This window comes from Aythya ferina (genome assembly GCF_964211825.1).
Source record: "Aythya ferina genome assembly, chromosome: 1".
Classification (NCBI taxonomy): Eukaryota; Metazoa; Chordata; class Aves; order Anseriformes; family Anatidae; genus Aythya; species Aythya ferina.
This window is the reverse complement of record NC_140296.1, coordinates 157,510,322-157,582,410: the sequence shown is the minus strand read 5'-3', so window position 1 is coordinate 157,582,410 and position 72,089 is coordinate 157,510,322. Positions and strand designations below refer to the sequence as shown.

The 72,089-nt window shown below is 38.1% G+C and overlaps 1 long non-coding RNA gene across 1 annotated transcript; it reads right to left on the bottom strand.

Annotated features, from left to right (window-relative positions):
• Positions 1–32,266: 32,266 nt before the first annotated feature.
• LOC311429477 lies at positions 32,267–41,246 on the bottom strand. The gene is made up of 2 exons (XR_014688266.1): positions 41,196–41,246; positions 32,267–32,811 (listed from the first exon to the last, which is right to left on the bottom strand). It is a non-coding gene; the product is annotated as an uncharacterized lncRNA (long non-coding RNA).
• Positions 41,247–72,089: the final 30,843 nt, after the last annotated feature.

Below are 72,089 nucleotides of genomic sequence, written 5' to 3'. Positions count from 1 at the left end.
TAAAACAGAATCACAAGGTGACTTTTTTAAGAAACGTATTCACAGGCCATCTGCACATTTCTTGAACATGCAGCCTCTCCCTCCTCCTGTTCTGCATGCTTCATATGCATTTGTAGAAGAGAAGGTCTGACAAAAGCAGGAGCTGATTCTTTCTTTATGAGATGCTCTTTAGAGGATCTTCTGTTCTCTGGTCTTTTTTTTTTTTTTTTTTTTTTGTAACAGTATGATTGCATATACAACTTTCTGAAGTAGCTCAGTAAGTTTTGTCATAATTGTCACCATGTTCTAGGCTGAGTGAAAATATCCTTGAAATTAAAATAAATAAACAAATAAAAGATTATTCTGTTCCTGTTATTCTGTTCTTGCTTATTAGGAGGGCAACTTGGCAACAGCGATGATCTCAGTGAAGACACTTAGGATTTACCTTAGAACAAAAGAGAGCATAATGACTCTTTATGCTTATCTGAAGAAGGAAATGAGTGATATAATTTGAGTAAGCCAGAGACTTTCATGACTTTTAACTCAAGAATTTTGAGTCTACCTCATTTTTGTGAATCAGATTCATGATTAGCTACTCATACGTTTTGTGCTGTATTTAGGGCCTGCAGTTCACTGCAAAATTAATTTGTACTCTAGACAAAAGCCTTGTTCTGTGGGGCACAACAGAGCTGCAGAGTGGGATATACTGTAGAGCTTCCTGCAAATCTAAAATGAAGTTTGATGCAATACAGCAATATGTTATGAGGAGCAGCTTATCCAAATGACCTGCAGAAAATCAAGTCTCATTTTTTTATTTTTAACTTCCTCTAACCACTTTTATTATTTTTAATTAAATTTATAACACTTGAATACCAGAGCTGCTGTCACCAGCTTGTACGGTGCTTAGTCTAAGGAGATCTTGGTCTCTGATGAGACCCCTTGGCAGCATCACTGTTGGAAACAGGTGGTCTTATCATAAAGAAATTGTTTTGACAGATAGAGTAGCCAGTTCTCTGGCTCTACTCTTTCCCAAGTAATTCTTCGCTGTAGATGGGGGCAAGTGGATAGGAAATACGTTCACATACACTACATCCCATGAAGGGAAATAGTTAAGGTACATGGCTCTGGTGCTTCAGGTGAGCACTAGAACACCATGGCGTGCACACAGGACACCCAGCCCTGACATACTATGCATCCAGCCAACAAAGTAGGCCACACAGGTGCAAATAAGCATTGAAAATCATGCAGATAAGTAAATTAAAAAAAAAAAAAAAAGAAAAAAGAAAAAAAAAAAGAGCAGTTAATACTTAATTTGCTATTGAAGTATTGAAGTCCTATTTTTACACAGCCTATGGGAAGCATAGTTTTTAACATGTCAGATTGGTGATTCTATTGCTACTTTCTGAACATCAGACTTGTCTGTTCCCAAGTCAGCTGTGTATGTTATAGCCAGCAAGGAAGGATAAAGCTCTGTGACTGAAATACAGCAAGCAGCTTTACAAAAGATTTTTTCTCTATTATTAGGAAACATCACATTGCTTAAAAGATCACACTGAGAGTTGTAAGCTTCTCTCTCACCATCTCTTTGTGAATATACTGGTCTGCTCTTTTGCATTGGCTTCAAACAAGAAAAATATTTTGTTAAAGGATAACATTATTTTTCCAGGCATGTTTAATCTCATACTGGTATTGATTTCAGCTGCAACAGGTTCTCAGTGTCCCTGAGCTTCCTGTTGGTATTCATTGTTTGCTGATGTGAATGGCAAGCCCATACCCTGCACCGTGAAGTCTGATTCCTCCCAACAAAATCCATGAGCAGTGACACCAGCTAGCACACAAATGGATTAAAAAAGACCCAGAAAACAAGTATCTTAACATCCTATATGCAAGGCCATTAACCTGGCAGTTAAATGTTTTCTGGCTAGCAGGTGTGTTTTGCTGAAGACTTAATTGTCTATCACTATTATTGACTAGCTATCAAGTGCTGACAATCTGTTTCCTGCCATACAGTAGAAGACACAGCTTTCTCATCTTCAGGCAGCTCTCATGAAACTATAATGACAGAAGTTAAGTAATAAACAATGAAAAACTAGTTGATTAGGATTAACTCTTACAGAAATAGATTTCCTCTCCTGTTTTCCCAGTAGGTTTTTGTCTTTCAGTATATTTCCTTAAAAAAATGCAACAAGAAAAAAGGGGGGAAGGTTTATTCAGGTGTTTATAATATGCCATCCTGTTTAATTTGCTCCTAAGCAGTGACTGGGATTACTGTATTGTCTAAATATGCATAAGGAGGGATTTAAAGCCATAGGGATTTCAAGATCTCTTGTTACCTAATCCTCCTCTCAGACAGCTACATCATCCAATTAACACTGGTTCTGTCAAGATTTTCAGATTCCTCTGAGAACAAAATGTCGCTTCATGGCTGTGGGGACATACTTTGTACAAAGACAATCTGTATCCTCTAAACACAGGAGGTAAACTCCCCTGCTTCTCTCATCTGAAGCATCTGGAAAACAAACAAACAAACAAAATACTGCAATAAGGTATTTCTGAAGTAATTTTAAGTGCATTACAAACTTGATATTGCATTACATCTAAGTGTCAGATTAATCTTAATAGAAGTATGTTATTAAATAATTCAATATTTTCCTGTCTTTCAGATTTTTTTTTTGACCAAAGGAAGTCTATATGAAAGAGAATATGTAGCATATTCAGATAGAAAAACACTTTTCTACAGACTGAGCCACTTTTTTTACAAGGTAAGTTTGGTGCCTAGAGTGTCTAACTGCAGCAGTAAGCAAACACTGAATTAAAAAACCTAGACACTGGGAACCTTCATTCACCTGCTAGCTGATTCCCTGGGGCCCACATGTTTATAACAATTAACTTAATGCTTGAATGAAGTGATAAATACAGGTAAGATGAATATTGCCCGAAGTCTTTTGGAAAAATGGGACTCATGCTCTTCACATAATCTTGAAAATGACAATACAGTCTGCATATTCTGAGAAATGATGGGATACAGTGGCCTGAATGAAATCAAAATTGCTGTCAAATCTCTCCCAGAGCTACTGATTCATTCTTTAATTTCTCACCATGCTGAAGCCGAACACCTCACTACTATAGAGTATGACACGTAGGGTACTCCTTGCCTTGCTGAAGTAAGGCCTGATTACCTGAGTGTGTACCTGCCATGGACAAGAGCACAACAACATATAGGAATATGCTTCTGCAGAAAAAATGTGTATTCATGGTACATAGCACCAACTCCTTAAAAACAGTGGAGGTGGAAATAAAATAAATAAATAAATACTCAAAATTTGAATGAAGTAGGTCAGATAATTTTACTAATGATTCATCTTCAGAGATTTTTATATATACTTAACCATATGATTTTTCTCCCCAGAAGCTTAAAAATTTGATGTCTGTCTACACAAGGATTGCTTTGCATAAAAATAGATGGTAAAAATAATAATGATTATAGTAGATATTCTCATAGACCTCTTTGCTCTCTTTTATATAGGTGCATTTCTCATGAAGGAGACATGTCTTCTGTGCAAAGTGGAGGTTTACTGAAGTTTGGCAATTGTGTGTGTGTTTTTGTTTTGTTTTACTTTGTTTTGTTTTCCCCCAGTAACTGCCGGACTTATCATCAACAGATTTCTGTGTTCCAGTTAGTCAAGTTGGTGTGAATTTGCCTAAAAGATTTACAGTTAAAAAAAAAATCTAAAAGGTAGATTCACAAATAAACTGGTGAAGATAAGATTTCAAGGTCCCTAACAGAAGGCTTCCAAAATGCATGAGGAGGTTGCAGAATAGAAATGGTCAAACTCTTCTCTGTGCTGCACAGCAGGGAGTGACAACACTTCAAGCATTAGATCATTAAGGTTATGATCCAAACTATCCAGCAGCCAGCTTTAAAGTCCACGTGGGTGGACAGAATCCATTAGCTGGAGGTGTGTAATATTTTTATTTTTTGTTGTTGTTTCTCTGGATCCAAGGACTAAGTATAACTGTTCAGATGATGGTGACCCAGATATGTGTTCACCTCCTTCAAGTGTCCTATGCACCCACCCACAAAGTGTATTTCATTCATACCCTCTCTGAGTCAATGAAAATATACGCAACCCAGACAAAGTGGAATGTATTGTAGTGGAACCTACAGTGAGAAATATGTAAAATTGTCAGTTATCAAATGTAGGCCAACAATTACAGTTGTTCTTGGAGATGTTCTGAGGGAGATTAAATTGCCTCTGGCAGAAGAGAGAAATGAATTTATATTTACTACTTTCTGGCAGACTAGACTACTCAGCAGTTCAACCAGTAAAGAAGATCATTCTGTATTTTCTCTAAAACTTATTCTATTACTCTTACCACTCCAACCCTAGGTGTCTTGCTGTATTCTGGGCACTTTTCTGAAATAAAATTGCCTTTTATTTCCAGTTTTCATCATACAGGCCTAGTCTTCAGTGCGTCACTTTTCCTTTGTGTTGTCTTTCCTCTCTTGTACCTACAAAGGGAACTGCATGTTTACAAGAAAAATGTTTTTTGCATAGATGTATGAATAAGCCTGGGAACATGGTGTTGCTGTTCTATTGCCTAAGACAGATAAAAATGCGGGCTTGTTTTATCATGTCTTTCCTTCATCCCAAGACTCAACATTATTTCCCACTGCTTCTCACCTATCTCTGTAGGAGACTATAAAACCAATGGCAATCTGTGAATGAATCAACACTAACCTGGTCAGCAAATGATTCCCTGTTCAGTTATGTATTTCTGGCATACTCATGTCTACACCTTACCTACTGCTTAGGCAGTATGTATTGTCAAGTCAGGTCAAATGCCAGAATTGAAACTGTATCAATGCAATGCTACAACAGATTCACACATGCTTGGTATAATTAACTTGGCTAATGAACTAGTGCTACTGCTTCAGAACACACTGTTCTGTAAATATTACTGGTATGTTTAGGAGGAGTAACCTGCAGTAACTTAGTACATTTTTTTTTTTCAATAGAAAACATTAGCTGTATATATGTATGCCCATAAATTAGAAATTTATTTGAAAATCATTGCTTGTGTAGATGTGAACTGCAGCTATGCCCCAGAGATATTTTACTGCAAATTTGTATTGGTTTTGCAAGCTTTTCTCCAGCACTGATAATGAACTTTTCTCTGAATACCTGTATACCTGTATTCTTAGGTTACTCACTAAAGGGCTTTAACAGGCTTCAGGTTTTGCTTGTTTCCTTAGGGAAGTTACGTGAAGTTATTTGCATGATATTTGCTAATACAGCTGCTAGTTCCAGTTAGGACAGTGCAAACTTACAACCTCAAAAACTTGAGAGCTCTGAGTTCATAAAAAGTAGTTTCTTTGTTTCTGTTTCCCACGCATGAAATGGAGATACCTATCTCCTCAGCTCACAGACTATCTAAATATGCTAAGTAATGATTTTGAAGCATTCACATACTATGATCTATCTTCTGACATGAAGAAATGAATGGCTCATTGAGAGGGCTTTAAACTAGGTGAGAAGGGGGACAGGGCTGAAACAAGGCTTGTTAGAGCTGTGCCAGGGGTAACAATGGCAAGGCTGGGAGAGAAGGCAGTGGCCCACCTGAAATGCATCTGCACTAATGCATGCAGCATGGGTAAAAAACAGGAGGAGCTGGAAGCCATCGTGCGACAGGCAGGGTATGACTTGGTTGCCATCATGGAAACGTGGTGGGACCACTCTCCTGACCAGAGTGTTGCAATGTCTGGCTATAGGCTCTTCAGAAGGAACAGGCAGCATGGAAGGGGTGGTGATGTGGCTCTCTATATCAGAGAGAGTTTTGATGTCATGGAACTTGAGGCTGGGAATGATAAGGTTGAGTCCCTATGGGTTAGGATCAGTGGGAAGGCCAACAAGGGAAGCATCCTTGTGGGGGTCTGTTATAGACCGCCGAACCAGGATGAGGAGACTGATGAGGAGTTCTACAGGCAGCTGACAAAAGTTGCGATATCATTAGCGCTTTTTCTCGTGGGGGACTTCAACTTCCCAGATATACCCTGGAGGCACAACACTGCCCAGAGAAAGCAGTCTAGGAGGTTTCTGGAGAGCGTGGAAGATAGTTTCCTGACGCAGCTGGTTAGTGATCCCACCAGGGGAGGTGCCCCGCTAGACCTTCTCTTCACAAATAGAGAAGGACTGGTGGGAGATGTGGTGGTTGGAAACTGTCTTGGGCAGAGTGACCATGAAATGGTATAGTTCTCCGTTCTTGGGGAAGCCAGGAAGGGGACCAGTAAAACCACTGTATTGGACTTCCGGAGGGCCAACTTTGAACTGTTCAGGACACTGGTTGGTAGAGTCCCTTGGGAGGTGGTTCAGAAGGGCAGAGGAGTCCAGGAAGGCTGGGTGCTCTTCAGGAAGGAAATCTTAATGGCGCAGGAGCGGTCTGTCCCCATGTGCACAAAGACGAGCCGGCGGGGAAGAAGACTGGCCTGGCTGAACAGAGAATTGTGGCTTGAGCTTAGGAGAAAAAAGAGGGTTTACAATCTTTGGAAAAGAGGGCAGGCCACTCGGGAGGACTATAAAGATGTTGCAAGGCAGTGCAGGGACAAAATTAGAAAGGCCAAAGCTCATCTGGAGCTCAATCTGGCTACTGCCATTAAAGACAACAAAAAACGTTTTTACAAATACATCAATGCAAAACGGAGGACTAAGGAGAATCTACAGCCTTTACTGGATGCAGGGGAGAACTTAGTTACAAAAGATGAGGAAAAGGCGGAGGTGCTTAATGCCTTCTTTGCCTCAGTCTTTAGCGGCAAAATCAGTTGCTCTCTGGATACCCAGTACCCTGAAGTGGTAGAAGGGGATGGGGAGCAGGATGTGGCCCTCACTATCCATGAGGAAATGGTTGGTGACCTGCTACGGCACTTGGATGTACGCAAGTTGATGGGGCCAGATGGGATCCACCCGAGGATACTGAGAGAACTGGTGGAGGAGATGTCCAAGCCACTTACCATCATTTATCAACAGTCCTGGCTATTGGGGGAGGTCCCAGTCGACTGGTGGCTAGCAAACGTGACGCCTATCTACAAGAAGGGCCGGAGGGCAGACCCAGGAAACTATAGGCCTGTCAGTTTAATCTCAGTGCCAGGGAAACTCATGGAGCAGATTATCTTGAGAGTCATCATGCAGCACTTACAGGCCAACCAGATGATCAGGCCCAGACAGCATGGGTTTATGAAAGGCAGGTCCTGCTTGACAAACTTGATCTCCTCCTATGACAAAGTACCTCACTTGGTGGATGAGGGAAAGGCTGTGGATGTGGTCTACCTTGACTTCAGTAAGGCTTTTGACACCATTTCCCACAGCATTCTCTTCAAGAAACTGTCTGCTTGTGGCTTGGACTGGCGTACACTTTGTTGGGTTAAAAACTGGCTGGATAGCCGGGCCCAAACAGTTGTGGTGAATGGAGTCAAATCCAGTTGGATGCCGGTCACTAGTGGCATTCCCCAGGGCTTGGTACTGGGGCTGGTCCTCTTTAATATCTTCATCGATGATCTGGATGAGGGGATTGAGAGCACCCTTAATAAACTCACAGATGACACCAAGTTAGGTGCGTGTGTCGATCTGCTTGAGGGTAGGAAGGCTCTGCAAGAGGATCTGGATAGGCTGCACCGATGGGCTGAGGTCAACTGTATTAAGTTCAACAAGGCCAAGTGCCGGGTCCTGCACCTGGGGTGCAATAACCCCAAGCAGAGCTACAGGCTGGGAGATGGGTGGTTGGAGAGCTGCCAGGCAGAGAAAGACCTGGAAGTAATGGTGGATAGTTGGCTGAATATGAGGCAGCAGTGTGCTCAGGTGGCCAAGAAGGCCAACGGCATCCTGGCTTGCATAAGAAGCAAGTGTGGCCAGCAGGTCTAGGGAAATGATAATTCCCCCTGTACTCGGCTCTGGTGAGGCCGCACCTTGAGTACTGTGTTCAGTTTTGGGCCCCTCACTACAAGAAGGACATAGAGGTGCTCAAGAGAGTCCAGAGAAGGGCGATGAAGCTGGTGAAGGGTCTGGAGAACAAGTCCTGTGAGGAGCGGCTGAGGGAGTTGGGTTTGTTCAGCCGGGAGAAAAGGAGGCTCAGGGGTGACCTTATCGCTCTTTATAAGTACATTAAAGGAGGCTGTAGCGAGGTGGAGGTTGGTCTATTCTCCCACATGCCTGGTGACAGGATGAGGGGGAATGGGCTAAAGTTGCACCAGGGATATTAGAAAGAACTTTAATGAGAGGGTTGTGAGGCATTGGAATGGGCTGGCCAGGGAAGTAGTGGAGTCACCATCCCTGGAGGTCTTTAAAAGACGTTTAGATGTTGACCTCAGTGATATGGTTTAGTGGAAGACTTGTTGTTATTAGGTCAGAGGTTGGACTCGATGATCTTGAGGTCTCTTCCAACCTAGACAATTCTGTGATTCTGTTAAATTAGTACACATATACTGAGAATGAAGTTTTGAATAACATTCAAGAAATGAGACGTAAGGATTTTAATGTTGGTCCTATTTATAAACTATTATTATACTTTGAAGTGACTGTCCCTGTACAGTGCCATATTCAACTGCATTTTCCCCTCTGATGTCAAACAATGAAGATCGGAGTCTAAGAAGTTGCTCCTGAAGTGGGAGTGTCACTATTCACACTGAGCAATTCAGTAACTTTGCCTTTAGCAAGACAACAGAGACAAGCAACCAAAGATCTTTCATTTGCTACTGAATCCTGAAAATGCAGAGCACTAAATGCTGCACAGGGCCAGAGAGCAGAATAATTCCCAACAGCAGAACAGGAAGAAATGAGCTGTTAATATCAGTTGGTATAAGCAGTTACCTTAAGAGGTATACAACATTGGTGTGATGTTGGATTCTCAAAATGATCCCAGCTGATTCCAGGGAGAGGGATCTGTCAGAAAGTCTTCTGTGATGGTGCTTGTTCATACTTTGCCTGTGAATCAAATTCATATGGTTTAAAAATGCTTTTACGAAGTGTCCCCTGCTTTAATTATCACAAATTATTACAAATTATTGAAATGATAAGTGTAAATCTCAGTTCCTTGACTGGTGGAAGTGGAGTGGTGGAATTAGGCAGCTGGGATGCTGTGGAAGAGTCATCATTTCTGCACTGAGTTTTGAGCCAAAGGCAGTAGTAAATTGGGATGTCATACCCTCAGGATGTCTGGGATTGATATTTGTACTTGAAAGGATTTCTGGAAGATGAGGTTTAAAATAATATCATCTAAAGAATATAAAGCATGGATAACCAAGTTAATTAAGATGTCAGAAATAACTTAGCTTGGTGCTTTGCCCAAACTAAAAATAAATTGTTCATCCCAGTACAATAGTGAATGTTATAGTTGAGTATATGTAGATCCCTCTACATTTTCTTCTAAAGCAACTTTAAAAATTCTATTTACGTTATGCAAAACAAACTGTTCTAGAAGATAGAGATGATCATAAAATTAGGAAACATCACTTTCTTCATTACCCAAGTACCTTAATTCATTTCTATTTTGCTTTTTCATGATGTTAGCATGTTTAATATCTGGGCCATATGTATCAAGTACATAGCATAGACAGAGTTCAAAGAATGAACTGCTCATGCAACCATTCAGTGTTTGAACCCAAGTGTTAGAGCACTGGCTAAGATTTTCTCTCTTGGTTAGACAGAAAGGATAAAGAATTCAGCCAATGTCATTCCGAGATACTTTGTGCTAAGCATTTCCAAATATTAATGCAAAGAACACATCTGCTTAACAGAACTTAATGCCAAGGAAAGATATGCTGAAGAATGACACTCCAAGAACTAGTCAGCATGGACAGTTTTAATACAATGCTCTACCCAGGCTAACTTTGCTAAGGAGAAAAGTAGACAGTTTAACTGTGGATAAGTGATCCTACTTATGATTTCTTTTGTATTATCTCCACTGAAAAAAAAAATGTTTACAGGAATTACATCACAGGGCAACAAATCTGTATTTCTGATTCTATAGCATTCTTTCTGGAAGTACTCAAAGACAGATTGCACATGCATTCAAAATACCTTAGAGCTATATTTCTGCTTTCACTGGTGCTTATAATAGGGCTCTCAGGCCCTGGCAGCCAGTGCAATATCCAGCTGTTATAACTTGATAGGCAGCTGCCAGGGCACATTGGTTCTGAGCAAGCAGAGCAAGTCTAGCCTATCAAATATACTGTGCTTGCACGTAGGGTATGGAACACAGAAAGGTACTTATTGGTCTGGGAAATCTGGTGCTTCCAGTAGCATAACTAGTCATTTCTGGTGTTATATTTATACAAATAATAAGGATTTGGGGAATATCATTTGGACATTTACCGAAGAAAATATCTGTGATATTTCTTGTGCAGTTCACATTAAATAAATTCTAGAGAATATACATTTCTTCCTCTTAAGTCTTTGCTCTCCTATGGTTTTCTTTGGGATAGAGATGGTGCAAGAGGAATGGATTATTTTTTTCAGGACTCAGAAGCAGTGGAAATGACAGAGATCATTGTTTCCTTTTCCACAGATTATATCATTCTATTCATAGCTCTTTTACAAGGAATTATCTGTCTATCTTATGACTCCAATAGATATGCCAGAGGGTTAAAATTGAATAATTAATTGAGTAGGGTCTTCATCTTTATGATGGAGGTTTTTTTTTTTTTTTTGTTTTGTTTTGTTTTGTTTTGTTTTTCCTTAACAAGGGGGAGACTTAACTTCTTCATAAGCACCTTCTGAGCTGCTAGAATGTTTCACCCCACAGTAAAAGGACAGATCAATGCCAGTTTCTTCTGAGTGTAGTATGCCAGGCTCAAAACTACAGTAGTTTAGGAGCTAAGAGAAGCAATCATTTTCAGAGACAGGAGTAAAGAGATATGCATTCTTAAGCTGGCCATTTTTTATTTATCGAACTTTGTGAATCAGAGCACTTAAATGATGAAGTATGGAAATGTAAAATACTATTATTTCTCTTCCTTTCCTTGTGAGTCTACTTTTTGCTTATTTTCATGTCCTACAATTTTCTTTTGCTGTTACCTTCAAAATGACTTTTTTTTTTTTTTTTTCTTCTTCTTCTTTTTGACTCATTATTTTCCTTCCTAATGATAACTTTGCAGGGTAACCTGAGGGACATACTACAATCAGGAGAAACAGGTCATTAGCCAATGTTGGATCTTGATTGTTTTCAGCTTTTCTTTGACTTTTCTCAGGAATGCTATTGCTGTGCTGGAGGATGTTAATGGATACCATAAATTTTGTCTTTGATCTGCAGAAAATTCCAGACCTCATTAATCCCCTGGTTATGGTGGGATATTCAGTCTAAACAAGTAGAAGAAACTAAGCTCCTGTATGAAGTAAAATTGATGAAAACAGTAGAAGCCACCACCCAGGCAGTTATCCTACAAAGAAAAGCTGAAGCATGAAGTAATTTGTGGAGAACAAAGAGCTTACCTGTGAAATTAGTATATATTCATTGGCTGAGACATCAACTGATAGGAGTGATGTGTTTAAAAGTAATCAGAAAGCTGGAAAAAAAATAGGCATTGTGTGTGGCCCAGGGAGAAAGCCAAGAGAAAAAAGCTTCTTGAACAGAGTACCTACTGGAAAACAAACAAACAAACAAAAAAAAAGGAATTGGATTTGTGAGCAAGGAAATAACCTTCTGCTGTTTGTTCCTACTGCATTTAGGGAAACAGGATTTTATGTACATCTTTTCAAATATACAGGATTTCATTAAAGAAACTTCTGGCCAAAATCAACAGTTTCTCCTACTAAAAGAAACAACATGTCAAGATAGTAACTGATGGCTAAACGTCTGGGCAGGAGAATAGTTGACTGAAAATAGGAAGTATTTTATAAAGTTTACTTGTTTGCTGAGAATACAGGTTTTTTTCAAGCTTGAGAAGTTCATTTCATGTATGTGACTGGCTCAGTGAGTCTCCAAGCACTGAGGCATTGGGTAGTTCAGATTGTCTCTCCTTCACTATAATTGGCTGCAGCATAAATCTAGTGGCTGAGTGATCCTAATGAATGTGTAGGTAAATAACCAAATTCAATTAAGTTTGGTTCTCACAATCTTTGCAGTGATATTTCCCACTTTTTATCACTTTTATTGTCGTATGTGGTTAATCAGACAACCATAAACCTGGGTTGAGTTGAGCCTGAGGCTTGATTTGTAACACCTTGAGGTGTTTCTTCATGGAGGTTGCTGAGCTGGTTTGGTCACAGTCCTCCCTTCTGAATGCATATAATTGCTCTAAAGACATTTTTTTTTTTTCTGTCAACAGAAAGTAGGTCATTAATTTTTATTTTTATTTTTTAATTAAGCTGTAGTTTAATGATTTAGTCAGAGCTTAAAAAAAACTTATTTCTACTCTGATACTTCTGCCAACACAAGTCTTTTTCTTAAATTGTATGACAATATTCTGACCAGTGGGATTTTACAAGTTTAGAATTCTACCAAAGTTTTCATAGAACTTATTTGTAAAAACAACAAAAATTTTGGACTCAACTTTAATAAAATACTGATATACTTCTATATCACAAATGGCTTCTTCGGAACTGATTTCTTTTTCTCTCCCTCTTTTTTTTTTTTTTTTTTTTTTTTTTCATTTACCAACTTGGCCTCAGATTAATTAGAAAGAATATCTGAAGTCTTTATTAGCTAATATCATCAGTGTTTCCTTTCTCTTCGGCTACTTACATGTATTTAACCTCCTAAGACTGAAAACAAAACAAAACAAAACAAACAAACAAACAAACAAACAAAAAAAACAGTCAAATAATTCACTAGTGCCCCATGAAGCCTAAATTTGTAATGGTCTGTGACCGATTTCTCTTGGAAAGAAAAAATACTAATATAGGCTAGATATCTTGCAATACACCTTGATCGAGCAACACAGTCAGACTTGAGTCTTCTTGAATTTAAAATAAATATATTAAAGCATATTTATATTTATCAATTAATTTTGAGACACCCTTTTTGAAAATTTTACTGCTATGAGATCTGAAGGGCAATTATGTCTTTTACTTATAGTATCTGAATTACAGATTCAGAAAATGTTAGTTACTAATTGTTACAGCTATTTGATTACGATTTTGAAGTAGTGTATCTGATGTCTTTTGAATCTTACTCAGAAGAAAACTGATTAATAAATCAGTTGATGATCACAAGGGTTGTCTTTAATTTTCCCACTTTTTATAGAGTTGGCAGGGAATAAAAAGTATGAAAGGAAAAGGTGTCTATACTGCATCTCTCCTCTCCCTTCTACCCCACCATGGGCCAGTAAGCACGTACAATGTATATTCTACAAGGGGAGTTTCCTCTGCTATAATCTTTTTGATACCTATTGTGTAGAGAAAAAAGCTACCTGTTTGGCACATAATCTTTCAGAAGTGCAAACATTGCTTTGAAAATGTTTAACAGATTGCACTTTATTTTAATAATTTCATTGCTACTGGATAAGGTCACTTGTAATACAGAAGACATATATATACATATATATATATGTATATGTATATATATATATATACATATATAATATATATATACATATATATATATATACAGTATACCATTGCCTTAAACAAAAATAGCCAAGCTATCTAAGCTGACCTGCTGTTTGAAAATCTCCTAAGTAACTCCAATGCCTCCCTTCATCATTCTTTCATTCCCAAAGTAATAAAAGTGGAGTTAGAACAGCAAACACCTGGCATGCTGGTCACGCAGCATGACTTTACATTGTAATCATCTCGTCAAGGAGCTGAAAATAGCATTGTGCTGCAGTGTTCAAGCGGTACTGCTTCAGGAAGGAAGACAATAACCAGCATTTGGCAGCAGCCTACACACTAACTGTGAGTGATACAGAAGTATTCCACAAATTGCATGCCTTGTCTAATCTTGAAAACATTCACCCTGCATCCCCTGGCATTGTATCACTGAGGCCCCCACACTTCTTGTATTTGAGTAAAAGGTGGTGGGCATTTACTGTGCTGCACACAACCATAAAGAAGTCATCTGTATAGCAACACTTGCTCCAGCTTTCAAGAAATTAGTGCATAAAATTAAATTAATGTTAGTGTGTTCAGTGTGCCATATAAATTGCAGGAAAAAAAATTACACAAAAAGTCTTTGTCTGAATGAATTAAGGTGAATCATGAGCAGATAAGAAAGAAAGAAATCAAGGGGCTTCAGAAAAAGAAAGAAAATCTGCCCAGACTACGTGAAGAAGACATGAGAACCAATGATATGGGTCAGTGGAAACTAGAGGAAAGTATGATGTTGTGTCTGGCAGGTCTAGAAGAGAGAGAGCTGACAGGGAGGTAGTAATTGCTTGTAGTCACCAGCTGAAGAGGCACAGAAGATGCTAAGGGATCTCTACAGTGCTCTCAATATATTTGTCCCTGGCCTCACCAAGGTCTACAGAGCACTAAGAGCAGAAGCCATGGCTCACTCTACTGTCCACTGACCTAACCCCACAGTATGATCAATCATGCAGAAGCATGTCATGATAATGCGTGTCAGTCAGTACCAACATGACCAGCACTCTGCATAGTCTTTACTGGGGCTCAAGTACTTCCTCTGCCTGGGCTGTGGAGAGTTCAGATCTTAACTAAAAATGTGTTTGGCCACAATAGGCTGAAGTTTTCTGAAAGGCAGCTGCCAGAAGAGCTGATAGTATCGATATCCCTCTCTCTGTCATCACTCCCACTGCTCACTTTGGTGACAGTGTTGAGGATACATCCCCTAGGCTGAGCTGCCTCCTCTGGCTGGGTGTCTTCAGGTCTCTTCCACATGGGCATAGACCTGTCTGTGCAATTTAGGGGACATGCTCAATTCTGTACCCTGGATTATATTTCATAATGAATAATTATTAGACTATGCAGTAATCCAGGAACATAAGATTTAAAGCAGACATTTCGACAAGACATCTTGTCCAAAGAGAATTTCTTGAAGGAGATCAAGAGGGTGGAGAATGTCTCAACTAATATGACAGAAAGGCAATGCCATACGCGTCATGCTGTGAAAATAGTGATTGACTGATTTAAACCATAGTGCTTAGGGCTTTCAGTAATGAACTCAAAAGCAAATAACTATTTTATACTGAGGGATCATGGGATCACAGAGCTTAAAAAGAGGTTAAAAAATAGGCATAGTTTTTCAAAAGTGGATGTCATAGGGATAGGGGAATAAAAGAAATACAAATGAAATATATATATATATATATTTCTTCAGACATTTGGAGGTTATGCATGAACAGTCCTCCATACTCTGCAAAGGATGGTGGAATCATAGCAAATAGTCAGTGAATTTTAGCTGAGATACTGTGGATTCTAACACTGGATGTAGAAACATGGAAGCAGGAAAGAGAAGACAGGACTTTTCCTTTGTTCTACTGGCTGGACAGGGCAAGGCAGAAAGAAAGGCCCCAGAAATATTTCAAGGACAGAAGAAAATGGAAAGGACTGGAAAAAATGAAAAGGACTGAAGAAAATGTAAAGACAGTAAAGATTCAGTTTAACTTATTAAAATAAGATGACAGAATATTTAAATACAGAGTATAAGTACCATAAGTAGGAAGAAAATAGTGGTTATTGAAGGACTTTTTATTCTAGCAGAGAACAATATATTGAGAAACCAGGAATGAAAGCTAAAACCGTGCATTATTAAATTAGAAATAATATGAATCTTTTCTAACATTGAAGGTCATCACATTCTGGAAAATGTTTCAAAGGGAAACAACTAGTTATATATTTTTAGTATCTTTAGATTAACATTTGAATTGGGTTTGACACTATAACCACTGAGTGTTTTTTTCCCAGTCATCACAGTTTTGCATTCATTGCACATGACGCCTTAATATCATGGTTCTACCCACTTTGTTGTGGGTTTATTCTTAATGCAGTTTTCTTGTCTGAGTTCACCTTCATGAGCAGTCTACCAGGTGCTAATCAGAAGGGTAGGGCCTGATGTGCACTTTTAATTCAAATCTCAAAATTTATTCTGATCTCTTGTATTTTCTTTCACATAGACTGACAAACTTTATTTTCACATTTTGGTTGTGACAGAGAGCTAGCAAAAAGTGGGCATTTTTGTAAAATCAAGTACTACATATTGGGTTTGCTCATGCATTTTTTTTGTCCCCAAGGGTCTTCTCAGGTGAAAAATGAAAACCTGATTGCTCTTTTGCTGTGGGATACACTGTTGTGTTTCATATATTATCATTTTTTTTGATCCTTGGCAAAGAGGCAATATTACATAGAGGAAGACATGGAAAATATATAAAATTAAGACATTTGAAAAGAAATGAGGAGACAACTGCCTATGATGAAGGTGACTGCACTTTCTCATGTTTCAGTTCTATGAGATGCTCAGCCTCATTTTTTTTCCTTGAATGGGAGTTAAGAAGTTGTCAAATAATTATGGTTTAGTACATCGTATATGTTGGAACAAGAGAAAAAGAGAGAGAGAGAAACTTCCCATAACTTATGTGTATGTGACTGCCTTCAATTTATTGCAGATTCTAACCTCTGTAATTTTCTCTCTAACCAGTTCATTACTTCCGTTGATTATTTTTACTAAAATAATAGAAATTAAACAAAATCATTTCTGGAATAGTACATTCTGGAATATAAAGATATAAACACACTGGAGAGTAGCTCTTTGGAGTAGTTAAACAGTCATGACTGAAAGTAGTCACTTAAGATTGATGGGAGCTGTCTGTGTAACTGGAACATGAGCTGAACATACAATTACAGCTTCTTGCATTGACTCTTTCTGGGGCCTGGAACTCAAAATGCATCAGTTTCTTTATGTCTTGTACAGCAAAAATGAGTATTGTGCCTTGTGTCCCTTCCAGATTTTCATTTATATATCCTAGATTGCACAGTCTGTGGCTTCAGAATGTCAGACAAACAGGACTTGACACTTCTCTCCATAGGATATTGCTTTACAATTCAGTTAAGAGCAGAAGAAACATCTACCTAATTGATTTGTAGCTCATTGCAAATTCATCTTAGACTGGTGTTACAAAACCAAACCAAAATCAACGGTATGACTCGTGCCATATTTAGCAATTCTATGAGAGAGGAAGACTGAAAAGCCAGGAAGAGTGATTTCCCATGTCTTTCCTGAGAGCTGGTCTCTTCTGTCTAGTGGTAGAGCCAACTGGCAGTGAAAAAGTTCATGTTGCCACTCTGCACACACAACTTTAATATGTTAATAGAAATTCTTGGCATATATGTAATGCTGTTCTGGCATTAGCTAATTAATTCTTATAACACTGCTGGGAGATGGATGAGTCACCAAATACCTATAGAAAGACCTTCATTTTAATACTGTTATCAAAGTTACATGCTAAAATGCAGAGATTACTGGTGTTCATCTCAAACAGAAGATAGGTGTTGTTGTTATTTTACTATGTTATGTCTTTTTTTTTGTTTGTTTGTTTTAATTAGTAAGAAATAAGGGAAAATATTCTCAGAAGGTTAGTAATAAGAGAGAGACGTTTGTGTTTTTAAATTTTGATTCAAACCCACTTTCTGCCAGTAGAAGATAAAAGGGAATTCCATGTAATAACTGGTTAATTTCAAACAAAATCTCTGGGGATAGTAACTGGCATCAAGTGCACACCCACCAATGTGCTTGCTGTACACCAGCATCCCCTTGAGATTGTCAGTACACAGGGAAAAGCATTAAAAACTAAAAAAGAATAAAATGTTTTTGTCACCTTGGCATCTGAGCATCCCAAGCAGTTTTGACAGATGCTTTTATTTTGCCAGAGTAACACTGCTTGCCAGAGAAAACCCTGTTGGAACAGTGGGACTTTACTTTTTCGTATTCACAGAGCATAATTTTTCTGTGGGGACTGGCTTTTGTTGGTGAGGACTCAACACTGGTCTTCACCTGTGGTGGGCCTGACCACAGAACTGACCCCAGGGGGCTGCAAAGTTTGCTCTTGCACTTCTCCATCCCAGTAGGTAATGGCTGGTGACAGGCTTATTGAGTGGTACTTCTGCTGGTGCCATCCTGGTCTGTCCTCCCTCCTGGTGAGGTGACCCTTGTCCAGTTGGGTAGCACCAGAGTTGGATAGGATATCAGCAGCACAGCCTCTGAGTACATTGTCTGGGTGACAGAGTTCTTCCTCCAGTGCTCTTTCCAGTGAAATCAGGCACATTATACACAGTGAAAGGTTGGAAATAGCAACCTTTGCTATCTTGAGCTACAAATGAATAGATTCTCCTTCTAGGCTCACCCAGAATGTTGCCTAGCCTGGTAATTATTGCTAACTCCTTCTTCCTGAGAGTAATCTGTGACTTTTCCAATCATGTGTAAAACACAAGCTGATACCTTTTCTGTAAACACTGCAACTACAAAGGAAGAAGGAGGAAGAACTTTCAGGAGGGAATGTGCCATCACTTCTGCATCAACCAGACAGGGTGCTGTTTGTGGTGTAAGGACTATGTACCACACAGTTTGGTGTTGCTGACAAAGTTGCTGAGGACTTAATCCCACTGTCCATCTCACTGACAAAGAAGTAAAATGACACTGGTCCCAGTAACAACCCCTGAGGAAAGCCATTCATCACTGGTCTCCAGCTGGACATTGAGACAATGACCACGACTCTTTGTGTGCAATCATCCAGCTAATTCTTTACCTACTGAGTGGCCCATTGTCAGATCCATGTCTCACCAATTTAAAGGCAAGGATGTGATGTGGACAGTGTCAAATGCTTTTCACAAGTCCAGGTAGCTGATGTTAGTCATTATCTGTGGTGGTTCCGCTCGAGTGGGCAGCCAAGCTCCACCACAACCACTCTCTCACTGCCCCCCTCAAAGAGGAACGGGGAGAAAAGGGCTCAAAGTTTGAGATAAGGACAAGGAGATCACACAGTAATTATTGTAACAGGCAAAACAGACTTGGCATAGGGAGACAGTAAGATTTATTGCTTATTACTAGCAAGCTAGAGAAATGAGAAACAAAGGAAAGAAACCAAAAGCACCTTCCCCCCATCCACCCTCTTCCACCTCCTCCCCCCGAGTGGCGCAGGGGAACGGGGGAATGGGGGTTATGGTCAGTCTACAGCGCTTCTTCTCTGCCGCTCCTTCTTAGTCACTCTCGTCCCCTGTGCAACGGGGTCCCTCCCACGGGATGCAGTCCTTGATGAACTGATCCAGCGTGGGCTTCCCACAGGAAGCAGCTCTTCCAGAACTGCTCCAGGTATGGGTCCATACCCCGGGGTCCATCCCTCAGGAGCAAACTGCTCCACCCTGGTCTCCTCCACAGGCTGCAGTGTGGAACCCTGCTCCACCGTGGTACTCCATGGGCTGCAGGGGGACAGCCTGCTTCACCATGGTCCTCACCACAGGCCGCAGGGGGCTTCTGCTCTGGCACCTGGCGCACCTCTCCCCCTCCTTCTTCACTGACCTTGGTGCCTGCAAGGCTGTTCCTCACTCCTCTCACTCTCCCAGCTGCTGTGTGTGGCACAGCATTTTTTTTCCCTGTCTTAAATATGCTCTCACAGAGGCGCAAACAACATCGCTTATTGGCTCAGCTCTGGAAAACAATGGGGCCATTCCCAAACATGGGGCAGCTTCTAGATCTTTCTCACAGAAACCACCCCTATGGCCCCCTGCTACCAAAACCTTGCCACATAAACCCACTATATTATCCACCCTATCCTCCACTGCTGTAGCCCTGTCATAGAAGACCACCAAATTTGTCAGGCACAATATGCCCTTAGAGGCATATTGCATCTTGGTTGTCACCAGTCACCTCCTTATTTTCCATGTGCTTTAACGTAGTTTCCAGGAGGATCTGCTCCATGATCTTGCCAGGCACAGAGGTGAGACTGATTGGCCTGTAGTTCTCTGGGTCTTCCTTTCTCCCTTTTTTAAAATGGTTATGTTTCCCCTCTTCCTGTCAGTAGGAATTTCACCAGACAACCACAACTTGTAAGTATGATAAATAGTATCTTAGCAATTCCATTGAGCTGTTCCCTCAAGACCCACAGATTCATCTCATCCGGTCCCATGGACGTGTACACCTTCAGGTTCCTTAGATGGTATTGAATCAGATCTTTTCCTACAGTGGGCAGTTCTTCATTTTCCCAGTCCCTGCCTTTTGTGACTTGGACTGTGTGGCTAGAGTTCTTGCCAGTGAAGACTGAGGCAAAAGTTATTGAGTACCTCAGCCTTCTCCATACCCTGGGAGGCTGGGTCTCCTATTTCATTCTGTAGAAGACCCACAGTTTCCCCAGTCTTTCTTTTAACACCTGTAGAAGCCTTTCTGATTGACCTTGATGCCCCTGGCCAGATTTAATTCTATCTGTGCTTTAGCTTTCCTAACCTGATCCCTGGCTGCTCTGATAATTTCTCTGTATTCCTTCTAGGCTACCTGTCCTTGTTTCCACCCTCTGTAGGCCTCCTTTTTCTGTTTGAGTTTGGCCAGAACCTCCTTGTTCATCCATGTTCATCCTCCTGGTGTTTTTGCCCAGCTTCCTCTTTGTTGGGATGTATCGTTCCTGGGCTCGGAGAAGGTGATGCTTGAATGTTAACCAGTTTCTTGGGACCCTCTTCCCTCCAGGGCTTTTTCCCATGGTACTCTACCAAGCAGATCCCTGAAGAGACTAAAGTCTGCTCACCTGAAGTCCAGCATTATGAGCTTGTAATGCGCCTTCCTTGCTACCCTCAGAATCCTAAACTCCACCTTTTCATGTTCACATGGTCACACATGATTGATACCACATAGTTTTTTTCCAGTGAAGAATGGCAATTTCTCTCCAGTGGAGCCAGCAGTGTCTGCTAGCTACCTGCTCAGCACAGGAGTTGCCAGAGGGCTGGAGAGGGATGTAGCAGTAATGTGACGTTCAGCAAACACAAACAAAACCAGGAAGCATGATCAAGAGGAAGCTTTTCACGATGTTTTAAAAATTATGGTTAGTTGTATTTGTTGTATCTTTCTAGTCATTTACTCAAATTAAATGGTTTTCGATCTCTTCCTACAATTAGTGTGAATGAAACTGACTGTTGGTTTGTTAGAACTCTTTGCTGCTCAATGTTCATTCATTAAAAGCTGTCATGAACAGTGATCAGGCACAACTGAGACACTTAAAATTTATACCATACCTACAAAATAAAGGATAAATTAAATGTTTTAGAAGTTGTTCAATTTATTAGATACAGAACTTGATGGTATATCTTGTGACAACAGAACAGAGTTTCAGGGGAACTATACAACAAAATGGAATAATTTTACTGTACTAAACTGAGTTCCTTACACAAAATGTTCTAAAAATTGCTGAGGTCTCATTGGTTTCAGCATGACTATCCCCAGAGAGCAGCTGAATGCATATATGACTTGAATTTTTCTCAAAATCTGAAGCGGATTGTAACTATTTGCTGACAGCTTTCCTTCGCTTGAAATAAGAAAATATGTCATGAGAATGGAGAGGTTTTCTCCATTTCTTTGCCTACAGAATGTGGTCAGGACTATTCAGTGCCTAATTCTCTAGCTTCATCATAATTGTCGTATCTCCTCTGACAAGCCTTTAGAATGTTATATATATTTATTCATAATGCAAATCTTTAATAGTGTGAATTAAGTTGTGAATAAGTGTGAATTAACTATTTTCTTGGGTGATGCAAGAAAGAAAGTCTAAATGAAGGAAAACATACCCTCAGTTGAGGTAGACCAGGTTAAGGATCACTTACACAAACTCGACATTCTGAATTCCATGGGGCCTGACTGGTTACACCTATGAAGGCTGAAGAAACTTGCTGATGTCACTGCAAAGCCACTCTCTAAGACCAGAAAAGCACAAATGTACCTCCTGTCTTTGAGAGTGACAAGAAGGAAGATCTAGGGACCTACAAGCCATGCAACCTCACCTCAGTACCTGAGAAAGTGATGGTGCAACTCCTCCTGGGAAGCATTTACAAATACATGAAGGACAAGAATGCGCTAGGTTTAGTTAACATAGATTTATGATTGGCAAATTATGCTTAACCTACTAAGTAGCCTTCTACAATTAGGTGAGTAGGTTGGGAAATAAGGGGTGAGTAGTGAGTGTTGTTTACCTCAACTTCAGTAAGGCTTTTGACAGTGTCTTCCATAACCTCATAGACAAGCTGACAAAGTATGGCTTAAATAAATTGACAATGAGGTGGACTGAAAAATAGCTGAAGAGCCAGGCCTTCAGACTTGGGACCAGTGGCATAAAGTCCAGCTGGAAGAATATTGTGATGCAGACCTGATTACAAAAATCTTTTAAAACCTTAACACTGGTGAATTTTCTGTTACCATTTCCAGAATTACTGGTACAAGATAAATGCAAGTGTATATAGTTTTAATTGCAAGGGATGTTCAACTGTACTGACAGCTTCTACGTTGGAATTTATGTGTGGTGAGTTAGATCTTGTTAAACTGTTTACACAGTGCTGTTAAACACTGCCCTTATATAAAATACAACACTTTCAAGTGAAAATGCATACACTTTTAAGATATAATATTCCTTTTATTTATTTATTTATTTATTTATTTATTTAAATTTTTATTTAAAGAGGTAACTGAATGTTAGTGAGCCCCCTATGTAAAGAGATAGAGCAGTCTGCATGGGAACAGTGTTGAGAGGATTGACTATTCACACAGTCTCAGCTCCTACCCTGGAAAACCTGATGTTGCTTGTTTGCCTTCTAGTGGCTTGCGTTTAGAATAGCTTCAACCAAGAAAAGGTCTTGTAAAAGGGTTGAGTAAAATTGAGAAGTTATTAGCTCACAGACACTTGCTATTATTATAACAAGTGCTGAAATGTCAAGATGCCTTTGGTGTGAAACATCTGTGAAAAGCCACACGCTGTATAAAGAAATTAAAAGGACAAGATCAGTGGTACATGTACATGAGTTATGATTTCAATAGGAAAAATATTTCCAGGGTAGATATCTTCTCTGGTACTGGTGACTTTTTATTCAGTTACATACATTAATATTTCTGGCAATTTTTGGTGCAGCTGTCTCTGTGAAATGGTGGTCTCTCTGGAGCTGCTCCACTTAGCTTGGGATGGGTGTTCCCTGGTGCAAATGAGCCTATTGCAATTGGGACTGTATAACATAAACAACTGAGTATGCTTTCCATGTCTTGACACGATTTGAAATGACCTTCACAGAGTCCTCTCATTCACTCATGGAGTATTTGTGACTAAGGTAATAGGCAAGAAGAGGCAACTAAATTTCTGCAATACAATCAAACTGTAATACAGACATCCTGCTCCTATTGCTACCAAGGATGTAAACCGGTGTGCCTCTGTTTCAGCTAATGGAGCTACATTGATTTACATTATTGCTCATGGGCAGATTACAGAAATATATGAGGCAGCAACATATAAGTTTAGACACTAGAACTTAGAAGTGTAGTGATATCACGATGGATGTGAAACTCCAACTAAAACGTGGTCTTGTTCTTTAGCATTTTTTTTTTTTTTTTACCCCTTTATCATCTAAACTGTATTTAGATTTACAGGATGGTATTCCATGTTAATAATACACTGTTCCTTGCACAAAGGCATAAGCCCATTCAGAGAAGACCTTTGTCTGCTGGAATATCAATGCTGCTTTTAAATCTTTCTGATCTTTCTCCTCTTCCATCTGGAGCAATAATGACTGCCTCTGTTCTAGCTGGACTAAATTAGTCTGCACTTCTCTTATCTGTTCTGCTGAACACTGAAGGCTTACCAGAAATCTCTGTTGCTTATACGCTGTCCTGCTAAATTAAATGGGTCAGAAACTCTCACCATGCTGTAACAAAAGCTATTTTTAAAGTTAATACATCTCAGAGCTGGATTAATGAGTGCACATCCCTCTAACTGTGCATGAGCTCAGTACAGTCCAGCAGGAAACTGTGCCCTTGGCAAGCACACGTGAGGAACATCTTTCTGTGTCAATACTTATGGCCACCTGTTCAGATGGCCTAGTGCCCTCTCACAACTTGGTCAGACAGCTGGCTTTGGGTCTTTATAAAAGCATGGACAGGTTTATAGCCATGCAAGGAATTACACTGCAAATGTCATCTCTTTAGCATCCAGTGTGTGACAGCATAAATAGCACAAGCCCATTTCTTTTCATCATTGCATGTTACTAAAAGTATATCAGAACTGTCAGGAATACAGAATTTCCGGAATTTATCACTGGCTGCCAAAAATGCATACATACTGTACTGGGAGAAGATGAGAGAACAACAAGGAGAAATTGATTTTTCTTGTATCAAATTGTATTAATAATTAGGTGGTGTAATTTCAGTGATTTTTGTTTGTTTCTACAGAATGAAAAACTTTCCATGTATAGCATATCTTGTTTCAGTTAAGATATAATGCCAAAACTTTACTTTTCATTTTCTACACAGAAGCTCCACATAGCTGCACACAGACAACTCATAAGTGACCTGCAGGTGTCTCTTGTGTGAGATGTGCATCAGAAATAGTGTGGTCAGCAGGACCAGGGATGTGATCACCCCCCGCACACACACACTTCTTTTGAGGCCACGCATCAAGTACTATATTCAGTTTCAGGCCCTTCACTACAAGAAAGGCATCGAGGCCCTGGAGCATGTCCAGAGAAGGACTACCCTTGGAAAAGGCCTGAACACAGGTCTTATGAGGAGCAGCTAAAGGAACTGGGGTTGTTTAGTCTGGAGAAGAAGAGGCTCAGGGGAGACCTCTTTGCTCTCTACAAAGACATGAAAAGAAGTTGTAGGGTGCTGGGGGTTGACCTCTTCTCACAGATAACTAATGATAGGACTAGAGGGAATGGTCTCAAGTTGATCCATGGGAGGTTCAGGTTGGAAATTAGGAGACATTTATTCTCAGAAAGAGTAGTCAGGCATTGGGATGGGTTGCCCAGGAAAGTGCTGGAGTCACTGTCCCTGGTGGTGTTTAATGAAAGGTTGGACATGGTGCTTAGGGACATGGTTAAGTGGGCAATATTGGTGGTAGGGGAATGGTTGGACCAGGTGATCTTGGAGGTGTTCTCGGAGGTGTTCTCCAACCTTAGTGATTCTATGAAGCAGCAACATTATGCCAGTGGAATACTTTCCCTAGTTAAGTAAGACTATGTAAGAATGCTCAATTACTCAACATATTTACTTGTTTTACTTGTTTCAGTTTATGAATGATTCTTTATTCCATTTTGCAACAATAACCAAACATGCAAATGCCATCCAGTGTTGTTTGTTTTGCTCTTGAAAAATACCCTCTAGCAAAGTTACTATGAGAAACACAGAACTCTACCATTTCCACTTCCACCTCAAATAATCTTGACAAAAAAAATGTTTCTCACTATGTCCAGAAACCAAATGTGTTTAGACAGTTAAAGTCAAAAGAGAAAGTAAACTCCAGGAGAGGAATACAGCTTTTAAACATATCTCCAGACAAGTTATTAGTGACTACTTATTCTCTGAACAATCCTCAAGACTTACTGATGGATGTAACTATGCAATGTAAAAATGGCAATGTATACAGAATAATTTCTAGATATACACACATCTATATTTCTGTGTGGTATTACTTGGCTTCTGGCTGGACATCAGAGTACGGAGAATCAAATTTCTTTCAACTGTCTTAATATACTAAAACCCAGATTCTTTAAAGTAGGTAAAGGCAGCTTACTGAGGAAAAATACAGTTAAGATTATGTGTCATCTTAACATCTGCTAAGAAACAGAAAATAGTAGCTTGACTAATCTTCATGAATGATCTGATTGTAATTTCATATGATTTTGTGTCAACTTCAAGTAGCAGAATTAATATAGTACCATTTTTCATTATTTCTTTGTGGAGGTAGTTCAGTTTTTGAACAGGACACTTGCTCATAGTTAACTAGTCAGATTAAAAAAATACAAGCTTCCCTTCAGTGTAATTACAAGTTACTTTATTTTACTTACACAGACATTGTCAAATCAAACTCTCTAATAAAAACACTTATGCCTAAATGGAATCCCTTTACTCATACATGAGCAAAGAGGAGAATGAGGAGAAATAATTGCATCTGTACAGCAATCTGAGTTTTTCAGGATGTCTTCTGCAAACCCTGTTCTTTGTGTGCAGACATTGTGCTTTTGCAATCAGAGCTTCTTAGTCTACCATGTGCTCACTAGAGCTGAAAATGTGTACGTGTGCAAGATCATAGAGGTTTCTAAGCCCAGAATACTGAAACAGCAATAAAGTAGAATGAACTGGTGATTATAGCATATGAAGAGCATACCCTGAAGATGCTCAGCTACTCTATGGTTAGTTCCCCCCCCCCCCCCCCCTTATTTTGCAAAATTATTTACATAGACATACACACAGTCTTGATGAGTCACTAGAAAAGGACTTGCAAATACAGAGGTAAGTGGAGACTGTCACACAACATTACCAAAAGACTTCTACCTCCTAAAATTGCTGTATTTTGTGAAAGATATAGCTGCTTTTATGTGACTGCTCAATGAACATCAGAAACAGGGACCTGAAAACTCTACAGAAAGTCTTGAAGGGCCTGTCAATATAGACCTTACTCTGACCTGGAATATGTAAGTTGACTGCATTATTATTAAGATTAAACCAAGTCTAACACCTACCCAGGTCTGAAAATCCGTAAGTGTCTCAAGACAGACCATGACTAAATATGAGTGTTATCTTTGAATAAGCCTAGTGTTAAGGCCAGTGTCTCCCCACTCTTCCTGTTTTATGTAACCACTATTAATGAGGCTTTTGGAGCTACACCTAGCACAAATGTTGTATTTCTGCTATTGTCCCAGTCAAATGTAATTACATTAAGGGTGTTTTTTTTTTTTTTTTTTTTTTTATAAAGGTAGAAACATTTTCTGACTGATAGAAAGATCCTTCAACAAGGTGGGGTTACTACCCAACTTTGGGTTGGATAATTATGGAGAAATAACTGCTGACTACATGCTAATCGAATTCATGGGAAAGCATAATCTTTTCGAGAAAATAAGTAGACCAGTACATTACCCAGCTGGGTATCAATAAGTTCCCACTGTCTATTTGCACCAGCTGGTAAATCTCCCATTTTAGAGAGAGCTGGCTAGTCTGTGTCTTTTCTAGTGTTCATTAAAATAATCTGTGTTTCTGAAAATCAAGTCTCAGTTTGGCTTCCAGCCAGAAGCCAAGTCATAGCATAGAGGAAGGTTACACTTGGGTTTGCAACAGATATTTTGTATCAAGTTTTGGGAGATTTGGGCTGGAAAAGAAGATGCATGGCAGGATAGACTAAAGACATGGCATACTCCGAATATCCCAACAATATACTCACATTACTAATATTTTTTTTTCTGACCTGTCAGCGTAGCTGGGGACCAGGAAGATTGGAAGACAAATATATGTAAAATGTTACAGAACCCAATGTGAGAAAAGGGCTGGAATGGATCTCAGATGTCTTTTATTCTTCTTCCCTGGATCAAAATGCAAAATATTTCCTATTCTCATTTTTTTCTTATCCATCAGTGACTGATAGCATCTTTGAGACACACTGGAAATCAGTGCATCTTTTAACTCCCTCTCATGGTTTGACAGAAAATGTCTTCTCAACCTGTCTGCTGTGTTTTGCTCGTGGAGCAGAAATGACTGCAAATCAGTGTTTTTCCCCAACAAACATATGAAGAACACTAAACCCAGTTCCAGCTCTTTTGTTGTACGCAAACAGGGACAAAGAACATCCCTGGAACAACAACTACAAAGTTCCAGGAACCTATTTTTACCAGAATTTTTAAAGTAAGATCTACCATTAACTTTCTCAAAAATCAGTACTTCCAACACTGAATACTCCCAAGTACTGAATACTTTCAGTATTCCCAAAAGGCACCAAGTATTTCTAATGGTAGCCTAAGCTGAAACTTTCGAATTGTTCCTAAGAGAACAAATTTCTCCCAGAGAAAGGCTCCAGAACCATGAAGAAATCAAAGAGGAAGCTTGTACACAGATTTGACACCAGCCTTCTAAAAGTTTAAATAATATGTATAGAAATCTTCTTTACTTTAGAAGGAGTTTCTAAAGAACAATGAGAATGATTACTAAAATTGCACACCAGAAGACAACATTTATGCTTTCCCACTTAGGCACACTATAATATGTTATCAGTATATGTTATCCTATAACAATGAACTTGATTTCTGTACATCAACACCTTCTTTTTTGTTTTAAATAGACCTTTATTAAAAGAGTAAAGGATATTTTTAGTTCTCTAATCACATTATCAACAGAATTACAGGTCAGAGAACTAGAATTTTTGATAAACCTGGAGGGAAAATCCATTCACTCATAGGATGTGTTTGTGAATTACAATGAGGCTGCAATTCAAGTTTAGAAGACAAAGAAGAGACAGATTTCAGTGGCTAGCAAGGACTGCAAAAACAAAAAACAGACAAACAAGGAAAAAAATCTTGAGATGTTCCCTCTCTTTGCATCATAAAGAAAGATTGAGAGCAAGTTGTTCTCCATGTAACTCCACCTAGATGATGGAAATGTATTGTTCTTAACTAGGAACTGCCACCTGATGGTTGTAGTTAATAATGCTGAAGTACATGTTAAATCCTCCCCCCCCCCCTTTTTTTTTTTTTTAAAAAGTCTAACTCAAAAGAAATCACACATATGGCCTCATACAACACTGCTGTATTTTTTTCCTCACTGCAGGAAGTATGTCTAAAAAATTTCAGTGTTGCTCTACAGAACTGCTGTAAGTGGTGTAAAGGTGGATTTTCTAGCATTCATAAAACTCATGCATATCTGACCTGCCCTCCCCCCAAAATGATCACAATTTTCTCTTGCTACCACAGACACATCACTGACCTTTTGAAGAAGGTCCCTCATATGCAGAACGGCATGTGGTCTCAGCTAAGAGTAGGAGAGATAGCAGACATCAATATCATGAAGACCTGTCCTGTTCAGGCCCAGCTGCTTGAACAACAAAGGGCGACAGTTGATGGCTCTGCACTTAAGAGATGGCTCTGCTCACTTCCTGAGCTGCAAGGAGCTAGCAGCCCTTTTATCACAGAGTAGGATCTAGTAGGGCAGCCTGATAGGGAAGCTGCTTTGGCAGGGGGATTGGACCTGTCGATCTTTTGAGGTCCCTTCCAGCCCCTACAGTTCTGTGATTCTGTGATCTTCTAGAGGTAGAAAAGCATCTTTTTCCAAGTTTGAAGCAAGAAGTAATTTGGTTTTGAAGAAACAGATTTCATTAGATCTCATAAGAATTTTATATCAAATGCTCATTGTTTAGCACACCAACTGAGAAACTTTCAACTGGGAATACTTATTCTAATAGAAGCTCTGTCATTGAATAACTTTCTGATGTAATATCATAATTTAAGGAAGAACTTAAGTATTTTAGATTTAAATACTTTTTGGTTTGAGTACCAAGAAATACTTTCATTTTAAATAAAATATAGCAAAATGGATATATTACTCTGTAGCTAGCTATACTGCTCAGAAGGCATACCATGCTGGAAAAGAAAAAAATAAAAATAATTACTTTAAGAATATAAAATGTAACTGTGTTCAGATAACGAATATTGAGGTTAAAGTTATTATTAAGAATGATGGCTTGGAAGTTATTTTACAGAGTTGTTTGTTCTTTTAACATTTATTTGTTCAGATAAAACAAAGCGTTAATGGTCAATATCAGCATATCATATGGTCTCGCTTAAAGTTTTGAAAAAACATATTCATGACAAATTCATTGTTCCTCTTATATTGACCTAAGAAAGTCAAAATGTATACAGTTACAACAAAAGTTCAGGGTCTAACCAATCATGACTAAATATTTAAAGTAGCCTTCTATACAGCTGGTGAATTTTAGCTTCTATGCATGTAAATTTGAGTAGGTTTTCATATGCATTCAGAGAAATGCTCATTACTGGAAGAAACATTCTTTGTTGTCACCACCAGAAGGCCTCCTTACACTATGAAAGCTACTACAGTAAAACCATTATGATTTTTCTCCAGTTAGTTTACAAACCAGTTTAAAAAAAAGTTATCCATTCAGACCACACACAATTTAGATGTATAATGCCTTATACTAGTAAAGCTATTTATCATTAATAATTAAATAATAATCCTCAAATATTATATACAATATATTTGATAACAGTGTTAGAGAAATATTTATAGTAACATTTCTCAGTCTTCCCATCTCCACCGAGTGTCTTATTATTATTGTTATTATTTTATGCTCAGTGCCTGGAGTTTTCTTCAGATATTTATCTCTTGCACTGCTAGTCTTTGCTACAGGCTCAGTTGCTTGCACCATATTTAAAGTGATAAAAATCTAGAATCTTCTCATATCGTGACCTAGAGTTCAAAGCATCTGTTTAATAACATATATAGATGCAAAACTCCAGATAATTGACTGAAGAACTATATTGGAGATGGGACCAGTTCTTTTTCATATATTTTCTCCTCATGGGATGAACCTGGAATTTTGAGTTTCTGCTGAAAGACATTTTCCTTTGATCATTTGTTTGTGGAAAGGGACTCTAATTAAAAAGTTGGCAAGATTTAGCCTTTAGGTAAACAAGACATTCACCTCAGAGTTACTGTTTCAAGAGTGCTATAGTACTACTGAAAAAAAAAAAAAAAAGACTCTTGTAGTCCTCATGTATATAGAATTCCTGTCATTTCAAAGCTAACCTATAATAAAAGCAGTCAAAGAGTACGAAGGAAATTTGAGTATTCTTCCCTAACAACATTGCTTGCAAATATCTTTCATCTTTTTCACTCTAATATTCAAGGCAAATCAAAGATCTGGGCTCCAAATATTTTCTCATACTTTAAAACATTGTTAAACTGGCCACACTTCATGGCATTAAAATGCATGGATAGATTGTATAATACATGTGAACTGTACAATATTGTCAAATGTCTCAAACAACAGAACAATGGAAACAATTTTTCTCGTTTATAAAAATATCATTTTGCAGCATGTTAAACAGTTACTGTAACATATTGCCCCCCAAATATTTTGTTGTTGTTGTTGTTTGTTTTTAAGAGCTAATGAGTTCACAGATGTCTATACATAAGATTTTTCAAGTTTCAAAAATTTTGAAGTGTTGCATATGACTTTTTCCATTTAACATATGCATTACTACCGGACATAACCAAATTAAGTACTATCTAATTCTTTAGTTCTTTGTTATCCTGATCATTTTTGAATCATTGGTACTCAGCCATTCCTAAGTGACATTGCAATACTGTGGCAAATGCTGTGGCAAATTGCAATGCTGTGGCAAATTACATAGACTAAAAGAAAGTATAGTGATTTATCTTGCCTTCATTGTCAGGTTTCCTAAAATGTGACTCAAGTTCAATACCTTGAAATAGAGGTAATTAAAACTCAATGGACTCTTTAAAAACTTGAAACTGTACTACTGTACTTCATTTATGCCTATTCTAATGTACAAATAATCAATTTAAGATATTCCAGTGTTAGTACCAATATTCATTTATATTATTTTTAAAGATTGCTTTTGTCTTATTTACTACAGATATCTATTCCTTGTCCTGGAGGAGAAAAAAGAGTTTGTTATGTTCTGTGGTATGGTGTTTCATCACAATGTTCTAAAATGATGTGAAGTAAGATACATAAATAATAATTCTAAACAAATATTTTGCAATAACTTCCAAAAACCTTTCAATTTTTATGAACTGCTTGTAAGGAAATGTATTCAAATGTTAATTTAATGTTCAGTTTATTGTAATTACATGAGTGAATTTTGTAGTTTTGTTCACAAAACATGCGGTCAAGGGCTGCTTTCTTTTCATCCAGAAATTAGTTTTACAAACAGATATTTAAAAAAAAAAATGAATAGCCACTTGAAAATCTGTGAACTTAAAGTAACTCTTTAATGCCCATTGAAGTTAAGCCAGATAGTCATGTGAAAATAATTTACATTACTTTGGTTTTGCCACTTCAACCCAAATCCAGTGATAAAAGAACTGTCCAATTCTTTCTGATGTATGTGAAAGCAGCTAACACCAGTGATTCAACCAAGTGAAACTGTAATTTAAAATTATTTTCTCCCACATAGAAATCTACATAAACCAACTGCTCCATATTCATTCATCACCTATTTTACAATGTAAGCACTCTTCAGGCATTACACTTCTACAAGACAACATTTAAATTCAGATACAACAAAAGGCTATTGCAGTAGATATTTTCTTCCAGAACATTTAACCAAATAAGCATGTTCTTTACTTCTCTTTTCCTGCAAACATCCAGATGAAATATGATGAATGCATTCTATTTCTTTTTGTTTGTTTTTTTTTTTTTTTTTTTGTTTTGTTTTGTTTTCTCCCATTCAACCAAAGGAGCACTCACTACTTCCACAGTTGGAGATCCCTTTTCAAGCTTTCCATACCAGTGTTGGAGTATAGAGTGGGCACCAGAGCTTGAACAGGTTTTTGAGCAGGTCTGGGCCCTGGAAGCCAAGGTATCCCCAAATCAGTGTCTATGTGAGGCAGGTACTCCCAGCTTTCCTGAATTTCAAACTCTTTAGAAGCTGTTTCTGTGAAGATCATCCCATTGCAGCTCCTGCTGGATTTCAGTTGTCATACTGAACCACTAATTTGAGAATGAAAACTATGGTCTGGCTCATCATTCTTGAAATATTACCAATCCCTCTCCAGAGTAATTACTGGCTCCATGTTCCATGAAGGCACCAGGAGCACAAGATTTCCCCTCCCATCAGCACCAGACATCTCTGTTCACCAGGGAAGCATTTTGATGGCAAAGGACATTCTAACAACAGATACCTGTATGACCTGTAAAGTATGGGAATAAGTAATCTCAGTGGGTTGTTCTCAGTTTAGTTGTAGGTTGTATTTGTAAGCCTAAGTATCTCCTGTAATTTCTCATCACCTCAGTTTCTCTAGGGTAGAATTCATTACCATTTGAAAAGCTTTCTGAGATCTTGAGATGGAAGGCAATGCATAACTGCAGATCAAAGAAAACTGTGCACCAATACTGATAAAAAGGAGAACACCGCAGCTCAAGCTATAGCCTTAAGTACGCTATTAGCGTAACCTCAGTGAAGTTTATCTGCATGAGTGGAGGTTGCAAAGGATGCCCAAGGACATGGGTAAGCTCTTGAGGGTGTCTTCAAAGTTTCCTCAGGTATCCTCTCACTTTAGTGGGAATGATCAGTGCTAATGACCTGGCAGGACTGGTTTGTAGACATACAATATGCTTGTAATCTTATTTAGCATCTGTTTAAACAAAACATTTGCACAAAAAGATCCCTGATATAGAAGGAATGAACTAGAACTTTTATCTGCAAGAAACTAGTTGAAAGGAAGAGTGAATGAAGAAACCACTTTTTTGAGGTAGTTGGTGATTTATGGAATGAGATATATACTAATATGAAGAGCATCACAAACATGCCTAAACTACATACATGTATAATAATATAATCTCCTCCTTCACACTCTTATGCAAATAGGTAAAAGTAAACATTCTTAAACAAAAAGAAAAAAAAACACACCACCATACCAGATAATTCTGCTGGTCCATTAATGTTTTTAGGAATATAACCCATGATTTCAACCCCTCACAAGGGAGGAGAAAAAAGGAAGGAAAAAAGAAGAAAGTCCTTTTCTGACCTGAGTCTTAGCAAAGCTCTATTTTTGGCTTTCCCACAGCAAATGACAAATACTTTATCCTGTGACATAAGCCATTGTCGGAAAGGAAACCTAAAATGACTGACTCTGATCTTCTCTGATACTGTTGGATCTAAAGATCTGTGGTATTTTTAAACTTATGCCATTCTTCTTAAAGTTGTGACAAAATGGCAGTGGTATACCCTCACACATTCATTATTCTCAGACTAAGCAGCAAAGTAACTGATTAATGTGGACACTAAGTCAAGATTCTGACTTTGCCTGTATATATCCAGCCATAATAATTTTAATCTCAACATTGCAATCAAGCATCCTTATTTCTGCATTCAACAGAATTACTGTAATTATCTGGGGTTCTTTTATTTTTTTACTCCCCCCTTCAATTGGAACAAACATTAAAAAGCTGTTCCAGAGCCCTAAGCACCTGAGCTATAAATCAACAAATAAATGCTGCAGACTATCCCTCAGAACTCACAGATGTTCTTACACACAAACCCACCCACAATGAGCTTGGCTCCCCACCTGTCCCCCACTAAGCATTTTGACGTCTGCAGTTACCTATGCAATATTACACTGGACAGCACACCTTAATAACTGACAAAACAGAGCTCTAACAGACAGGACTTGAACAAAAGCAGAAAGTCTATAGTTGAGAGTGCCATCATATTACTACAGCTCAGATCCTGCAGAATTGTTCATTAGTACTCAACACTGAAAGTTGGAGAGGATATTGTTATTGCAAAGTAAATCAGGGATTTTCCTTCTGACATCATGAATTTGAGCTTGGAAGGTTTCCAACGGTACTAAGGGAAATGACACATGCTCAGTCAGCTTGGAAACAACCCCTGAACACTTGGAGAGACTCCTCCTGGATTGGCATCTCTTTTGAAATGTCCCCCATGTTCAAGGTCCTTCCTCCAGGCACTGCCCCTTCTCTTTTCTGTTCACTAGAAATGTGGGTCTCCCTTCTTTTTATCATGCCTGTCACCTATAGATCCACTGAGTCACCTGAAACTCCACTGAGAATAGACACTCTCCCTATCCACATCTCTCATGTTAATCTACACTTCTTTTTCTCTCCCAGACACCTTTCCATCAGTGTTTTGTTTTTCTTCTGTGTTAATATTCGTATTCTCTTCTGTTTTCTATAGCCCATCCAGTTTTTGTCTCTAGCTGGAAACTATAACCTCCTTCCCATTATTTCTTCTCCCAGGATTAAACAACAACAAAAACAAACAAAAAAAAAACAGCAACCACAACCACCGCACCATTCTTGCGCTTACCAGCAGGCACTGCCTCTACCTTCCAGCTCTGATTGCTCTGCTGCCTGGAAACTGAGGGCTCTTCAGTAGACATTTTAGGTAAACTAAATATCCCATATGCAGGTAAACACAGCCCTGGCATCAGGACTGAATTAGGAAATAAATTTAATTATATTATAGAACTTTGTATACCAGAAAACATAAGTGTCTGTGTTCAAAAGTGTAATGTTGAAGACTTCTCAGCTGTCACAGAAAGCTGAGGATGTCTTAACTTGTTGCTTTTTCAGTTTTTCCAGACTTGAAGCCCTGCAGATCAACACCTCTTTGGTACTTAAACCCAATGGTGAGTTCTAAAAGAGGCAATCTGTTTTTCAGTACATGTTTAGCAGTCAGGATCTCACAAAATAGATATATATGCCCCTTCCTTCTGAAATACTCAAGGTGTTCCCAGAATTCAAGAAAAACAAAACAAAACAAAACAAACAAACAAAAAAACATTAGAAGACTAATCACGATGTGGGAGGCCCATGTTTAATTCTGTCTTTTGAGGAATTCCAGCTAATATTTCCTACTTCTCAGTATCAAGTCCTAAAATCAGATAATAGATCCTGCTGGTCTGAGCCCACCTAGGTTTCTCAGACCTAGCTTCAAAATTGTGGGAGTTTCAGAAAGGGTTGAAGGTGTGGACCTCTCCACACCGAACAACTTTGTTGACACACAATTTAGATAGCAGTGGAGTTTCCCAAACATGTGAAGTAGTTTTTCTAGTTGCTTGTTCCTTTCTGCAGTACTATGTTGAATCTACATACTTAATAATAACTAATTCTAAGAAATAGGTTGTTGCCACCAAATGAGCTTTTGTGGAGATAATTTCCATTGTCATTTCAAGCCCAAAATTTGAGTAAAACATACAGATATGCTGAAAAATTTATCAGAACTGTTGGTTTTCATATAATGATCCCAGCACAGCCCTGTGCTCACAATTGCATTGATGCAGTATATTTACATAGTGTTTACAGTATATTAATCACTGTTTTGGCAGGATTTTATACTTATCTATTACCTTTTTCCTCTGTTTTTCTTCTCAGTCATTCCAAACCTTGGAAGATGATGCAAGTAAAACAACAGTTTCTCATACTACTATTGATATGAGCTAAGATATGTCAGTCACAAATTGGCTAACGACAGAGATTCTGTGCCCAGGCAAATCCCTCTAACCCTATAATCCCTATAAACAGTAGTGGGTAATTTTTGTGTGCTTTAGAAAAAAAATGAAAATGGTTTTGACTTTTAGCCATACCACAAAACAGTTTGTCATGCAATAGAGAGAGAATGAACAGACAGTAAGAGAGATTTTTTTATTATTATTTAAAGTATTATTGCTGCATATTCTGCATCCAATATGGTGGTTAAGCTTGTAAACCTAACAAGGTCAAATTTGAAATTCAGAATAGAGATGAATTTGTTTTTGTCAAGATCAATTTGTGGTAACAGCAGTTTTATCAGCAGGGTGTAGTAACTATGGCAGAGGACTGTCAAACTGCCAGTTGAGTCTATGGGAAGCCTATTATCAAATAGGGTGATGGTTACTATTACAGTCCCATCATTTCGGTTTTACTGAAATATTCTCACAGAAACATGACAAAGTAATTGATGGATGTAAGACAGAATGAAATGGCTTTTCTTTGATTGTGTACCTTTTCAACAGATCCTCTACTTCCTTGTCTTACTGTGTAAAAAGGACAGGGAGGACAGGAGCAAGGAGGTGAAGGTTCTGTAGAAAAAACAAAAAAACATGAACACTTTCTTCCTCATTAGACACTGAAAATTGCATGATAGAATTCTGCATCTACAACATAGAACTTCATCTGAAGAACAGAAGAAGATTCTTCTTCTATAAAGCTTGTAAAGTTACATTAGTTATAACATAGCTGCTAAAGTCACTGAATAGTACCTAGAGAAGTTAAAAATAAATAAGTAACAAATCTCAGAGGAAGCCGTAGAGGGAGAAGAAAATAGACCAGAGAAATGCAGAAAGACTGATGTCCAAAGACATAATTACCAAACAATTAAAAGTACTGTGCAAGTGAGAAAAAAGGACAGATTTGAAATCACAGAACAGCTGACCCCAGTAGATAAGAAATAACTTTTGTGTTCAGAGTGGCTGGGTAATGCCACACACATGTGCTGCCCACAGAAAGTTCATTCCAATTCCTGTCCAAGGTCACTTCTTTGGTATTGCATAAGAGGCAGAAATATTTCACTTTCTGGTATTCTCCCTTTGGCAAACAGCTTTCTTCATAGCAGCTTTGAAAATATCACACAGCAAGGAATGCACATAGCAGATGCCTTAGAAGAGCACTCAGTAACATAAGTTTCATGCACCATTCCCTACCTCTAGGCTTCTGTATTATAAACAATTGGGGGGAAAAGAGGGACAAGAGGAGCAGAAGTGCTTTCTCCCCCCAGTCTGGTTTTCTTAATTTCCCCAAATGCCACTATCTGCAACGTATGTAGAAGAATTGCCAATAAACACATGTAAAAATCAGTAACTGTCTCATTTTGCATGATGTCTACAGATAAAGATGGAAAAAAAAAAAACAACTCAGCAATGTGTGAATTGTTACCCCTTGAATTGTCAGAATTTTCTAGTTCAAATTAAAGGCAATTTGTAGCAGAAGCTTCTGAAATACTCTCTTCCCCCCTTCCACCCCCCCCCCCCCCAAATCACATTACTTGTTGCTAACAGATTTTTCCACTTGGTAAAAGCCTGTAGCAAGAAAAACCATTTTCTTGGTGTCTTCTAGCTCAAAACAACAATGTCATTTTTTAAAGTTAGACTGCAATTTCTGGTCTATATAAACAAAAGTGGTGAGGCCTAAAGTAGTGTCTGTATTTCCTTCTCTCTTTCTTCCCAATCTATTTCTCTAATTATTTCTTATGGTTCTAGTGTAATGGTTTTAGCTTGATTATCTGCCTTTAGATATAACTTGCCTCTGTCTCCCTCAGACACAGACACTTTCTGCGCTGCAAAGATATACAGATCTTTCTGGATAGTCAATTTACTGCCATTACAGTAAACACGTCAATCTTCCAATATTAAATCCTGCAGCTAAATTGTAGGTCTTGTCAAAGGTTTTGAAATTTTGTTACAGATGCATCCAGAGGGAGGATCAAGCTTTACTTGCTGATTTCTCCCTCTGCCATTCTTTAGTTTGAGGTCCCTTCTTGTGCTTTAGAGTGTGCCAGGTAGGTTAAAGTTCATTAAAAACAGCAGAAAAAAAAGAGATATGTTGTCAGCATTCCCATGCTGCATTGCTAGTATGTGGGCATAGAAGGGCATATATACCAAATGTTTCCATCCTTCTACAGTAAAGCTTGAGAAGCATGAGCAATCATATTCTTCCCCATCCATCTGTTAAATGTGTCTCATTCACCTCCTAAGTAGAGGTACTTCCATTGAAATTGCTCATACTTCTCATAAATACAGAAATACAGCTATAACAAAATGAAAAAAATGTTTTTGTGCATTGGGCAAACATATTTGGTTTAAGTTTAAACTATTGGGAGTTGGGAGAGTTTGTTTCAAAAAAAAAAAAAAAAGATCAACAATCTACTAAATTTATTCTACATTTGTAATAAATTTGGATGACAGACACATAGGGTTCGAGGGGATGTGAATGAGGAAAAAGTGCTTGAGGCCATATTAACCATTTGAACCACTCCCTCTGCCCCAAACCAGGATAAAAGGTTAGGTATGGAGAGGATCAGAAACTGATAATCACATAGAGGTACAACAGGATCACATGATCTCAGCTAAAAGAGATTTTAAAATTAAATTTACTTAGACAGGAATGCTGAAAATATGGGTAGAGTCTGGAAGGACAGGCCAACTTGACTCATGTAGGCAGAAAGGCATGTATGCAATTCCTGCATATGCACACATTTTAAGCATCAGTTGAGGTCAGAATCCTTTTATGCTCTTGCACTCAGTTACCTCTTAGGACTTTGATAGGGGAAAAAAAGGACAAAAGAAGGACATGGGGTGCAGAAGTACCTTACACGTTGAGAAACTGAAAAGAGACCACACTGGTAATTCTGCAGGGTCAGCACAGAACGCCAAGGACAAGACTTGACAAGTACAAGATCACAGCTCTTTGTCCCACAGTTCCCAGGCCCTACATCATATTAGCCTCCATAAACACAGAGTAGGGCAGCAAGCCAAGGTTTTATCTTTTTTTTTTTCCTCCTGACTGCTTATGAAAAAAAAAAAAAAAAAAAAAAAAAAAAAAAGAGCTTTACCATTTGAAAGAGCTAACAGAAACAGCAGTAAAGCTTCAAAGACAGGCTGGCTCCTGAATCAAGGGAGTAAAGAGATAAGGTGACCTTGCTTGAGAAGAGCAAGGCATTTATCTGAGCAAATGACTGAAAGGGAAGTCTGCTCATACTTAGCCAAAAACGTGGATATTTATGGCTTCAATGTGCCCTCCAAGCTCTTCACATTAACCCACCCCCACATACAACGACTGACCCCTAGATTTAGTGAAAAACAGTATTGCCTAATAACATTAAAACAATGTGCTGTCAAGTGTCCCAGTCAATTAAGCCCAATGTTTGCTGTTCCCCTAGCAACCTAATCCTAGGGTGTGTGGATATTTCATCTCTTTCCTTACTGCTAAATAAAACAAGGACAAGAAACAAGCTTGAGCACTGGCCTGGTGATCATCCACATCGTTTAATTACTAGCATGCTCCCAGGCTGCTTTGACTTATGCCAGTTTTCTGAGGAGTAGTGCCTAAGCCTGGCTAGAGGGATAGCCCATATGGGGACCAATTCTAATAGATACCATGGAACCAGGTTTTGTTCCCGCCAGCCTCAGTCTTCCAGCATTATCCCCAGTTTGCAACTCTGACATCTACCCTAGAGCAAGCAATGCATAACCTTCACTTCATGTATGAAAACATCATTCTGATGAGAACCCAGCATAATTCCCTGGTTAATTCAGGTTCTTCATACTAGTGGTGGGGGGAAGAAGGAATATATGTATGTTCTGTGATTATTTTTCAGCCCTGGAAGGACACCTTTCACAGTTTAGACAAGATCAAACACTATGTATTGTAACTGGGGCTGGTTTGCTATCATGGTCAGAAGATTGTTAACATCTTCATTTATCAACAGGCACAGAGTTTGCACCACTGCAGAAAGTTCAGCAGTTCCACATAACCTTCTGACAACTAAAAAAATGCTAAAATGGAGCTGAATTTTGTCATAAAAGACATAGCAAAATGAATTCTCTTCCATTTTTGCCACAATAGCAGCACCATGATTTTATCTACAAAATACTGGTAAGCTCAAGGAAAAGATACAAGCCAGAGCTGTTTATCATTACTCCACAGCCACCTGCAGGCAGTGTGTGCAGGTCAGTGCACTGACAGCTCTCTCACTTCTGTTTGAACAGATGGAGTAAGCAACAGAAGATGAGCATGTTCCTTTAGCGATCCTGCCAACGCTATAGTTTCTGTATATCTGCTGTAGTACCTTAAAATTGAGATGGCCTCAACTGAGGTGTAATTTTCTAAAGAATAAAGACAAACATGAATAACACATATATTAAAAATATAAGTCACACATGCATCTCCTGAATGTCCATATTGACAAATGCTGCACATCCTCAGATTTCTCACCTACGCTGCCCTAAATTTCATTTTCCCCAAACACCACAGGATTCTATAATGGACCAAATATTCTAATTTCTTCTTTGACAAATAAAAATGAAATGAACAATAACAACAAAAAATACATTATGTATGATCTGATACCTAAAATAATACTTGAAGTTTCCAGCGAGAGTTTATTCTCCCTAAAACTCTGACTTGGCTGAATCTTGGTATATGAATAAAAATCATAGCTCTTGGCACCCAGTCTTCATTATCATAACAGAGATCTAAACCTATGCAGCCCTCTGTGTGTTCTCTATCCTACCATGTTATGGCCTTGCACTGCTATTATTATTAATACTCTTGCTATTCTGACATCCAGCTGCACCTCATTACAAATGAGTTCAACGACCACAATTAGAATTAGGGACCAGCACACTTGGGCACGTGCAGACGCACACAAAGAAAGCCTTTGGCTTCTATCCCAGAGGTTCATTATTAGAATTAAGGTTTATATTACAATAGCAATTAGAGGTGCCAAAAGAAGTTGGGACCCATTATATCATAAATACCTCTACTGCATAAATAAATAGAAACATATATTTCTTACCTTGAAGAACCTGCAGTCACAAGCTTTCAAGCTTGTAACCGCAAGTTAAGTAACAAGGATTGTGACACACCTAGTTTAAATAGGTGATTAGCGTCATTGCTATCATCTGTGCTTTTTACTCTTTCCTCCATATAGGACAGAATCATGCCTAATTAAAAAAAAAAAAAAAAAAAAAAAAAAAAAAAAAAAAGGTATTAAGTTTGACAGAGAATATAATACAGGAAGAAGAAAGAACTAAAGACACCTGTTCCCATCAGGTATTTCATGAAGGGTGACAATAAGCACATTATGGTTTCATTAATGACTCTTTCCAGGTCTTCTAATTGAAGAAGTTCTTTCTTTTGTGATCCAGCAAAATGAGTTTAGTTCTGACATTACTCATAGAAACCTTTTCTCCCTGACCCTACACAATCACCAACTACTTGAAGAACTTGCATGCTTTTTGCTGTTACATAGAGATCATACAGAAGCGACAAGAAGGTGGGAATTTTATTTGCTAAGTATGGATAGTGGGATCTGTTGTCATTATATTAAGGTTACTGAGATGCTATCAATAGCTGCCCGCTACTTGAGTTCTCAGTTCTCCTTTCTGGTCTCTTTCTCCTCCTTTCTCAAGTCAGTAGTTTCTTACAAATAGCAAGCCTTGAGTCTTGAGATCAGTTTTTTCAAAGAATACCTGAGGCTGCAAATAGAAGTAACGGGGATCATGGAGTTCATGTCTCCTAGCTGGGACAGAAGCTAATGAGCCATCCACTACTATGCAGAGATGGTATTAGAGAAGGGTTCTTAAACCTCATTTCCTCAGAGGAACTTTGTGAAAGTATTCAGTCACAAAAGGAGTGAAAGGAAGGGTAAATGGACCATGAATGAAAGTTGTGATTTCTTCTTCCTTGAGGATAACCCAACTTGTCTTTTTCAAAGGACTTTTTGGAGGACTGTTTAATTTTGCATACTCATGGGATGTGAGTGTCTAAGGCAACACCGTACACAGTGGTTCTCTTCAGTATGCTTACCTGAATTTACTGGTGCAAAAGTTACCTGATAACAGAGTTGATAAAAATAAATTTTCAATTACAGTTACTGTGCCTAAAAACCCTAGATCTGACCATTGCCAGTAGTGAATACTGTATAAAGGTTGTGTATTACAGCAGGAGTATAAACACAAAGCACAGAAATAAGACGTATTGGTCTCTGCGCTAACCTCCCTGGAACTATTAGGTAAAGTTCAATGTTTAGGCTTTCTTAAAAAGGGTGCCTAGCTCCTTGTTGCAATACCTACCTTGCTGGCCTTCTTCTGTGTAGAACCAACATCTACAGGTCGTACACTCCCAGTTCTTTCAGTGCTATATGTCTGTCAATGGGGATCAAGATAACCTAGTGTACTGAGCAAAGCATTGTCAAAATGAGCTGGTGGGAAAAGTGCAAGAGAGAATCTTGTATTCACCCTCACCAAGGCATGGGGAGAGAGGCAAATTTCCATTTTTTAAAATCATAACTTTGACTCCTGCGATACCCTGCCAAAGCCTGCCAGGTCTTTGCCTCCCCTCAGCACAGTGTTGCAAATGAGATTTCCCTCTGTAGTCATGTGTATGAATAGAGATTTGAACACCACTTTTCTGACCCACTACCAAAGGGTCTGTCCACAGGGTTTTAGGGGATTTCTGACCAATGTTTCATTATTCTACTCTTTGTAGAATCCCTGAATATGTTTGAGAGATAGAGGGGCAGATATTTTACATATTAATAAAAGCACTTAGACAAAAAGTGTGTGTTCCTACCATTGACCAACAATAAGGTAAAAATACAAACTGGAAGACCAGAGGTCAAGGGAAACGGTCACCCACTGAATAACAAACCACTGAGGCTGTATATATAGTTCATTTTTACCTAGGCAATTCAGGAACTGAGATTTTCATTCAGATGAATTTTTGATAAAAATTCCCAGAAATACAACAAGAAATGCCCAGTCAACAGAAAGCCAAATGTGGAGGATGAAATCTTCCCATTTTAACACAGTTGTCACTTTTCAACATGACATTATATTTCTGCCTCCTGTAGTAGCTGACAGAAGAGTAGGAATTTCATATTTCAGGTTTAGACATCTTCATCCTTTTGTACACCTAGCCTCAAGTCCTTCTATGCAAGTCACTCAGTCAGTTTGTGCTAGTACAGCTAAAAGCCTTACTGATTAACAGTATTAAGTACCATCTACAACTTTAGCTGACCTGCTGAGCATAAATCATGATAGTGGGTCATACTTACCAGGGAATTTCAGACCATTGTGTATTTTTAAAGACAGATCAAGAAAACAACAGACCAAACCATCAAAAACTAAACAATGCATGGAAAACAGAATTCTTCCCCTATCCAGGAGAAGACAAACTGTGTAACAGAATGTGTCACATTACATGTTGCACTACTGAAGATGCTGAGTTTGCTGGTGGTATGGGAAGTATTTGTAATGGAAAAACAAACAAATAAAAATGATTAAATAAGACATTTATTCTCTCTCCCTGTGTTTCACCAGTACTGTCTTAAAAAAAAAAAGAAAAAAAAAAAGTATAATCAGGTGTATTAATTACAAAGAAATGTTTAATATAGTACAATTTTCTGTCTGTTGCCAGTACCTCAATTACATTCAGTCTCTTATATGCCTGCAGCCACAGGCATGTCAATACTACACACTGACGGAAAAAACAAATTCATGTCTTATTAAATTTGCAACTGTAGCCGCACCCATTTCACACCTGAATTTCTCATCCTCCAGGCAGATTTCACTTATACATTTTCAGGTAAAATTCTCTGTTTATGAGTTTGTTTCACTATTTAGTTCCTACGTAGGCTGTTTCCTTCTCATCTAAAAGTTATATCTGTGTGGTCAACAGAAGATCATCAGATCATGAACCATCAGCTCTTTCTGTCTTCCATTCAGAGCTAAAGTCATAAGAACACAATATATAGTGTAAGGCTCATGATGCATCTTTTTTTTTTTTTTTTTTTTTCTCTGTAAAGTAAACTCAGGTGTTATCATTCAACAACTTCATGTATTAACTTATCATGTGCTTGTAAAGGTGAAAGCAACTAGTTTGTCTTTTTAATTACCTCACTTTTTGCTATACTCTTTAGTTAGACAATTTCACACAATTGATAGTCATTCTTTTGCTTCCATGTATGCAAGTGTAACCTGACTCACCCAACATTACAATTTGTGTGTGTGAATATGTGCTTATATTCATAGAAGCAAAGCACTGGTAGAAAAACTAAACAAAACATAGGAATAAAGTACTTGGACAAACCAGTTAAGATCCACAGAGGCCATTGTCAGTTGCTTATTTGGCTGATGGGATTCTATTGCACCTTTCCCCCTACTTGTTATCTCTTATTCCATTTATTCACTGTGAGACAGAAAAGCTTTACTAAAGGACATTGCAGAAGCCCTTGTCCTGCTTTTTAGGAGATCCTGGCTGGATGGCTGCAACACTGGTCTTACTGGTTGAACTTGTACATTTACATTCTCTCAGGCAGAGGAAGGAGGTGAGTTCAAGTGTCCCACAAGGGGAGCTTTCTAATCACCTGGCTACTGGATGGGGAGGCAGGGAACACACAACATCACTGTTCTTTCCAGCGCTTGTGTGAGGCCTGCCCAAAAAGGCCTTTTTGGAGAAAATGCACATTGTTTGGCCAGATAGGTGGGTACATTGAAGAACATGTGATTCATGGTGCTCAGAAAAACTCAGATACCTACTGTCTATCACTGTCAACAAACCAATTGTCAAAAAATACTTTAATTGTGCAGGGAAGTTACTGAGGAAAGTTTAAGTACTTTATTCTTTGGGAGTTTTCAGATCCAGAGGTCATTTTAGTAGAGGTTTTGGAATTGGAAGTGTTTCTCTTAAGCACCTGTGCAAACAACAATGTGACATTTATATGAGTACTGTGCCCTAGCGAATTGCTGGGACATGTGGATGTGCTGGAAGATAGCTTCTTATTTTTTTCCCCCTCCCTCTATGAACAACGCAAGTCATCATCAGCAAAGGAGATCAGTCAGCAAGTAGTATTCCTGGGCAAAGAGACAGGATTGGTCTGTAAAATATGTCTCCCCACCTAGGCCACTGTGTGAGTTGCTAGCTCTTTCCTGTTGAACCAACCATTTGTGTAACTGTTTTGAAAGCCTGTATACTGGAGAAATGTAATTCACTTAGATCTTCTTCACTTAGATATTCTAATTTTCTGCATTCATCACTTTTCTAGGGTGTTGCAATGTTTTTGTATGATCCCTCCTGAGGACCAGTTTCTTTCACAAAACAAAATGTAAATCTGCTATGAAATCCTCAAGAAAGGTAGACACAGAGATCAGAATATAGGCCGGGATCTGAAGAATTTCTACTTTGCTGTATACACTTTGTAGTACTTTAACCAAATACCTTTAGTTTTTGAGTCAAAGATGTTGACATATTTGGAACTAAGAAGACGACAGGCGTTCATGTTATGAGTGACTTAGTTCTTATATTTGTTCCACTATATAATGAAGATTTTGTTTCTCACTGTGAGAGTTGTTTTGAAAGTTGTAAGAGTCAATTCATGTTTGAAAAAAGCTGCCTGAATGATAAATAATAGTGAAAGTAACTATAGTCTAATTAGTTTCATTATTCTTTCCATCTCTATCTTATGCGTAGTTACTCATCAATGCCCTCATGCTTCCTTTTCCTTTTCCTGAGACGTCATTATAAAACAACTGTTTAAAGGCAACAGATTGCTCACAGATCCTGAGCAAGCCTGGTAAGTACAAGAACAGCTCAGATCTCTGTTTTTCCCATTTATTTTTCAGACTATTTGCATTCAATATGTACTGAACTCTTCTTTTTGTCTGTGTCTAAGGTCCAAGCATTTTAAAGCATAAACCAGAAGAACATTGCCTGAGCTAGTAGGAGGGGATAAAGGAAATCCTATACTGGTGGAACAATTACAGGAAGCTGACACAGCCATTAAGACGTTTAGAAGAATCAACCAAGAAGAAAGTGGTTTTGGTGTGGTGCCAATTTAGAGAAGGAAATAGCTTGTACACAGGGATGAATTTAAAAAATAACAACAACAACAACAAAAAGTCATAAAACAAAAGGGCAAAAATGATTGTGCTAATATTTAGCTGAAAATGATCTTGCAATATTGGGACAGTCTGTTACCTATTGACATTCTGTAAAAGAGTTAAACAGAGAGGGATGAGGATTTCCTCAAAACTGATAACACGCCCAGAAGGAAAAGACCTTTCAAAACTTTGTGCCCATTTTCATATTGCCTGACTATGAAAGTGAACGTGACTGAACTACATTATATTCAGACTCTATCTAAGTGGCCCATTAGGAGCTTTTAGCATCTGGCAATTTTTTTTTATGTTGCCTGAAAGTCTCACCTGTAATTTGCACTAGTTTGAAAAATGGAGAAGCAGCTGTGACTTCATTCCTCACCTTCAAAAGCTTTCTAAAGCTATGCTTGTTTTCCTTGGTCTCCCAAATTTTATTGAGCTAAAGGACCTTGAGTTTGCATATTCTCGGTAGAGACCTTAATTTTAAAAGGTAAGATCTCCATACTTATAAGGCACATTCCCATTCCTCTGATGTTGCTAATGCTGGTCAGAAAGTTCATGTCCCATCATCAAAGAGCAGTTTATCATATTTCCCCACCTTGGGGCTTGGATGTGACAAGTCTGCATTTGTGCCATCTCTCCAGAACGACCAAATGTACACAACCCATGGCTGAGAGGTGCAGAGGATGGAGACAAGCACAGAAACTGACAGCAGAAAGCTTAAGCCACTGATGCTATGGCAAATAGACAGAAACTACCCTATGAGGACTGAACAATCTTCTTTTTTTCTTTTTTTTTTTCTTTTTTTTTTTTTTTTTCTGACAAAAGAAGAAATAAAATACAAAGGGTGTTGGGATGGAGGACTGCATCTGGGCCTGGAAGGCAGTAGAGGAAATGAAAGTCAATGGTTCTGGCTGAAAAAGTAGGAGGGAGAGAAATAGATATACTTGGTTTCTTATTAGCATAAAATTAGAAACTATTGCTTGGAAAACAGGTGGGGTAAAGAATGGAGAGACAAGCTCATCAAAGAGCTGGGATGTGGGAGGTTCACTAGACAAGCTGCTTTAGAAAGCTGAGATGAGGAGGATAGAAGTAGAAAAGTGGAGCAGATATGCAGAATAGTGAGGTGAAGGTCAGCTCTGATGGCTGTGATGGAAGTGAAATAGCTGAAGAACAGAGACTGAGACAAAACATGGTGTAAGGAACGGATGGGGAAAGGGATTCACTGAAGAGGGAAAGAATCAAAGTCAGCAAATAAGAGTCAGTGCTAATTAAAATGTAACTTGTTCCATAATCTTCAGCAGAGCCTTACTTTACAGAGTCAGTCCTGCTGTCAGAAAATATCAGTGAGAGACACAAGCAAAATATCAGCCTCTTGTCTTTAGCAATGTCTGCATAGAGAACTCACGTATAAATTTGTATGAATTAAAACTGAAGCTACCACTTGTTCTCAAATGCCCAGAAAGGAATCCACTCTTGAGTCTAAGATGGAAAATGACAGAAAATGTTTAATTCCTATTAAAACCAAAGTCAGCTTCCACAATAAATTCACTTCTATTTAAATTCTTTTCATGACTGTTTGTTATCTATCTGTTAGGATAAAAAATCTTTTCCATTCTATTGTTTCTCACAGCTAGGACATTTAAATTTTAAAAGCAAGTCACTGTTTAATAGTATTTAAAAGCTAAACAGATGGAGCCACTTAAGTTTCTCTCAGTTTTCAGATAAGTCACTCTTTTTGCTGTAATTTTCACAAATCCTTTCTTTTTCTGGAGCTAGCAAATGAAGTCTTCTATAAATTAAGTGCTGTTGTATTATGCTACCATCTGATTATTGCGTTAGTTAGTTAGGAAATTGACATCCTGGATAAACTTACACTGTTATTAAATAATTATTTTAAATGATTAGAAGATTGTTCAGATAACTCAACTGGGCTTTACTGGTAGGTCAATAATAAGTTGCATTTTAAATAAAAACAAAGAGGTTATAAAGAAATATCAGGCCTGCATATGCAGCTTCTAACTGAGCTCAGAACTCTATACTTCTGCTTATGTCACGGGGCATAATGTTCGGTAATACCTCCCTGCATAATATTATTTACACACCTAAATGTTCATTAGCAGATTGGTTCATTTTTGCCTGAATGTAGTAAGAAAAAAAAAATCATAGGAGAGCTTTATCATGAATTATTATTATGTTTTAAACTTAATAATAGATGTGTGTGCCATTACATTATAGTACTCTGGTTACACAATTTTGCAGTTAATCTAGAGTTACAATGTGCATTTTATAGACAAATTGATTGTTGGTAATGACTAAAATTATGATATGGACCCAGACATTCAGTTCATAATGAGAAATAATTTCCCTCAGAATGTTCTTATCTTCTCCCTCTTAAAAAGAAGCCACATAGTCTGGCATTTCTCAAAGGCAGGTAAAAGAACTAGAACACACATCCTATTCATATAGTAAACTCAACACTTTTTCTTTTTGACATGTATGAGAAAGGTCATGACTGTCAGGGGCACTTTGCTTTCTGTACCATATAATCATAGAATCATGAAATAATTTGGGTAGGAAGGGATCTTAGGGACAACATCCACTAGACCAGGTTGCCCAAAGCCCCATCCAGTCTGGCCTTGAACCCTTCCAGGGATGGGTTGCTCTGGGCAACCTGTTCTAGTGCCTCACCACTCTCATATAAGAAAATTTCTTCCTGATATCCATTCTAAATGGGATCTAAATCTCTTTTAGTTTTAAGTCATTACTGCTTGTCTTATCATTACACTTCATGATAAAGAATCCTTCCCCGTCTTTCCTACAGGCCCTATGTAAGCACTGAAATACTGCTAAAGTCTCCCTGGAGCCTTCTCTTCTCCACGCTGAACAACCCCAACTCAACCAGACTGTCTTCATAAGAGAGGTGCTCCAGCCCTTTGATCATCCTCATGTCCTTCCCCTGGACTCATTCTAATACATCCATGTCCCTTTTGTGGCAGGGGTCCCAGAGCTGAATACAGTACTCCAGTTTGGGTCTTATGAGAGCAGAGTAGAGGGAAAGAATCACCTCTCTGGCCCTGCTGGCCACACTGCTTTTGATGCAGCCCAGAATACAGTTGGATTTCTGGACTGCAAGTGCACATTGCTGGCTCATGTTGAGCTTCTCATGAACAAACACCCCCAGGTCCTTCTCCTCAGGGCTTCTCTCAATCCTTTCTCTGCCCAGCCTGTGCTTGGGATTGCCCTGCTTCAGGTGCAGGACCTTGCATTAGGCTTTGTTTATCATCATGAGATTGGCACAAGCCATGCCTGTCCAGGTCCCTTTGGATGGCATCCCTTCCCTCCAACATGTTGACCACAACACAACTTGGTGTCATTGACAAACTTGGCGAGGGTGCACTCAATCACATTGTCAACGTCTCCAACAAAGACATTAAACAGCGCCAGTCCCAGTACTAACCCCTGATGAAAGCTGCCCCTCACTGGTTTCCAGCTAGACATTCAGCTATTGACTGCAGCTCTTTGGCTGAGACAATGCAGCCAATTCATTATCCACTGAGTGGTCCATCCATCAAATCCATGTCTCTCTAATTTAGAGACAAAGGTGTGGTGCGGGAGTGCAGGACAATGTCAAATGCTTTGCACAAGTCCAAGTAGACAACATCAGTTGTTCTTCCCTTATCCACCAATGCTGTAACCCTGTCATAGAAGGGGTTTATATGAATGTATTCTACTAGACACAGATTTGTCTAAAGAACTATCTGTTCATTAAACATAGTGCTGTATGAAGGACATCAAGGTGCTGGAGCACGTCCAAAGAAATGCAATGAAGCTGGTGAAGGATCTAGAAATAAGTCTTATGAGGAGCAGCTCAGGGATCTGGGGTTGATTAGCCCTGAAAAGAATGTTCAGGGGAGACCTTATTGTATTTTATAATTACCTTAAAGGAGGTTGTAGTGAGGTGGGGTTTGGTCTCTTCTCTTAAGCATCTTGTGCTAACTCGAGGGGTAATGGTCTCAAGTTGCTCCAGGGGAGGTTTAGGTTGGATTTTAGGAGAAATTTCTTCACTGAAAGAGTTGTGCAGCATTGGAACAGGTTGCCCAGGGAAGTGGTTGAGTCACAATCCCTGGAGGTCTTTAAGAAACATGTAGATGTAGAAATTAGTATCATGGTTTAGTGGTGGATTTAGTACTAGGTTAATAGTTGGACTAGATGACCATAGAGGTCTTTTCTAACCTGAATGATTCTATGATTCTATGATATGAGAGAGCGTAAGTAATCATAAGTACATTGTAGTACTGCTTTGCCCAAATGGCAAAATTTATATGTGAGATGTAATGATTACAAATTTCCTGCTGAACCATCCCATTACCAATAAGACAATATTTTTGATTTCTTCAGTTTTCCCTTTTATAAAAATAAGAAGTTATGCAACTTCCTATTCCTAAAATTATTACATTAAAATAATACCTTTACTGAGTATTAAGACTGAATAAGTAATGCCAGATGCATCAATACCATGCCAGTTAAACAGTCTACAGTATATTCCTTATGACACAAGCTCCTACTTATTGAAGGAAAGTAGCATTTTAGTTTGTGTGATAATTTATAATACTCAAATAATTTGATTTTAAACATTCAGATGTTGAAAAGAGAGTTTATTTTTGCTTCTTTGTAGCTATACTTTGTCTTTCCAACAATACTCCATTCCTGTGTTTATTACCCTTTGCTTTTTTGCTCTATCTAGTTTTGGCTGCTAGAACTGCAGACAGATTTGTGTATTCCCTGTAAAGCTCTGCTGTTTGAAAGGGAAAGCATTTTCTAAAATCCAGCAGATAGCTTGTAATAAATGTGGTCTGTCATGTACCATAGTCTGATAGGATTTAGTAAATACAGGGGTTTTATCAGTAACTATCACATGGATAATAAGGCTAGGTCATTTTAGTATCCTTCTCTGTGGAGGCAATAAGGATAATGTCACAGAATACGTCATTCACCCAAAAGATTCATTCAAGCACAAGCCAATAGGGCAACAAAGACTGGTACTATTCAGAAGGCAAAAAAGAAAGCCTTAGGCATATCCCAATCATGACACAGTTCAGAAGGCTATGCCAGGGTCAGAGAGCTCCATGGAGAGGTCTCTGCTGCCTTTGCCCATCAGAAAGTAGAGAGAGTATAAGAAATTTGTGAACTCAGGAAAAGCATGTGGCACAGAAATATTTTATTTGGCAGAGAAAGAAGGGGGGTGGGGGGGGAAGGAGGCTTACTGTTGAGTGTTTTTAATTTCAAGGGACAGTTGCACACCCTCACTCAGCCATGACATTTTTTTTTCTGAGGCCAGTGAACTTGATTTAAGGTGTAGGAAGCTGTAAAAGATCAATGGTGTCCCCAGAGAGAGCACTGAAGCACTCCTGGATCACCCACAGCATGTACACCCTACTAGCTCCTACACTACTTTGTGTGGCCCTGGATTGCCCCTAGAACAAAGAGAAGATGCTTATATGTAAGAAGGTAACAGGCCAAGTAGGGTATCACCTTATCTGTCCAATAGCAAACATGAAGAATAGCAAGAAAACTTCATTTTTCTCTGTTTGTTTGACTGGCTAAAGGAATATACCTATCCCTAATCAGGATTCTTACTCCTAAATTCTCTCCTATCTTTTCTCTCAAGAAATAGCTTAAAATGCAGGGAAAACAAAACAAAACAAAACAAAACAAAACAAAACATGCTCCTTTTAGTCAACTGCTAACTAATCAACATACCTTCCCTGGGGGGAGAACCAGTTCAATCATTTCTTGCAGTGATATGAACATATTTTTACCTTAGAAGACAGTCCAAACAACAGGCTATGCAGTGTTATGGAGTATTTCTTCTCTTGATGGTATACTAGTTTGGATGAAATAATGTTTTCATCAGATACAAGAATGAAAGCAAACACCTGTGTATTAGGACACTTGCTGGGAAAAAGCAATATCTGCTGTAGGCAATGCTTTGTGCAAAAGTCTGAAATGATATCTGAATTCTGTGTATCTGTACTGATAGATTGATAAATTCTATTTAACCACTAACTCTTACTTACATGAGGCCCCTAAATCCTGTGGTGAGCAAAGCATCTTTTGTATGGGAGTAGTTTAGACATCCCCTGCTCTGTAAATTGACTCGCACATTATGCAACGAAAGTAGGTGCCTAACTTGGATGATGTAAATCCATTAGATAACCAGTTATTAAGACATAGAAACAGTCTACTGTGATATCCAAGGCTCTTTTGAGAACATAAGCACTCCAGAAAAGCCCTAGTAGAAACACATGCCTGCAGAATGTGACTGCTTCCATGGTTCAACCAGCAACAAATTGGGCTTTTGTGGATGAATATTCTGTGCTTAAAAGCAGAAGATGACCCAGGTCCTTTTGCAGACCTAGCTCTACCTCTAATTTTATACTTTGGGGTTAACACACAATGATGTTATGCAATGCTCATTTAGCATATCTCTTTGGGAATTTAGGACTTCCTCACATTCAAACTCCTGTGTAGCTGGAAGGGTATCTGGACTTTTGGACTCAGTGATTGTATATTCTTTAAAAGGAAATTGATTCTACAGGCAATGACAGTAGATAGGTTGTGTTCTGGGAACAACAAAGAAAACACTTTTTAATATTTCAGATACTGTAGTCCAGAAATTTTAGTTTGCTCTCAGCAGTTCATACTGAGATGAATATGGATAGAAAATCTGCCTATTGATAGAACTGCTGAAAATCTCTTCTTTCACTAAAGAAGAGGCAGAATTTGCTCTTCCACAATAAATAAATAAATAAATAAATAAATAAAATATCCACAATGATTGCTCAAAAAATTTACCACCATAACAAAATGAGACTGAAGGTTTTTGCTGGAATTACATTTTAAGGCTTTCTTTCAGAAATCCTAAACAGAAATTTGATGTTACACAGTCCAGTAACCAAAAAATCTGTAAATAAACATCTTATGTTTTTTGGGATGATGCAACATGGTTTGTTCCAGCCAAAGTCAGGCACAGCAGAACTGTCATTAATGTGATTACAGCAGGTATTAATATTGCAACCAGGGAGCAGTAGCTTCCATACCATCAATGAGGAAACAAGAATTGCAGTTCACACAACTCTAACATGAAGCAGTCTGAAGCGCCAGCTAATACAGCCCAGTTTCCAAGATATACAAATGAGCCCTAGCAATGCTAGGTAGATATGGAATTCTTAACTGCTTTTAGTCTGAAATGAAACATTAACTTAATCCTACTGGTATATCTAGCTGTTATATTGCTCATTGCTTAACGGGAAAAAAAAAAAAAATCCTGAATTAAAGGGCAAGGCCATTTTCCTTGTATTTTTTGCGTCCCCCTCTTCAGGAAAAATAAAATTGTGGTTGAAGTTTGGACATCCAAATGTGGGCAGACTATACTTCTCAAGTCCTACAATTAGTTGGAGTTACATTACTCACTTTCTTTTTCCTTCAAGACACTGACCTACAGCTAGAGGAACTGGACATATCATGTGTTTCTATAAAGAGATGGTCTGTACAAATAGATTGTTCTCAAGAGAAAATAAGATATAATCTTATCCTGATAGGGGATCTACTTGAAAATTATTGTTCTCATAAACTTGTATGCTACTGGAAACATCCCCCAGAATGAAGCCCTTTTCTCTTGATTATTTATTGGAAATAAAATTAATGCAGATTAATCCTTTACTGACAAATAAAAACAACTATAGGTGGAGGTTTAGTTCCTTTTATATGCATATAAATACAAATCATCATTATAAATCAAACAATTTTCAATTAAGTATGATCAGTAATTTACTTCAACTATAAATATTGAAGATAGGATTACTTTTACATTATTGATGATGAAATAATAACTTTTCATACCTTCATGTGCTTTTCACTCACATCAGCAACAACAGTATCTTTTATTTAGCATTAGATTATAATAGGAAGAATTATGGCCATAGTCCTTGCACTGTGATTAAAATACTCCATTGCAAACAGAAAATATAAAGTGAAATTGCCAGCGCTGTAAGAAAGTTGATATTGCAGAATTTCTGTCATGCCCTCACCAGCTTAAAGTTTGATGTTTTGCTTCACAAACAAGGTGGGAAAGTCACAGGTTTGTGTTTCAGACTTCTTCTGATCCATGGATTTGATTGACAAGGGCAAGAAAGAAGAAGAGGGGCGATATTCTTCTCAGTCTCTGATTAGCCTCTCAATATTTTTGACTGAGTTCCTCCCCTGAATTGTGGGTATACCATTACTCTTTTGCCTAAGTATTTAGCATTTAAAAGGACAAATCCTACATAACTTAGAGAAGTAGCTTAAGTGCAGAATACTCATATACATGTATATTGATTTATACTACTTCGTCTCACCAGTCCAATTCAGGCATCAAAACTGGAGGCCTAAGTAAATACTTTCTCCTCCTAGCTCAGATGCCTAAGGAGTCCAGCCTGCCTACAGTCCTTAGAATCAGAGAGAGAGAGAGAGACTAAGACAGTGTTGTAGTGGAAGATGTACCTTGCAGGATCACTCATTCTAGATTGATTCCTGAACACACACAGTGACTGCACCCTCAGGTGCATAATTACTTACAGGTAATTCCATTGCCTGGAATGAACCTTAGCTGAGCTGGATCTAAGCCTTAGCTCTCCACTGAGCCAATGGAGAGTTTATTATTGAGATCACTTTAATTCCTCGTATAATCTAAAACACATGTGGCTAAAAATCCATAGAAAGAACTGTGTCAACACTGAAATGAATATCTCTACCTCCTTTCAGACTTAGTTAATGCTCATAGCTATTTCTCTTGTCAAATTTGGTATATTCATTTAAGGAGTTAAATATGAATCCTTGCTCTACTTTACTGGTAAAGAAGGAAAGAATGTTTATTTGAAAAAGTTTTTTATGCCTTTCTCTCATTCTTCCATATACTTTTCAATTGCTGTTGTCATATTTTCCAGTCTTAACATCCCCCTGAGTAATTAGTGCTGCACAATTAAGAAAACATTTAGAATGGAAAAGTCATTTGTTAAAGATTTTCATTCTAAGCCAATGGTGTACTTTCGTGCTTTGACTGATAACCTTTCCCCTGACAACTTGCTGAGATCTTGCTGTTTAGTTTCATTTGTTATTTATTCTCCATCTGAATTGTCTATGACCTGACCTCTCAAGTAGTATATTTTCTTGCTGAAACTAACTCATTTTGACAGGTCAGGAGGGTCCAGCTTGATAATCATTAGAGCACAAAAGACATATTTACTTAGATTAATGTGCAGTGCCTTTTCTTCACTACTGTTCTTCACTGGTTGGTGGGTAAACCACAACTACCTTTTGTCCTAGGACTGGGTACTATACTGTTCCCACGACATCCTCTGTATATTTACAGTAAGTGATACAAAAACTAATGTTAGTGTTGAAGCAATAGGTTAAAAATATTAATATCATTTTTTTTTATTATGCCATACTTTTTTTTCAGAAATTAGTAATTTATAGAAACTACTCCATATGCAGAACATTGGTGTGTAGAAGACTATATGATATATATTTCATATATTATTCATATATATAAATAATCATTTTTAGAGCAATGCTAACAGATATTTTAAAATGTATGCATTAAAAGGGGTAAGTCTCATGGTGCCAATGAAAATTTGTAGGCCCAGCTCCTCCTTCCACCCCCCTCCATTGACGTAGATCTTCCACTGATAATGGGGTTGTGTAAGAACAAAGATAAAGACACTGAAGGTTGGACTATAATGGGAGGTTGAAAAATCAGAAATGATCAAAAACCAAAAAGTAAAGCTTCAGTCAGCTTAGCTCTTTTCTCCAGCTTTAATAAGCATATGTAATACTACACAAAAGTGGCTAATATGGAGAATTGTTTAAGATATTGAATTCCCCTTCCTTGTCCATTCATCTTTTTAATATTATGGCTATACCCTCAGCTTTACATGGCTTACCATTACTTTAAAAGTTCTGCAGGACTCTGTTCTTTGTGTGCCTACACCTGTCAAGTGGCATTTTGATTTCATTCTATTCCTGTCTTGTTATCTACCCCCGTGTTAATTTTTCACATTCTTGGACAGATGTTCCAATGAACATCTATCTATACAAAAGGTATGGTACCTTTTGTAAAGAGCAATCTCATTAGGACCTTTTTCCAAGTGTTTCATAAATGCATATAGTAAGAGCTAGCATCAGTAAATTCTTATCCAAAATAAATATGCTGGAATTACTCACTTTACATATTGATACCTTACATATTTAATAACACAATGAAACAGAATTGAACAATGGGAAAAGACAAATTTCAAAGTGATCCATAGTATGTTAAACTGGATAGCATAGAGACGCTTATTAGAACTTCAAAAAGGACAAACAAGATTTGAAATCCTTGAATTTGAATTGAATTTGAAGTAAAACAGAATTTGAAATTCAATATCGTAAATTCAAAGGAATGTACAACAAGGGGAGTGATCTGAAGTACTAATAGGCATTAATGGAACTTAAAAAAAGCATCACTGCTTAAAAGAGGTCTTAAACATACAAAAATATATATTGTGTGTGCATCTGTTTAAACTACTTTCTAAAAGTAAATAAACTGAATGTATTAAATGAGCAAAAAATAACAATGCAAATATTAGAGATGCGTAACTTATCATGACACTATGACATCATTCAGAGTAACAACTTCAATTTCTGTCATGACGTTACCTTGGAACAATAAGTGACACACCAAAGTTTGGACAAAGTAATGATAATTACTGGTAGTAATGGAAAAAAAAATAAAAATCTTAGGAAAGAATGGGAATGGGCATGTTACAATTCTACAAATTAATGACTAACAGCCAGTTGTGAAAGTAGGTCTTCATTTTTAGTGTTTTCTCCAAAATCAAAAGTCAAATTGCAATCATGTATATTGATAGGCATCTCACTTAAAGTTGACAAATAGAGGTAATTTTTTTTTTTACATAACACTTAATGGCATTCTTCAGACCATTGCTTCAAGTCCATAACAAAGCCAAGAATTTAATAGGAATTTTTAAAGGATTAGACAATTAAAGAGATAAAAAGAACTATATAGGTGTGTGAGAGAGATTATGTATACATACAAGATATTAAAAGAACTTTATTAAAGTTGTGACATAATCCTTTCAAAAAGTAGGAGAATGCCAATATTAAAGCTGCCTGCACAACATTAATTCACCCTTTTATGAATGTGATTATAATACAGGCTTAAGTTAAATGATCACATCCTTTTTCCCACAGGACTTCTGCCTCTTTTTAGTCATGCTGTAGGGACATGTTCAGGCAGAGTCAAGTTTATCTGCCTACGCACCCAACAAATCAAGGGTAAAAACCCCAAACCTAACAACAACAACAAAAAACAAAACAAAACAAAACAAACAAACAACAAAAACAAACAAACAAACAAACAAAAAAAACACCTCTGGTACACAAGCTGTACACTCATGTTAACAAAATGCTGCATTTGATTTAATGTGCCTTCTGCAAGAAGGCTACATGGCTTCCCTGCTGCAGCTGGCTTGCTTTTGGCCAGGGGAATACAAGTGTGGTACTCAGGGCTATCTGCAGACAGCTGTGGAGGTTTGCCTGTGGTTATATCTTGCCTATGCATTCATATGTCTTCATTGGCAGGTGCAGCTTTTTAATTTTGAGAATATTAAAGTCAGGTCTCTTAGGCAGCTTATAACTATATTTTCCATTCTGAATTTGTTCAAGACAAAGTGCTGCTATGAGTTACTGGCATATTTTGCTGAGTGACTAATTACTCCAGGGAATGTTGCACAAAGTATTTCATGTTTCTGAACACTTTTTTTTTTCTTTTTCTTTCTGGTTTTAAAACAGGTCCCAAGACAGTATTGCCCATGAATAAGCATCTTTCAAGACAGCAGTAGATACCACAGGGAGGCCAGAAAGTCAGTTACCAAGACTGAGAGGAGTAATATCCAGAAAAAGGTGGCCTCTACCATTCTCCCTCCCTCTCCTCATGTTTCTTCTGCAGAAATCATTTGAATATAATGTGACAGGCAGTGATGTGTACTCTATACTGTAACAGTGTCTTTGAGCATTTCTTGAGCGTTCCTATCTTCTGTAATATAAAGTGGCCAACTGATGATATCAATAGAAAAAATAATGTGTGTAAATTTTTCGTATTAAAAATTTAGCTCTGTTTAACCTTAGCCCTATTAAAACCACACACGGAAAATACTTAAAAATATTGATGTCATTTAGCTTTGAGTGCATTTTCATAGAATCATAGAATGGTTCAGGTTGGAAGGGACATTAAAAATCATTTAGTTCCAACCCCCCTGCCAAGAGCATTGACACCTATGACTAGACCAGGTTGCTCAAAGCCCCATCCAGCCTGGTCTTGAACACCTCCAAGGATGGGGCATCCACGACTTCTCTGGGCAACCTATTCCAGTGCCTCACCACCCTGAGTGAAGAATTTCTTCCTAACCTCTAATCTAATGATCTAAATATTTCCTCTCTTTTAGTTTAACACCCCCCCATCCCCCTTCTCCTGTTGTTATCTGACTGAGCAAAAAGTTGCTTTCTATCTTTTTTACAATTCCCCTTTAATTACTGAAAAGCTGCAAAAAGGTCACCCTGGAGCCTTTTCTTCTTAAAGATGAACAATAGCTCATCTGAGCTGAACTGAGCTGAACTGTAGCTCTCTCAACCTTTCTTCCTAGGAGAGATGTTACAGCCTTCTGATCAACTTTAACACTAAACCAAATCATTTCAACATTTTACCAAATAACATAATGTGCAGATTACCTCATTTATGCACAATGGAAAAAAAAAAAATCAAGTTTAGAGCTGAATGGATTAACTTACATGTATAACCCCTAACTGAAAAGGGAGGTATGTGAACTACATGTGTTGGGCAGTTGCAGCCACTGAAGAGTTAAGAAGATGTATCACATACTGAATAATATATCAGCATAAAAATAGCTTTTTGGTGCATAAAACTAAGCCATAGGGATTTTTATATTTATATGCAGAAATACAACAATAAATTTAATTAGTTTATGTGGTAAGTATAAAATAAGGCACTCATTATGACAGTATCTAGTCAACAAAACTGACCAGATAAAACATTTCCCACGACTTGCCCAGAAAGTGCTGAAATTTATTAATTCTGCCACTTATAAATAAGTAGACATTTTTAGCCTCCTGAAAACTATATCACCACTACATCACTCCCATTCTCAGTAAATTGTTTATTAGGCAATATAGTTTTTTTTTTTTGTTTTGTTTTGTTTTGTTTTTTTTTTTTTCTTCTCATTTTTTCAGCTCATCAGGGGAAGCCAAGAAGGGAAGCATTTTGTACACTTGAGCAAGGATATTAATCTTGCTTTATACTAGACTGTTTCTGGAGACAGAAAACCAGACTTCTTTCATTTTAAAGTACCCTAAATGACTTAGATGAAGTACACTAAAACAAAAGGTACAACCAAGTAATTGACTTGTCTTTGCAGAATGAGCAGTCTATACATGGTGCACACTACTTCTACCTTACAGGATTTGGTTTGACTTAAGATCAAATGTTCACCACTTTCTGAAATGCAAAACTCTTTGAATTATCTCAAATTGACATAATTCTAAATCTAGGGTTAAAACAACTCAGATAAAAGTAATAACTGAATTACTAACTAATAAAAGTAATATCTTACACAAAGGCAAAGTTTTCTTATAGACTGGTTATGTCTCCTTGGAAAGGGAAAAAGAAAGAGGAGGACTACAAGGGTGGGACAGGTTCTTCTTTCTGATCACCTTTTTTTTTTTTTTTCTGGAGAAGTTGGGCTTCTTGATAATTTGTTCATGGGGACAGATGATTATAAGGAGGTGCAGAGACTATTCTCCTGCTGCTGCAAGCAGCAATTGTGGCCGGAAAGGCAAAACCTTTACAGAGCCATTTGACAGAGGCTGGGGAACACAGGTCAATGGAGCAAGTAAATGAGACAGTAGAGCCTATAATCATTATAGAATGTATCCTGTAATAGATAATCTTATAAAGTATTAAATGTGATTACTTTCCAGATTTTCTTTCCGGATTTAAGTATCTTTATTCATGGCAGGTTCATAGAATCATAGAATGGTTTGGGTTGGAAAGGTCTTTAAAGATCACTTAGTTCCAATCCCCTGCCATGGGCAGGGATGACACCCACTAGATCAGGTTGCCCAGGGCCTCATCCAACTTGTCCTTGAACACTTCCAGGAATGGGGCATCCACAATCTCTCCAGACAACCAGTGACACACAAAACTCTGAGTGAAGAATTTCCTCCTAACATCTAATATAAATGTTCCCTCTTTTAGTTTAACAACCCGCCCCCCCCCTCCCCCCCTTGTCCTGCCATTCTCTGACTGAGCAAAAAGTTGCTCTCTATCTTTTTTATAAGCCCTCTTTAAGTACTGAAAAGCTGCAATACGCTCACCCCAGTCTTCGATTCTTCAAGCTTCAGAACGTTCCCAGTTCTCTTCATCTTTCTTCATAGGAGAGGTGCTCAGCCCTCTGATCATCTTCGTGGTCCTTATCTGGACCCTCTAAGAAACACACATCCTTCTTGTTCTGGGGGCCTCAGACCTGGATGCAGCACTCCAAGGGGGGCCTCACAAGGACAAAGTAGAGGGGGACAATCACCTCCCTCAGCCTGTTGACCACTGCTCTGCTGATGGAGGTTATATATATAAAGCCTGACCGTGTTTTAAAAATAATTTAATCAAAAAGCAACATATGATCATTTGAAAGAGACCAAGAAAATGTGGTAGTTGACTAATGTGTTCAGTTCTTATGCTTTGTTGTTTCTTTATGACTAAAGAAAATGAAACTAGGACAACAGCTAGGAGAGCTAAACTGGACTGCCTGAGCAATAATTAACCAGCTTAATAAAAATTTTGGCATGTAAGTGTAGCTTTTACTATAGTTTCCTCAGTCTTCCTCTGCCTGCTTCCTGTCTTTTTCGCATTTCTCTTGTCTACTTTAATAATAAGCTTTTAGCTTCAAGGTTGCTGCCAAAATAAGCATTAAAAATCCTGATTTATTTATCTGCTCTGTTGTACGGAGATTGTGATATATCTGTTACTTTCCACAGATGCTCTCCAAATATCTAGATAGTCATCTTAGACAGTAGGTGTTGGCCCATTTTTTCATCTTACCCCTCCACAAAAGGGAAGTATCACCGACTTTGCAGCTCACTCACAGGACTCCAGAGTGACCTTTTTAGGATGCTCCGGTTACCATGAACAGTAGGTGGTAACCATGTTCCCTGCTCTTGGTAAAAATACCCTTAAAATCCTAGCTCCCCTAGGCTTGTACCCTTTATCTGAAGCTGGAGCTGCCCCAAAACTTGTCAGTAGGCAAAAATGAATGGTAGGTAGCTTTGCAGGGAAGAACTTGAAGCAGAATCTGTGCTAGACAAGTAGACATTAAAAGTGGTTGTTGGCAACTCCTACTATTTCTGCTCTCCTTGGGCCTCATAAATATAGTTGTAGCCAATACTGATAGCTGTTCTCTGAACTGTCATGCTCTTCCTTCTGCTCTCTCCCAGTGACCACTGATGTGTTAGCTCACATGTTAGACATGGAATAAGCTGTGTCGCTGGCAGTATGCTGTTCTAGCCAGCTCCCTAAATTGTCTATGCTTAAAATTGGTCTAGACATGTCATAGTTACCGTGAGACCATGACTACTGACAAAGTGGAAGCTGATATGTTTTTCCACAGGAATCTTAACACACAGTGATATCTTCAGAATTGCATTCAACAAGACATTGCAGATCATTTTTGACAACCACAAGTGTAGAGGTAATCTGGAGATCCATTACCACAGCTGATGTTTTATTTGCTAAAATTGCAACTGTCTTTAGCCAAAGAGAACAATATACTCATGCTGCTATATAACAGAATATATTCAGTAGGGTTTATCAAGAATTTCCACAGAAATGATCTAGCCACAGTTGTAGCTCTCCTGGTGTTTGAGAGAAATTTCTAAAATGGTCCTTTGAAGCATAGCAGCCTAGTGTTGTTCTCCTCGTATTAGTCATTTTATTTATTTATTTATTTATAAATAAAGCAAGTTTCAGACATAACTTGCTGATGCTTTAAAAGAATTAATCAGACTTTGCAATGGTTCTGTGAATATCTGCAATTGTGGAAATGCTGATGAAATATCTATCAGGACAATCAGTATAGTAGTTATTCCTTGGTAACAGCTACAATTCTCAACTGCCTAGAACATGAGTTTAATTTTAAAGTGTTGTGCAGCAAATTATGTTACATCTCAAGTAAACATGAATTTTATATTAATTTCAAGGACCAATTATACTGTTTTTGTATTCTTAAGTTCTTAGACTAGAAATGAGCAAAGAAGCCAAGAAGTTTCCATTTGATAGACATGGAGAGGCAATATCTCTTTCTATACAGAAAAAATAGAGGCTTTTATTTAATGTATCATGCACACTCAGCCTTGCCTATTTCTTTTAGCTATATCAGGTGGTGTAATAAAATGTGTTCCTTCTTCTTATAAGTCCTGTGCAATGCAGTGCTGAAGAAGCAATTCTAATGGGATCTGCTTTAAAAGCAACCAGCACCTGCCATGTCAGACAAGCAAGACTGCTATTGACCACTGCTGAGTTTATACCTACTGACACTAGAGGAAATGTTATCAGTACAGCTACTGTATTTGTGTGTTCTAAGGTTTTCCTCACTTTTTTTTTTAATTAATTTTATTTTTTATTTTTTTTTATTAACAGTTAGACATTGGTTAGAGGATCCCAATTCTTAACTGTTTTCAAGTGAATCAGGTCAAACATTATCTGAAGTTCTTAACAATCCATTGGAAAACAAACAAACAAACAAACAAGCAAGCAATAAATACAGGCAGCATAGTCATAACAGATTTTATCTTTTATTTGCCAAGACAGGGATCCAGAACTGGTTTTTCAATTCATTTACCTAGTAGATGAGACTTTTCTTGGTCTAGTGCATCTTTCCACTGTACTACTCCGCAGTTGCTTTGTCACAACAGATCTTAAGGACATCTTAAGGACAAGCACTAGAACCTCCTAGAAGGAGGAAGTAGGGTTTAAGTGCAAGAATATTTAGCTACTCTTTGCATTTGCCTATTTAATATTCAAATGCACTATAATAGATAATTCTGTTTAAATGTGTGGCTATTGGTTAAATATATATAAAATTAAATCACTTATAATGACTGATACCAACATTTCTTTCTTGAAAGGTGAGGGAGAATTTTAAACTGTTAGCAAACTGGAATCTGAATTGTTATTTTATTAGTTCCCTCAGCACTAATCTGTATTCTGATGTGAAAGACTTACACAGCATCAGACAAAATGCAGACATTTGTCATTCTGTTCCCGTTCAAATATTGCCAAATATATCACTTTTGTTTAGATTTCATTAACTACCGGAAACACAAAACAACTTAGGAGTCTGCTGTATGGGCTGACTGCTGGTCCACCATGAGCCAGCAGAGTGTGCCCAGGTGACCAAGAAGACCAAAAACATCTTTGCTTACATCAGAAATAGTGTGGCCAGCAAGACCAGGGAAGTGATAGTCCATTTGTATTTGGCACTGGTGAGACAGTACCTTGAGTGCTGTTTTCACTTTTGGGCCCCTCACTAGAAGAAAGATATTGAGTTTTTGGAATGCATTTAGGGAAGAGCAGTGAAGCTGGTGAAGGGACTAGAAAACAGGACATATGAGGAGTGGTTGAGGGAACTGGGGTTTAGTCCTGAGAAAAGAAGGTTAAAGGGAGACCTCATCACTCTTTACAGCTACCTGAAAGAAGGTTGTCAGTCTCTTTTCTCAGGTGACAAGAGATAGGACATAAGGAAATGGCCTTAAGTTGAACCAGGGCAAGTTTAGATTAGATGTCAGGAAGAACATCTTTATGTAAACAGCTAGTCATTGAAACAGACTGTCCAGGGAAGTGGTGTAGTCACCAAACCTGGCAGTATTTAAGAAACCTGTGGATGTGGTGCATAAGGACATGGTTTAGTAGTGCACTTGGTTGTGTTAGGTAGTGGTTGGACTTGATGATCTTAAGGGTCTTTTCCGACCTAAATGATTCTATGATTATTGATGCCATACAGCAGAAGTGGGACTAATTTCACCTCATTACCATTTTAAAGACAGATACATGCATGTGGCCTATATTAATTAGAATGTCTCTAAAGGCAAGAGAGAGAAAAAGTAGAATAATGTTTTGTTAATTCCACCCATCTCAGGAGTATATTAGGAAGGATAGTGAAGGTGCCTATTTATCTTTGTCAGCTTGGGCAACTATGTAAGTGTAATGCCATACTCAACTTTTTAGATATCCAAATTGTCAAAGGTAAATCACTGGGGAGTTGGCAACTGGTAGCTCCATTTTAGGTCTAGATATTTTAAAAGTTTTCATAAATTAATGCAGGACTCAAATGTATACTATGTAAGTTTGTGGACAACAATAAATTGGTAGGAGCCTTTGACTCCCTCAATGGCAGAGAGGTCTTGCATCTTGACAAATTAGAGGGCTGGTCAATCACCAACCCCATGAAGTTTAAAAAGAGCAAGTGCTGGATTCTGCATCTGGGATGGGGAAGCCCTGGATATAAGTAACAGACTGGGGGATGAGAAGATGGAGAGCAACCCTACTGAATGGGATCTGGGTGTTTGGGCAAGTTGAATATGAGTCAACAACGTACCTTGACAACCAAAAGTACCAACTGTAAGCACAGCACTGCTAGCTGGTCTAGGGAAGTGCTTGTCCCACTCTACTCTGTGCTGGTGCAGCCTCATATTGAGTGCTGTGTCTAGTTTTTGGCACCACAGTGTAAGAAGGATATAAAAATATTAGAAAGTGTCTAAAGAAAGGCAGCTAAAATGGTGAAGGGTCTAGAGGACAAGAAGTATGAGAAGTGGCTAAGGTCACTTGGTTTGTTCAGCCCAGAGTACAGGAGACTGAGGGGAGGCCTCGTGGTGGCCAGCAGCTTCCACACAAGGGGAGCGGAGAGGCAGGCACTGAGCTCTGCTCTCTGGGGACAGGACCCAAGAGAATGGCACAAAGGTGCATCAGAGAGGTTCAGACTGGATATTACGAAAATGTTCTTAATTGAGAGGATGCTTGAGCTCTGGAACAGGCTTCCCAGAGAAGCTGTCATAGTACTGAGCCTGCTGGAGTTCAAGTTTTAGGACAATGTTGTTAGGCTTTTTTTAGACTTTTATTTACTTTTTAGGTAGTTCTCAGTGGAGACAGGAGTTGGAGTCAATGATCCTTGTGGGTTCCTTCCAACTTGGGATATTCTATGATTCTATGATTCTAAATTGCTTCCTGAATTACAATCTTCACTAAATTTCTTTTATATAAAAAAATGGATGGTAAAAATAGATGGTGGATAACAGTGAAAACCAACAAGATCAGCAGGCAAGACAAGTATTTACAATCCTGAAGCTAAAGGGAGGAAGGAACATACTTTACATAAAAGTATGAAGTATTATTAATACGTGAGCTGTATTATCTTCTGAATATTTCTATTCCTTCACTAAAATATATGACTTTATTTCCTGGATCTGATAGAAAGTAGTCAACTGCTTTGGAAAGTGAAATATTTACTTTATCTTATCTGGCTTTTATTTTTTAAAACTTAGTTCCTTTGCATGGAAGTTCCTAATACGTGGGCTATTCCTCTCTCCTGTTTAGAGTCTTGGTGAAATTTTCTTGGATATTTGGAGTGCAGGTTCGGTGGAGCCATTAGTCCTCACATGGATGTGCCCGTATTGAAGACTTCCTTGGTCTTAAATAAAATAAAATCACTTCTACAGCTTCAATGGAAGAATTGAAAAATGAAATTCTTTTGTTTCCCAGTACACACATTTCATGTGCACTGTCTTGCTAATGGAAGAACTCTGAAGAGCTCTAAAATTTGGGGTTTGGCTCTTCTAGGGATCTGATTAAAGTGGATAACCTCACAGTTTCCAATAAAGATTCATCTGGAGAGGGAGAAAAAAAAAAAAGAAAAACAGAACAAAACTCTCAAACATTTTATTTTGAAAATAGAAAGGAAAGCAAATAAATGTAAAAGAAAACAAGGAAGCTCAATATGAAATGCTTCACTGGTATGCAGTACTGGCTATGACTCTATTTGTCTTTAAAGCTGACAAGAGTTTCAGCTACAGTTAATTCAACTCAAAGCACATCATTTACATTTTTTTTTTTTTTTCTCAATAAGAACAACACAAGCTAAAGGATCAAGTTCATTCTTGGAATAATGCCAGATGTCAACGTTTTAGGCTTGATCATACTTGATCATAAATTAGAAAGTATAATGGCCAGATTCTGTCCTTCATGTCCTCCTTCCATTTGGCTGGAAGTCTTCATAATGGATTCCTTCATAATGCTATTCACATAGGAGTGTTATTCACTGGCCACTGCTCAGCTTTAGTAGGAAGACAGATAGAGCAGCAAAGATAAGAGGGAAAGAAAAAATAAAAGTAGAAGAAACAAAAGAAACAAAGTATATCTAACAATGACTGCCTAAACTAAGAATGAATTGGTGCAAACAGTGTAATCTTCATCTCTCCTTCTGGTTATATATCTAACTACATTTTCTGTATATGTCTTCAGATATCTAAGAAATTAATGTACTTGCAATATCCAGCTATTGAGTTATCAGTAAAAAACAAATACACATGATGTTGGAGAAGAATAGTATTTTAAACGTTTGCATCCTGAACTCTTTTGGTTCCGTTTCAGCAGGAATCAGTTGCCAAGAAAAAGATACTGTACCAACAGGGCTGTTTCAAAATTGGTATTTATTACACTATCTAGTGGTTTTGTGATGGGGTTAAATGTCCACTGAGTACAAGGTCAAGTCTACAAAATGAATGTACTTGTGACCTACTTTGGAGTTCATACTGCTCCACCAAGTACAAACAAAGTCTACGTAGCTCTTTGCACTTTACTCTCCTCAATCATACCTCTGTCTGAATTTTTGGACTTTACCAATACATTAGAAAGAAGGAAAGCAAACTGGGGCAGTCTGTTCCTCTCTACATTTCACAGTATCCTCCTCTAACCACCTGGTCTCCAGTGCTGTGATGCTAACAAAGGAATCAAGTCTTGAGAGTCTGAAGAGCCCAGCTGATTTAACACATTTTATTTTAACTATTTTAACTAGCATTTTCTTCTTGAAATGATTAGTTGTCAGGTTGCCTTATTCCTTTAATAACTCACTGTAGAACCTAAATAAAACAACATATGCATACTCTGTGTCCTGATCACAGTTTGAGAGATACTGGCCACAGAATTAAGCAGGGCTTTTGCAGGAATGTACTGTACCAGATCTCCCAGATATTGTGAAACTAATAAGAGGCTTAAGTTTCAAGCTTTTTAGATGACTGTCACTTAGCCAGAACCAATGTTGTATTTAAATCTTTTCCTCTAGGCAGTGAGGGAATACAGGAATTGTCATTATGCTGACAAATGGCATGCTATGGGTGTTCTACCACATGCAAAGATGGATAAAGGATGAGTTATCTGCTGCCAAAACCTTTATGCCTTTGGAGTATTGAGTATGATAGCAGAATATACCACTGTTTTGTCTACATTTAGGATAATTAACTCACATACCCAAGTAAAATCTCCCCAGAAGAAAATAAATCTATTTGAAAATTACATTGGTTAACTGTATGCTTTGTTTTCATGGTTATTCCTTCTGTGGTATTGCAGATCTTCCCATCTCTCCCTAGAGACAAATGTAGTGGCAATATACATTCCAAAACTGTTGGGAGACCTTGTGCTAACAGTTAAGTTTCATTTGAGAAATAACTGTGCAAAACAATGTAGCCCTTTCCTAGGTTTAGAGGTGCCTTTCAGCACAACTACATGGAAGTGCATTATTGTATGCCCTTGTTGAAAAGGAAGAATGGTGAGTGCTACAAAACCTTCTTCCCTGTTTTGCATGGCTGTTTGGGGAACAGTTTGATAATACTGATCACACTCATCCCCATGTCCCTATGCTTAGAAATATTTTTGCCCCTTTTATTATTTGAGGATAATGCCTTCCTAGTTACTGTTCAATTACTATGTTCTTATCCACATCTGAGATATGGAAAGCAGAAGTTATTATTTAACCCTGAAGGTTATTTTTCCATTTAGATAATCTAAGATAAATTGCTGTACCACAAAATCCAGAAGCATACATCCCTTCTGCATGAACCTACCTTTTTTTTTTTCCCTGCCAAACCATTCCTGATCTTGAAAACAAAACCAAAAGCAAACAAACAAAAAAACTAGTCTCAGAGATCCCTCACTTACTGAAATAGTTCCTATGATTTTTGCATTTCTTTCTAATACTAGTGGATTTATGTAGCTGCAGAAATGCATTCAACAAAATCTATCAGACAATGGTCAATTCAGTGGGAGGGAAAAAAAAAAAAAAGGATATAAAAAAAGATATAGTTGCATAGTAGATTACTTTTAGATTACTTTTTGATAGGAAGAAGTATTTCAATTTTCAGGAAAAAAAAATAAAAAAAAGATTAAGAAACTGGTTTGTATCAACTAAGGTAATGAGAGAAAATGCTGGACAAGGAAAAAGTAGGTGAAAGGAAGTGAAGCAGGAGTTACTGCCTATGATTAAGTTAAATTTAACAATGGTGAATTCTTGAAGGTATTTGTTGTGCTATTTGTATAAGCTTGAAGAAGCAAATCTAGGTATTTTATAATGGTGTGAAAATACAGATTAGCTTCACAATCCTGTCACACCCACCTGAATTTTACTTTGTTTTTTAATGAACAGAGATGCCATTGTGATTATTGTGTTGTCATTCTGTGCACTTAAGATTCCCAATTCCCATTTTATGGATTGTTTTCCTTTCTGTGGTCAGGTAACTCACTTCACTTGAGATGTAAAGACAAGTTTTGTTCAAATATAAGCAACACAAAAGATTTCTAGGAGAATACACTTTTTCATTTAACTGGTGACTGTGGGTGTTTAGTTGTTTTTTCCACTGGTAGGAATGCCTGTCTCAGATTTAAACAGCACAGCTGGGATATCCAACCTCTTAGCCTTCAGCCCAGGCTGCTTGCACACAGAAACTATATTTGTCAGCCAATGTTATACATGCTAAAGAAGCCAGATACTTCATGACTTTCTGCTTGAAAGAGCCTGGGGCAACTTCACTTGAGACTTCATAGCATATGCAGAAAAGATCAGACAGTTCAGCCAAAGGCAGGCATTACAAACTACTGGCTTTACAAATGCACAGCATATTTTACAGCTTTGTGCTAGCCACTCAGAGCAAAACCATCTTATATTTGTGAATATTAGCTATATCACCAATATTAGTTCAGTTTGGCACAAAACTAGAATATTCCACTCACTAGCAGTATCACCTTACATCCAACTTGCACTCACAGAAAAGCAAACTAACGAAGTCTAAAAGAAAGAAAACCGAGAACCATACTATTAATGCAGATTATCTGGGATTAATCTAACACACAGGATATAAAGCTTTCTGTGTTCACATTTAAGCTGTGAGCATCTGGTCTTGGCCATATTTGGTCTACTACTGATGAATGGAGAAATCTGTCATCTGTGGATACCCTAACAGAACTAATAACTTCCAAATAAATGTCTGAGCAAAAATAAACGACTAAGGAGAAGGTCTGTTCATTACATTGCTCCAAAAATAGGTGTACATTAAAATAGAGTCAAGTGTTATACAAAGTGCCCTGGCAACAAGAACTAATATTGCAGTGAGTTGTAAGTCCCAGGAATGCAAAGGGAGTTGGGCAAACAAACTGAACTGCTGAGTTATAAACATAGGTTTCTGCAGAGAAAGGCAACAACCATAATGAAACATGTAAAGGAAACCTCTGCATACCACAAATCTAATGCTCTACCTTCTGGCAAAATATCACAGAGGTAATAAAGAATTTGAAACTTTTAGAAAAAGATGATTGAGGACTTCAGTTGCATCAAAAAGGCACAGCAGGCAAAGTGGGAACAGTCTCCAGAATATGAAGGCAAGTAAAGATTTTCTGGTGATGGAGAGAAGAAAAAAGAAGCTTTCAGCTTTTAACTGCTGCTTTTAATCCTGTCATATTCTCAACAACCAGTGCACTATAAAATTTCACCTCTGGAGATGTGCTGTGGAGATATGTATAGCCCCTTCCACATTTCTTCAGTAGTTCCAGTCATAAAAATAAATTAAAACACCGATCAAATGGAAATATTTAGTTGACTAATAATTCTGTTGAACAAATGTTTCAGATACTTTTTCAGATTATTCTTATGACAGGGAAAGCAATTTCAAAGTGGTTAAGCTGGACTGTGCTTTCTGTATGGGATGCTGACACAGGATACAGAAAAGCCAGTTACAGATTTTGTTTTGGAGAGAAGCACAGCTACACAAATGCATTTCATGAAACCTAGTTTGTGGTGATGTATGGCCTTCTTCCTAGAGTATTTGATTAGATATACTGAGTACAGGAACACCATGTTAGACAAATCCATGCAGAACCAGCAATGTGAGGCTGCTAGTTCTGCATACCTTGACTTCTAGGGACCAGGTAGTTGTAGTCCTAGTTAATAAACTTCAGTTAAGAAATCTATTAGTTTGGGAATGCCAAACTAAGACATGGATTTCAGCCCTAATGATGTGTATAAACCGTCTCATTAACTGTATTACTATAAACATAGCAGCAGGTGTAAATACAGACTTACCTTTATACACTGTCAATCTTCACTTGTCTGATCTGTAGGTTTAGTATTCACAGTGAACAATAAAGAAACACATAATGGAAATTTAATACGAGAGGTGAAAGATAAAAGTGAAGATATGGAAGACAAGGAGGTGATTGTAGACAACCAGCACAACTTCACCAAATGGACAAGGGAGCAGATACTGGTATCATCTACATGGACTTCTATAAGGCCTTTGACACAGTCCCCCACAAGTTTCTTGCCACTACATTGGAGAGATAGGAGTCTGATGGATAGACTGTTAGATGGATAAAGAATTTGCTAGATGTCAATATCCAAAGACTGAGCTCAATGTCCCAGTGGAAAACACTAATGAGTGGTGTCCCTCAAGGGTCCATGCTGGGGCTAATACTATTTAATATCTTCACCTATGGCATAATAGTGGGATTGAGAGTACTGTCAGCAAGTTTGTGGATGACAAGAAGCTGAGTGGTGCAGGTGATAAACTAGAGGGAAGAGATGACACAGAGACACATTGACAGGTTTGAGAAGTAGACCTCACGAAGTTCAACAAGGCCAAGTGCATCTGGACCAGGACAATCCTCAATATCAATACAGACTGAGGGATGAATGGATTGAGACCAACCCTGCAGAGAAGGACTTGGATGAAAAACATGTTATAAAATAGCAATGTGTGTTTTTGGCCCCCAAAACCAACATTTTTTTTTGTATCCTCTGCTACATCAAAAGAAGCGTGACCAACAGTTTGAGAGGTGATTTTCCCTCCCACCTCTGCTCTTGTGAGACCCCACCTGGAGTACTGCATTCAGCTCTGGGGCTGCCAGCACAAGAAAGACCTGATGGAGCATGTCCAGAGGAAGGCAACAGAAATGATCAGAAGGCTAGAAAACCTCTCCTGCAAAGAAAGTCTGAGAGAGTTGGGGTTGTTCAGCCTAGAGAAAAGAAAGCTTTTGGTAGACCTTATAGCAGCCTTCCAGTAGCTAAAGGGAGCCTAGAAGAGAGGGGGGGAGGGACTCTGGG